The 60,948-nt window shown below is 40.1% G+C and overlaps 1 protein-coding gene and 1 long non-coding RNA gene across 2 annotated transcripts; one reads left to right on the top strand and one right to left on the bottom strand.

The window, feature by feature from the left end:
- Positions 1–307: 307 nt before the first annotated feature.
- Positions 308–1,089, top strand: LOC122653702 (enoyl-CoA delta isomerase 1, peroxisomal-like). The gene has a single exon (XM_043847640.1). The coding sequence runs from the start codon at positions 343–345 to the stop codon at positions 1,087–1,089; it is 747 nt and encodes a 248-aa protein (XP_043703575.1). The 5' UTR covers positions 308–342.
- Positions 1,090–6,944: 5,855 nt separating this feature from the next.
- On the bottom strand, positions 6,945–29,119 carry LOC122641053. Its single transcript, XR_006329796.1, has 4 exons — positions 28,481–29,119; positions 8,676–8,793; positions 7,504–7,581; positions 6,945–7,048 (listed from the first exon to the last, which is right to left on the bottom strand). It is a non-coding gene; the product is annotated as an uncharacterized LOC122641053 (long non-coding RNA).
- Between the last annotated feature and the right edge of the window lie 31,829 nt (positions 29,120–60,948).

Below are 60,948 nucleotides of genomic sequence, written 5' to 3'. Positions count from 1 at the left end.
CAGTTTCAGATAAGATATCTTGCCGTAATTCACTTCCGCTTGATCCAATCACATTGCAGGAAGAGGTATCCAAGATATGTGGATACTGGAGATTATATTTAGATAAGATATCTGAGAATCAATTATTGCAGGAAGAGGTATCCAAGCGCAGTGCTTTGCTGTCTTTCGTTCCAGACTTCCAGTCCAGGGCGAGCGCGAGCAACAAAACATACATGCTCCAATCTCCACCGAAATTCCTCCATTTTATCATATAAAGAGAGAACCCGCAAGCTCAAGCTTTGGGTAAGCTTTCAACTCCCAACTCAGAGAGAGAGAGAGAGAGAGAGAGAGAGAGAGCCAAACATGTGTACGTTAGAGAAGCGAGGCAGCATTTTCCTGCTCACACTGACCGGCGCAGATGAGCACAGGCTTAGCCCAACCCTGATGGACGCGATCCTTGCTGCTCTCAGCCGAGTTCGATCCGAATCTAAGGAAACTCCTGCTTCTGCTCTGGTCATGACGGGGGAGGGCAAGTTCTTCTGCAACGGCTTGGACGTTCAATGGGCAAAAGCGGGCGGAACAGTCGATTTCAGCGAGCGTTTGCACATCTTAGGTTCCAAATTCAAGGCACTCTCTACCGATATCTTATCTCTGCCAATGCCAACCATCGCAGCCATCTCAGGCCACGCATCTGCTGGTGGCTTCATAATGGCTCTGTGCCACGATTATATCCTCATGAGGAAAGACAGAGGGGTACTCTACCTGAGTGAGCTCGACATCGGCTTCTTAATTCCTCGATATTACATGGCGCTAATACGGTCTAAGGTGGTATTACCTGCGGCAAGGCGTGATACGGTGCTTCGTGCGGTGAAGCTAACAGCGGAGGAGGCATTGGCAAGGGGTATCATCGATTCCGCACATGGTACGGTGGGAGAGACCGTAAATGCTGCTCTGCGGTTGGGGGAAGAGTTGGCAAGCAGGAAGTGGAACGGAGAGTTGTACGCACTGATGAGGAAGACACTTCTTTCTGAGGTGTGGGATTCGTTTGCCGCTGAAGACTCCAAGTCTATTCAAAATTATATCAAGGGTATAGTAGCTTCACGACTGTAACGAGTTCCTCCCAAAGAACAACATTTATACAATCTCTCTCTCTCTCTCTCTCCCACTTCACTTTCTATGTCTCTCATTTTCTCTTTCTCCTGTGCCACCCTTCTTTTTCTATCTCAGAAACCATTTTTTTCTAAAACCTATTTCTGAAAAAAAGCATAATCATTTTGGAGAATACATACCAAAGAGAGCCTATATGTCTTGCAGACACAATATGGACTCTAAGGATGTCAAAACCAAATCGAAATCCGTTTACTGAAATCGAACTGAACCGTTTAAATCGAAACCGGCAGGTCGTTTAGTTAAATGGTCCGGTTATGATTTTAGAAATGACACTGTTTATTTAATCGGTTCAATTCGATTTAGATCGATTAATCCAATGGTTTCAAACCGTGTATTTCAATTAAAATCGATTATAACCAAACCGTCTAACCGTTAAAAAACCCTAGTTTCAGGGGAGTTATTGATTCGTACTGTTATGTGCTTCTGGGTCTCTGTATTTTGAAGGTCTAACCATAGCTTCCGTTGTTCCTATTTCATTTTTAATTTTTATATGTCTTCCTTAATGGTTATGTGCATTGCCAAAGACCTCCATTTTCTATTAAAAAATGCAGCAGGTAACCAATGTAAATTAGACTTAGTAAATGGTTTATGAAACCATCTAACCGAAACAGCGTAAAATCGTTTAAAAACCATTTAATAGAAACCATTTACCAAACGGTCCAGGTTTTGATTATGAGACCGTTTAGTTAAATGGTCTGGTTACGGTTTCTACCCTCAAGCAGCCAAAATCGAACCAAATCGAACCTGACTGTTTAACACCCTTAATGGACTCTCCAAAAGCAGCTCTAGACTTCTGGAACATTTTAAATTTGACACTGCCACTCTTAGGCACCGTTTGATAACTTTATGCGACTTTCTGTGCCGTTTCTGCCCAAAAACGTATTTTGGTGTTTTTGTTTGCAGAATAACATTTTTGGGTTGCAAAATGGTGTTTGATAAACCTGTTACATGAACGTATCCAGAACACTTTTGTAATGTAAAGGTATTTGATAAAACCTATTTCTATAACAGTTTTGTAATGTTTACTATAAATTATAGAAATGCCATTAATGTTATAATCCATATAAAATCAATGATGTTAGGACATTAAAAATTATTAAAAATCCATATAAAATGTATATTAAAAAAAGAAACAGAGATGCACTAATAGATTATTATAAATTACAAAAAATGCCATTAACACTATAAATTACAAAAGTTTATGGATCGATTAGACATACAAAAGTTTTAAAGAATACAAATAGGAAATGTCTCATTCATTTTTACATCTTCAAAACCAGAGAAGCAACAAAATTCATTCAAACTATCAACAAAAAAAGAAAAAAAAAGAAAAAAAAAAAAAACACACCGAGAAGCAAACATTGTACAATGCTCATAATTGTATTCTATGAACAGTTGAATAAAAAGAGTCTTGGTGGATTCGAACCACCATCTCCTTGGAATATACTTGCGACATCCTCATGTTCCAAGTGCTCTACCAATTTGAGCTAAAGACCCAACAAGTTTGCAATTTACAAGTAACCATGTAACCATGCCACAAATCATGCTTCAATGATAATACCCAATGGGGACCTTGCCACAACCCTCTAATAATCCATCTTGTCACAAGGCTGATTAGCTAGGATGTTAACCTCTAGGGCAGTAAGATGAATGGTCAACCCCCCCCCCTCCCCTCCCCTCCCCTCCCCTCCCGAGGGTGGTTTAAGGGGAACCTATGAATTACTACTAGTGCTGTGGAGAAATCAGGACCTTAAACATGAACTGATATATGGGATTTGTTTACTGATAACCTGAAAAATTCTCATGCATGTAGTTAAGCATCATGGTCTGGCTACATGCACCACTGACACCAAATATGATTATATTTCAGGAGCAAATAGATCATTACCAATAGCACCTCCATCAACGATTAACAAATCATCTGCAGACAAAGATTCCCCTTTTTGCATTTTAATGGTGCTTGTATCCTATCATTCATAGTATAGCCACCAAGTGGGTGCTAGTGAAGATTGGGTGTCTTGTGTCTATACTGTTTTGAACTTTGGACTTTGGAGTGTGGTCCTACATCTATATATCTATCTAGCTCTCTATCTCTCTATCTAATCTTTTTTTTTTCTCTATAGTCTATACTCGATCCATACACCTGTGTTATCTACCCTTCTACCCTACCCCTTGTCTCTACCCTTCCTCTCCTTTCCCTGTGTTTTCTACTTCGTATCCAATAGATTAATAGGCACTGGAGAGAGAAAGAGGCATATATGGGGACCTATCTCAGGTTTTCATCTTCCAAAACAAAGGTTCCCCTCCTTTTTTTGCCGCCTTCTAATAAATCCATTATCCATTCAAGAGTAAGTATGATCAAGAGAATTCTACATACTTAAATCACATTTATATTAGTAAACCAAGTAATATGATAGCACCTCCCATGTAGGGACTGAAACTAATAAATAGAGCTAGTAAGACTTGCTGTTAATTGAAAGTGGCAATATTAATTGAGTTGCTATTTTGTAAGCTACTTGGCAGCCAAGACTCGCTGTTCTTGAAACACAACTTCTGAATCTATAAATACAAGCAAGGGGTTGGGAAAAAAACATTGTGAGTTTTCTCATGAAATGCAAGCTACTGTGGTGATTCAACAGCAAACCCAAGGTGATGAAGCCTTGGTTGGATGGAGGTGAAGCCTCCTACCAGCACAATTCTGATTCTCCACAAATATAATGATTGATCATAAACAATGAATTTATCACACAATGAGCATCTCATCAATATCACATGCCCCAAACTATGACTACCGAACAAGGATACAAAAATCATATAAGAATCAAATGGAATCGAATGGGATCAATGGAGGTCGATTCCAATCTCTGCCAGTTCTGTACAAGAGAATCGGTCTTATCTGTTGGCCATGGTCTTTTTCACAGGTTTATAAAAACACATACAAATACAAGTTTCTTGAGCCAAAAACTCCAAAAGTTAGAAAATCTAATATTTCTTATCACCTATCCAATGGAAATGACTCAATGAGTTTATAAACATGGGATTAATAACATGCTTTTCTGTCATCACCATTACTCAAAGAAAGGGAAAAAAAAGACGAAGGGTTGAACATTGCAAATAACAAGACATAATAAAGAAGAAAATATTAAAGTAAATGCAAATGAAGATCAAATTAATAGACTATAGGAGAAATAAACATATCATCCCACTGAATCAAATAGAGACATTCTGTTACAACCAATGTTAAAATAAATTAAGAAAGTAGAGTGCAACAGAAGAAATAAAATTAGTCCATTAGTTTGGGCTGGGGGTAAGCCAAATTGGTGGGGGGCGGCAAAGTCTTGTGAGGGAGGTTCCAATAAAAGAACATTCCAATGGAAATGGCTCAATGAGTTTATCTTCCAAGTTGAATACACCCATATCAAATTTAGCCATATCATAACCCCAACCTTGCTTCACATAGTAATGATCATGGAAATCATGATGATGGGCGAAATAGATGCAATTCCCTCTACATGATCCAGGTGGGAAATCATGGGATGAAAGGGACAAGGAGGAATTCACTCCCAAAAACAGCATTCTGTCACCTAAGTTCTCTATCTGCACCCAAGTTGAAGTCTTGTTGTCATCACTGTTTCCCATACACAGCTTAAAGACCCTGAAGCCAATTGTATTAACAACGCTCTCTTTACCATACTGACCAGGATTTGGCAAGACTATTATTATTTCTACTTCCCTTGCAACCAGTAGCAAGTCACCACACAACTCCACCAGATAAGGCTCCCAACTAAAATGATATCCCTCGGGTGGTTTTATGGTATCTACAAGCTTTGGAACAGGACTACCACCACCACCAATGTCCTTGTCCATGTGATAGACAAACATACGCAGACAATATTGACTCTGTTCCTCTGTATATGAGAATAATAACTCAAGACTTTCAGGATCAGATCACTGGTTTCAAACCTATAATGATCTAATCAGAAACTCAGCTTTTGATGGGTTTCTATTATACCAGAATATTAATTAATATGTTGAAAGCCTGAAAGGTTTGAAGTAATATGGTTTAGCATTCTTCATAAACCCATTTAGGAATCAAGAAACCCAGAAACAGTGAAACACAGAAAAAGGAACAATTTCTGAGAAAATAGTGTAGGGCAAACCAATCTGCAGGTAAATTACACTAGTAAACTCATTACAGTACCAGTAAAATAGAGAGAAAGAGAGAGAGACAGAGAGATATCGAGAGAGAGAGAGATAGAAAGAATAAGAGATTACCTTCGTTTACACTGGATTATCCACTTCAACAGGATGACTTTGAGTAATATCCCTAAAGATTTGCATCATGAAAAGCCCTAAAATCAGCCCTATTACATCGAAGGTTACATAAGAAAAGCCCTAAAATCAAAAGTGCAAAATCCATACCTTTGGTGGATTTCTTTGAGCTACAACTCAAAGGCAAGGCAGCAGGGAATAGAGAGGCGAGAAACATCCAACGATTTCTGAGAAAATCGTTTACAGAAGATTTCCAATCCACATCCAAATCCAGAGAGCGCAAGATAGAGAGGCGATAAACAGAGAGAGAGAGATATGAATAAATAGAACCCTAAATCAGGAGGACAAACAATCATTCGCACCTGGTATGGTCTTCCATTGAAGAAGATCAGACCATACCATATCAGAGAGCGAGAGAGACAGCGAAAGAGAGACAGGGTACCTAGATCTCAGAGCGTCGATTGCTTCTACAGTGAAGACGATGAGCGTCGATTGCAACTCAGGCCGTGAAGACGATGATCTTCTATGCTTCTGCAGGTCTCCCTTCTCCTGTGTTTTCCCTTGAGCTCCTAAGGCTGAAGACGATGAGCTTGTAATGTAGTTGCTTCAAGAAGGAGGTTGAGAGAGGAGCTTTCAGGAAAGGTCGAGTGAGAGTTATGATTTTAGGGCTCTCTTTCTTCAAAACACGGGTAACAGTTTTGAACTTCGGACCACAAAGTGGTAATAACAAGAAATTGTTGTTTTTACAATAATGTTTTTTTGGGCATAAACTGTTATAAATTTTAATTTATGGTAACAGAAACACCTGAAACAAAACAGGTTTATCAAACGCTTTTTCTGTGCCATTTGTGTGCTGGGAACATTATTGACACAGAAACAACACGTTATCAAATGGTGCCTAATCCCACACCAATCCATGCTGTGCTTAGGCCCATTTTGGTTGGAAGCAAAGTGAAGGGAAATAATATTTTAATTGGTAAGTGAAATGAAAAAGAAAACTTCTCCATGTGTGTATGTATATGGGAGTATGTAAAGTGAATAAAGTTTGTGATTTTATTCTAATTCACTCAATTCATTTCTAACCACACAGGTCCCTTAGGTATCGATCCATCCAAACCATCCACCATGAACAGTTTTTATCTCCTCTAGGGGGGGGGGGGATTTAGACTGTTCAAGGTCAAACCAATCAGTCTACATAGGCCTGGCTGCGTATCAGAACATTGCCAAATCTTTCACAGACCTGCTGTCACCCCTGCAGTCCCCCTGTTTTCATTGTTCTTTAATATTACTCACATTTGCCAAAAGTTTCTGGAAATTTATGGGAATATAAAATCCTGGGTGTGCAGCACCTTTGCATGGCCTCCTAGGATACACAATACATCACTATCCACTAATGAAAGGAAGTGGTGAAGAACAAAACCATCAATCTCACATGAAGTTTATTAAGAAAAAATAAAAGGAGATTGAAGGCTATGAATCCACTAGGTCCACCAGTCCAATGAAAAAGAATTTAGTTAACTCACATGGCATCCCTTGTAGATGCAGCCTCATCTTCCAGTAGCAATGCTCGCTCATCCTTGTAAATACGCTCAGCTTCTTCTTCTATACTTGCAAAGCTTTTGTCAACCTAAGATGAGAATTTCATTCTTTTTCAACACAATACTACCAGCTTCATAAACAATGTAAATAATATAAGAGGAGCAGAAACTGTGAGTAATTTTATCATCAATGTCTTTTTCCAAGAAAAGGAAACAATGGCATAGAAAAGGATATAGCCATCAAGAAGATGCACGGAGGTGGGAGTGGAGACAACAAACAACAGCAGGATCATGTCATGAAAAAGTTAGACCCTCTAATCCTATCATTTAGCAAATATACTCCTCATATTCTTCTCCTTCCAATCGATCCAGTACATATATCAGATCAGAAATTAGGATACTGGAGGCTAATTGGGTGCTCTTGCCCATGCAAAACAAGATATTTCCAGTGCATTTACAACAACCACAAACATGTTGGTGCTCATGGAAACCTAATTATCAAAGCAGTCAGACAGAGTCGGAGACCAAACTCATTGTTACGTACTTCTTGTTGATAAGTTTCAATCAACTCCAATTGTCGCTCCAAATTAGCTTGTGTCCCAACAACTTTTGCTACTTCAATCTGAAATACATTATGAACAAAACATTAATCAGAATTTAGAAGTTTAAGATAAAATAAGATAGCCAAAGCATAACAATATAAAAAATATTCCACAAATCCAATCGTCATCAGAAGCAGCAGGCTAACCACCCTCATGAGTATATCTTCCTCCTACTAAGTTTTCTGCAGATAACAATAATTTTTTAACCACAAAGTGGTATAGCAATTATCATGGAAGAACAAAAGTCAAAATCCAGAAACCAAATCAACTATCTTTTGTGAAGATGGTATCAAACAACAAAATGTAAATCAACCCTAGATACACTATCATGCCTGTATTTCTTCCCTGTATGATTTTGGGCTCGTGACAATTCATGCGGAGCAACTTCGTATCCTGAACCCAAGAACTGGCAAGTAGATGTATAAAATTGGGTACCAGATCCAACACAACTGAAAATGGTTCTTAAAGTAAAGCCTCAACCTACCAGATTTGAACAGCTTGTGTGATTGGGAGTAGAAGATTGTATTTTCTACCTCACTTGTAGAACCTATATATAACTGAGGTCTTATAATCTTAGAACCACACATCAACAGTGATGCGATCCCGGGGTTGAAAAACCCTAGTTGGATTCACTATGGGCCCACCCAAGCACTAAATGTGTCAATAACAAGAGAGTGGCAATTCTGTAAATATATCAAGTCCTAAGAGGAAATGGCAGTGCTGTAATCAAATAGAATCTTCAATGGCTCAAGCTGCTACAAGAGGAAGAAAGCAGCGGCAATTTGAAGGAGTTTTCTCCTTCGTTAGAACTCTGATGATTCTGCAACTTTGGGACCAGGTTCTCAACCTCAGGTCCTGTTGATTCCAAGTGGTCATCACCAGAAATAGAAACTAACAACTTAAAGAAAAGTCCCAGCATCCCCCCTTGGCCAGTAAGGCCAGAGATGTTACACAAGTCACCCCTTAATCTCATTGAGCTTCTGTGCTAATAAAGTTGGCTGTCAACAAGCCTTGGTCAGCGGATCGGCTACCATTTTCTGAACTTGTCAGAGCAACAGAATAATATACCTCAGAAGTAATATCTACAATATCTCTTCTTGGATGAATGGACCACCGCAAGCCTTAGAAGAACGATTTTGCAGGATCCTCCTGTCACACTCAGCTATTGCACAAGCTTGCTTTCGAAATTTTCCGGTGTGTTCTTGCAGCTCTGAGTTCCATTTTTTTATAATCTGCAAACAAGAAAAGTTACCCCAAACTAACTATCCCACAGGCTACGGAGAAATGGAGAGGGAAGTAAAGGAGAAAGAAATATGTAAAGCACAAAACAAAATATGGATTTTTGTCAAAAAACTCATGATGCCAGGCAAGTGAGTTGCTCTAAACCACTACTTATTGATCATAATGCAGATGAATCCCAGAATTTGCAGATGATTAGCATTGAATTCAATGAGAAAAATAGCTACACCAATACACCTATTAAAGATGTAACGAATGGAGACCTGCCCCCTCAACAGTTTTCCCAGTTATCTCAGACAGTAATTTAGGTGTGGGAGATACCTTTGTACCAACAGTTGAAGATGCAGTTCTATAATCCAAGCTGCATAAATTGAAATCAAAAGTCAGATCTGTCTCAGTAATAAATAACATTAAAGGCGGGTTTCAAAAGAAAAGATAGAACAAAAACAAAAATATATAGTTTTTGGTTTCTCTATCCATTCAACATCACAAGATTGTGCTTCTTATGCTTTCTATACACAAAACATAAGGATGTTTAAAACCAGAAAGAAAACTATCAGAAGTATCAATTAAATTTAAGAAAATAGTCATAATGATAAAACAAAATGGATTAGTTAATATTACATTGCATTTTTGCATACAATAAATTTATTATGAGGTAAATACTTCAAATTTACAAGTGAAAGTTTAACACCTCTTCTTAAAAAAATGGTAAAAAAGGAAAATATACATGAGTGTTAATGTGAATGAGGGACTTTCCGTGGTCATCATCACTTTGATTCTAGAGAAATTATTCAGGGAAGCTATCTTCAATTGTTATAAGAGATCCTCATGTTAAACAAATATTTTTCAAAGAAGAACCCCAAAGAAAAAAGCAGAAGTGAGTCTTAGGTTGAGATGGGAAAGTATCTTGCTCCAAAAGAGGGGAGGGGAGCTCCAATAGGGCCCAAAAAACTCAAAGAAATCACTCCAAAAAAAATCTTATACCAAAATGTCAGAGCAACTCCAACGAATCAAAAACCCCTAAGAATCAACCAAAGAAGTGAAAGCAAAAACACACTACGTAAAGTTAGATAGTCAAGTCACCACAATGTCAGAGATTTACACAATGATGTAAGTTTAAAAAGGGGAAGTAACAGACCACTACTGCTGGCTACAGTAACAGAATATGCCTGGGCAACACTGCTACCAGATCCAGCAAAGATGAATTTTGCTGCATCCACACAAATTAAACATCATCCACACAAAAATGAAGTTGGACCTCAATGCATCTACACCTCAATAAAATTGTTTCAATACAACATACAAATTAAATCCATGAACCTCAGCCCAAACAAGACATCAAAGTTGCTGCTGTCAAATTGTTCCAAAATTGTTCCAATACAAGACCTACATCAAAGTGTTTCAATGCATGATACAACAAACAAATTTTTTCTTCTATGCTAGAAGGCATCATCCCTATTTTCTTCTCTGCCAAACCTCAATCATTCACATAACATGATTCAGCAACATGATTGCCTAGGCATCATCCTCTCCTCCACTAGCAAGTCTTCCCTTTCTCTTTGCTAGCTTGGCTGCCATTTTTGCTCCTTTCTTGGCTTGTACACTCCCAACTGTGGCTGCAGAAGAAACATGTGATCTAGTGAGTCTATGGGAGGTGTTGGTATCATCCTGGTTGTCATTTCTTTGCTTTCTCTACACAAGCATTAAAAAAATATGAGTATGCAAATATGAATTTGTTTGAGGATGTTTGGAGTATAATTCTGGCAGGTCCTCTTGTTATGGCCTACTTTCTTGCATATATCACACCTTACGCTTAATGTTCTCCTCCTAAACTCCCCAGGGGCTGCCTCACCAGATTCCCTCCTCCGGTTTTTATGGGGTCTGCTTGGTAGCCTTTTCACTGGTGGAGGCTGCAACACACCAATCTCACCCCCTCTCCCAACTCTGCCACATCTGATAGTGGATGGATCATCTCCCTATCTGCTGAGTTTATTTTATATGGTTCTTTTTTTGGTCCACTTGGGTCCATTATTTTGGAACAGCTGTTGGAGAAGATTTTTGGTACTCTTAGTGTGTCTTTTAGAATTCCAAGAATAAGTTAATTTTCTTAGTTTATATTTTCTATGTATTGGTGGTGGAGTTCAATGTATTGGGTTTTGTTTTCTATGTATGGGAGATAGGATCAATGTATTGGAACTCTTTTTCTTGTTTGGAGTTCTAAGAGTGCATTTAATACTTTTTTATCGAACCAAGAGGCCACAACAGCCTCTTCTTCTCCCCCCGTCCTATATAATGAAATTCGTGGGTTGCTGTTACAGCATCCAGAACATTGTGAAAAAAACCCCTCTCTTGAGATTGAATGCTTCTGTGACTCAGCATTTGCCAAGGTAGGACTCTTTCAGCGGGCCTAGGTTGACTCCTGCTGGTGCTAGACTGGTGGGACTTCAGTTCTACATCTATCTATCGATCTCCATCATCATTCATCATCTTCACCACCAGCATCATCACCATTGTCCAAGGTAACCTCCATATCAGATCTGACTCTTCGTCTTCCATCCCTTATATTACCTATAGGTCCCAAAATCTAAACCAGATCCTGAAATCTATAATCCTTCTATCTATTAACTTAAAACCTACCCCATATAGCCCTATCAAGTTAGTCTTCTCATCCAGATAGATCCTGGTATGCTAAGCCTTCCCGGCTCCACAGCACTTAACAGCTCAAACTTTTTGGGATAAGAGGTTGTAACTTGGTATCAAAACCAGGAGGTTGAGTGTTCGATTCCTGGTAAGTGCAAGGGGTTTGTGTTATGTGTTGTTGTGCCCCCTTGGTGCCACATGACGTGATGGTGTCACATGTAGAGCCATGCATGTGTGAGGCCCTGCACAACAGCTCGAGCTTTTGGAACAAGCGGTTGTAAAAAAGTTTTAACTTGTTTGCATTGTTTCCATGTGAATTGGTCCTTTCCCAACAATCCTTTCCTTGCCCCAGAAGTGGCCTTTTTCTCTGCAGAAAGTTTAACTTGTTTGCGTGTTTTAGTTCATTCTTGTCTTCTGTCTTTCATTGGTCTGTAAATTGTTAATGCTGTGGGTTCTGCAGCTTAAGTGGTCAAAGAATGTTCTATGACTCAAGTTCTCATGTTGCCTCTGTATAATCTATTTTTTGTAGGTGTCTGCTTCGACTTCTGCAGCTGCATCAACTAATGTTGTGTAGATAATGTTCAGTTTGTGCGAATGTTATTTGAGGTCCTTGTTTAATTTGTGTGGATGATGAGATCCTTCTTTGATTCAAGGAAGCAGATTAAAATTGACTGATTGACTGATAGACATCAGGCTTATAAAATGAAGACCATTTCATTACTAATAACATGGAAGGTTCTTCCATGCAAGTCCAAAAATTCAGCCACAGTAATAACATGAGCCACATTGTTCCAACAAACTTCTCCAACTGCTCCAATCTATTCTTCAAACTGCGGAGCTCCTCCTTCAACTTTTGCAGTTCAGGACTTATTGCACCCACACCAGTCATGGGATTGTTTCTTGGTGGATCTGTGGTCAGAGAAAATCCTCTTGGCTCATCCATGGGTAAACACCAAGAGAAGTATCCACATTTGTTGTCTTGACAGCAGTAGTAGAGCCTGTTCTTATTATGCTTAGACTCATATATCCCGTCCACATCTACATCTTAGGATCACAAACTTTAGTGAACCTAAGTTGCTGTCATTCACACTTAATGATGACATCTTATCTGCAAAATACACAAGATAACCATCAGATGATGAACATGATCTGACGCTCATTCTTAAAACTTTGATGTAAGCCAACATAAAGACAAACAAAGGGAAGGGGATTCAAACTCTTTTTGGATAGAGTGAAAAGGTTCTGCTTTGAATTTCTCTAGTTTCGTATTGTGTGGATGTAATTTGAGTAATCTACTGTTTGATTATTGATTTGGGAATCTAAATACTCAGTTCTCTGTTTTAGATAATTAAGTTCCTATGGGGTTACTTTTTGAGTAACCTCTGCAGCCATACTCAGTTCTTTGTTTCTATTTCAAACTGATTGTTACCCCATGCAAGAAAACATATGGGGTTGACTACGAGCCACATTGGTCAGATCAGTTCAACAGCCAGTCGTGAGATGGATGCAGCTGCCATTTCCAGGCTATTGGAATTAGGCCTCTACAAAATATCAAAGTGGTTTAAGGAGTCTCTATCTTGTACTATACTTACTTAAATGATAAACATTAATTAATTAGACAATGACAGTTTCAGGTTTTCTTAAGTGGGTTTGGCCTCCAACATTATTATCTGCTTCTTCCCTTACAGTTCAGAGTAAATAAACACTTTAAATGTATGTTTAGGATCCTTTCAACCAACTACTCTAAAACAACTATGTAAAATGTGTCCAAATTCTTCATTTTTGACCTTTGAGTGTTGTATCAGCTAAGGTTTGTTATTCAACCACATTAAATCAAGTTAATTGATACAATTCTCATTGTTTAATTAGCCTAAACCAAGTACTTATGACCACAATGCAGGAATGCTGAGATCAGTATGCAGGTACAGAGTGGATTGTGATCCTGATCAATGGTTTTCTCCTCCCCACAAGTTATTTCCAAACATCCTTCCAAAGGTCTTGAAGCTATCCCTGATTGTGATCCTGATCAATGGTTTTCTCCTCCCCAAAATTCAAACTAAGGAGACCTAATTTATTGCTCATTACATTCACAGTGGATGGTATATAATGTAAAACATTTGATTTTGTTTTTTTTGGTAATATAAACCTTTATTCCGCAATTGTTTAAATCTGATTTATATTGAAGGAGTTATGTACCGGTCAAACTTAATTTAGTGTGCACAACGCTGTCAAAATCATTCTGAATGAAAATATTTTTTTGGACATCAAAACAAATGAATACTTTACTGCACTTATGGTTTTTAGCAATGTTTTAACATATTAAGATTTATGGAATTACAGATTTGAGAAGAACCCCAGCATTAGAAAGTTGAAAAATTGCACCTACCGCCGAAAATCCAGCTTTTGTTCTTGACCTGGGGGGGTTGACTTTTTATCCTTTTGGAATTGATTTTTTAACTATTTTTATCGGATTCAAATAGGAGGGTATTTGCTTATTTATGAATAGAATCTTAAGTAAATGAAATCATTTACTTAAATGATATTAGGCATAAATAAATGTCTCTCTTGGTTTCTGGCATAAGTAAGTGTTTGTCCTGCTTTCAAGCATAGATATGTGTCTATATACCAAGGTTTGCATAAATAAGTGTCTGTATACAAAGGTTTCCCACCGAGATGACCGAAACCACCGAGATCATGGCTGAGACATTGTATTATTCCATTTCGCCTTCAATCTCGTCTCGGTTTTTGAAAAAACCAAGATATTACCGAGATCTCGGCAAGTTCTTGAACTATGGGTCTCTCCTTGCAACTGCAAGGGAGTTGGCGACGCTATTAACATCCCTTAGAATATGAGTAAAAGAACACTCAATGAAAGGGGGGAACAGAAATGAAACGACTGTCATCACTGATAGACGATAGCTCCACAGGGGCTACTCTGTTATGTTTGATGGGATTTGAATCACTTCCAGATTATCTGATTCAACTATAAAGCAAAAGAGACCTTCAGAGATTGCCTCCAGAATCCCAGCACTGATGGCTTCAGCTTCTCCCACTAAGATAGAAGGCATAGATGTTGGTTCCGAGACCGCTTGAACAATACTACCAGAATGATCACGATTAATGTAGCCTAACCCACCTGAAGAGGATCCTTCGATTAGAGAGCCATCAGCATTGATCTTCACAAGGCCTGGAGGAGGAGGACGTCAGGAGGTAAGAGTGGAGTTGGAAGCTTGAGTAGAAGAATTAGGCAGATCTCCACTGATAAGGCTTTGAGCTCAATGGAATTCTTGGTAATATGTTTTAGCTCTATTAATCACTTCCATTGGCGACAAAATAACTTTTTTGAAAATGAATTCACTCCTACAGAGCCAAAGAAACCAGAATAGAAACAAACATAGACTGAAGCTCTTGCTTACCCCAATCTTGTCACAATTGCTGATGTTGTGCCAAATTTGAATCCAGGAGTGAATGAGGAAGCGGCTGTCATCAGGTATCCTGTGAGAAAGAGAGGGAGCCAAACCAGACTGCTCAGGCATAAGGACAGTGAAGAATAATGTGATCGATGGATTCCACCTCAGCTCCACATCTCGGGCAAGAAGGATCAATAGAAACCTGGCATCTTTGTAAGCCTTCCGCCGAAGCAAGACCATTTGCACACATTCGCCACAGAAATGATCGGATTTTTGGAACGGTTTTACACTTCCAAATAAATTTCCAGATTTGATCGGGGATATTGGATCTCAAAGAGTTTCGATATGTGGTAGAAATGTGAAACATTTGATTCTGCCCTAATTTCACAGAATCGAAGGGAGAGGAGAGGGAGAGAATGGAGAGAAGGGGTTCACTTACCTTCGCTGAAGAGTTGCAGGTCCTCAGGTCACTGGAGAGTTGCAAGGCTTGCAGATCTTGCAGGTCGCAGGAGATGAGGAGGAACGAGGTACTTGCGGGGAAAGGTTTCCAAAATGGGAGGCCCTAACAATTAAAGGTTCAAATATGGGTTGAGTGGGTTGAGGTTTAGTTGGGGGGCGGGGGGGGGTAAAATTGTCTTTTGCATTTCATGTTTAGCACCGTCAGCTAAAAGAGGACGAGAGTAATTTTTTACATTGTAGGGGAGTGGGTTGTATTTAGGATTTAGTACAGGGGAGGTAATGTAGATGAGGTTCAGCTAAGAACCACTCTATAGTTGGATCGTTAATAGTTGCAGCAGATCATCAATAATGGAAGCAAATCAGAATTAGAAGGTAAACACCAACATACAAGGTAACAAGTACTAGGCAAACCAGCTAGCAGTTTGGTGTCAAACTGGGATCAAAGGAAGGTCTGACAGCAATAAGAAATCTCTCCAAATCTCAGTCTGATCTGGTCAATGGTTGCAGAGATATGAGGCAGACTTGAAAATAGAAGGTTTGATGAGATCTGGCTAAACAGCAGAAGTTTGCACTCCAAACCAGGGATCGAGTGGGCCTCCTGTAGGTCTGATTCAATCCTCCAAATATCACCCTCGATGGGGTAAAGGCTGCTAGGTTCAGGTCCTTCAATTGCAGCAGCAGAGAACTTGAAAAGTTGCAGCCGGCAGGTGCGGGAAGTGATCTTCCTTGTCTTCGAGCAGCAACAGCAGAACTTGTAGATGTTTGGGATGATTTCGGAGTCTCACAGAAGTAGCAGCAGCAATTGCCTGCAGTCTCACTGCAAGAACAGTAGCAGGGGATCGATTGGAGAAGAAGATAAAGGGATAAGGAGATTCGGCTCTCACCAGGGCTCTCAGCAGCCCTAAGGTTTTGGCTCTCTCAGCCAGGCCCTCTGCCCTTCATCCTCACAATGGGATAACCAAAACTTGCACAAAGCAATCTAGCAACTTCATTAATTCATAAAATTGTGGGGTGGGGGGGAGTGGCTTCCAAAGCCTTACATTAAATAGGACTCATAGCTGAGTCAAACTAAAAATAGAAAGTACAGGAATTAAAAGCTAATGAGAATGGCAGACTCCTTTTGGGATTGGACTTGCCTTAGATGAATTAGAAACCTAATCAAATAGAAGGTAACAAAATTGCAAGCCTCTTGACTAAGCTTCTAAACAAAAATAGAAACTTCCAAACATCTTCAAATCTTCAAGATGCAGCCGGCTCCCTCTTTTAGTAGATCCCACATTAGATTCTCTAAGTCATTAATGTAATCAAGTGGTTCCCACCTTGAACTCAGTCAATCGGCCAGCAGTCTTAGCTCAAAGAATCTCAAAAAATTATGACATATATGCCCTTCCCTTAAAGACTTTAATTTTCTAATAAATAAACGACTATTCTGCCCCCACGGTTCTTCTAGTAATATTCTAACCAAGCCAAAATAAGGGGCTGTGAGACTGTTCACGTGAACAGTGTTTTGGCCTCTTCTTCATGTTTTGATCTACATCAGGAGGTCTGAATAATTTACTCTAAACAGTATTACTAGCCAATGTACAAAGGAGATGAAGAGGAACGAGGTACTTGCGGGGAAGGGTTTCCAAAATGGGAGGCCCTAACAGTTAAGGGTTCAAATATGGGTTGAGGTTTAGTTTTTTTTTTTTTTTTTTTTGGGGGGGGGGGGTTTAAAATTGTCTTTTGCATTTCATATTTAACACCGTCAGCCAAAAGGAGGATGGGAATAATTTTTTACATCATAGGGGAGTGGGTTGTATTTAGGGTCTAGTACAGGGGAGGTCTGAGTAATTTACTCTAAATAGTATTAATAGCCAATGTACATACATTGAAGTTAAAGTAACCAATTCCAGACTCACTTTATGGAGCAAAATGTTGCACAACAAAGAAATAAGAAAATTATTACAGGTGCAATGCATGTATTGAAATGGATAAATGGCAAGAATAGAAAGGAAAGAACCGAATGAACAAAAAAGCAAGAACCAGCAGTAGGACCAATAGACAAGAGGATGATGGGAATTATACTAAGGCACTTCAATTATGTACAACAAAGACCTATGACAACCAGTGCGACGTGACATGTGCAAGGTAGGTTATTAAAAGGCAAGTGGAAGCCTGAAAACGATGTTGGTTTATGTCGTGAAAAAATACGAGTGCCAATGATTTAAAAGAAGATACAGAGTGAAATGGGGGGTCTGGATTCAGTGGCCAGGCTCAAGTAGCTGTGAAACGGCTTAGTAGAATTGAGTTTATAGTTGACACCCATTCTACGCTCACTGTTTATATGCTTTAATATTTCTGTTAAATGAAAAATCATTTACTGAAATAACTATTAGAATAGAATATGAGGAACAATCAAAAGCCCCCACACTCCCCAACCCCCCCCAAAAATAAGAAAGACAAAAACAAAAACAAAATACCAGAGAACCATATCTCAACATTTGATAGGCTAATCCCCAAAGCACATGTTTGTAATCAAGACCCCTTTTTGACTAGTTTCCTGGCTACAGAATTTTGCACCATTGGCATCTGATGGAATATCCATGGATAAGCAAGAACACAAGCATCCATGATGAGCTGGATAACCTTCATCAACCACTATGTGACCATCCATCCACAGTTACCTAGCCTCCCTCAATCATCAAATGTGGAACATCAAGAGAGAGCATCAATTTTAGACTAAGGATAAAGAAAGGCCCTAGTCTCTGCTAAAGACTGTTCAATCCCAGCAGAGCCTAAGAAAGCCTGAATCATTGATGCGGAACACTCTCGGTGCCACCCAAGACCAGCCTTGCAAGATGTATCCATTCCTTAGGTGGCATCCATATCCCTTACCCATCCGTGGGATTCCCTTCCTATTCTCTTCATCTCTATTATGGTAATCTAGTCATGATTGATTCATGAGTGGATCCATTAAGATATTCCAGCCATGATTGATTCCTTGCCATTATTAGTTGCATTAGCATCTATTAAATAAGGCATTAATGTAACCAGAAAGGCAGAACTGAATAAAGAATTTCTCTCTTTTTGGTCACAATAGAACCAACTCTGTATTTCTTCTTCGTTCAGCTTGGACGATACCAAGCTCCACCCCTCGTCCTACATCAGCTGGTATCAGAGCGCAGATCAATGCTCCTGGTATGGCTAGTGAGAATGAAGGTGGCATACCTCAGGGCGGTGATCGTGAAGGTCTCCAACAACCGTTACTGAAAGGTGAATTCCTGCGCACACTGAGGGAGTTTCGGATTTCTCTAATAGGAGAAATGCGAACACTCATCACTGAGACCACGCCGGAAGGCCGGACTCGTGCAACGTACAACAACCCCCATCGTCCGTTGTAACACCAACAGCCACCTCTACGTGGCCCAAGCAAACCTTGGAAGAAACCCTGTCTTCGAAGAAGGGTATGAGGAAGACAACTCTAGCTCAGACGATGATCTTCTTCGCCGTGACGATGACCGGAATCCTAGGAATCGTCACACCCGCCAGCGCATAATTACCGACAAGACAATGCCCCATTTCCATCCGTAATGAAAATTATCGCATCAAGGCCGACATTCCCAACTTCCACGGGAGCGTCGACATTGAAGGATACTATGATTGGGAATATGAGGTTGAGCGGTTCTTGACCTTATGGGCGTGGCTAAAGATCGACAAGTTAAACTAGTAGCGTACAAATTAAAAGGAGGTGCTTTGCGCAGCATGGTGGACACAAGTACAAAGCTCGCGGCGAAGCCAAGGGAAAGCTCGGTTCAAGCATGGCCTCGCATGCGACAACTTCTTCAAGCAAGATTCCTCCCTCCCGATCATCGGCGTTCTGTATCAGCAATTCCAAAATTGTACACAAGGAAGTCGGGCTGTAACGGGCAAGGTTCGAAAACTCGGGTCTCGGTGGCATCTCGGCCAGGCCAGAAATCGAGTCGAGCCGAGATCTCGCCGAGTTGATGCTTTTTTTTTTGACTCGGACCCCAACTCGGTGGGTTGTACACATATTTTGGAGTGCGAAACTTCGGTATCCAGCCTATTTCGTGCCATTTAAACACAATGGCATGCCCAGATTTGCCAAAAACAAGTCCAAATATGAGTTTCACTTTGGACCATAAGTTAGTAGGCGACAGTCGTACTAAAACAACATAATCTATATATAATTTAGTAAAACATAACAAATTAGCAATCAAAACATTCTAATTAGCACACATCAATCAAAACATTCAAATAAAATGTACATTACATCAATGTTCACTTAATTTGTTACATAAAATGAGATTGAACAAGAAATTCATCCCTATATCGATCCACATAGAATTCCCGTGTCATGGAATTGCTATAGTGTTGCAAATAGTGTGACACGCTTCCATATAAGTCTTCATCAACATATACCAATCTCCCTATCTTAGGGTACATGGGAGGATTGTTGGTATGAGGTGTAAGATCCACTGCATCTTGTCATATTGAGTTTGAGGCATGTATGACTGGTTTGGGACTAGGAATGTATACCCAACACCCGACCTAGAGCTTTGACTATCATACTCATTTGACTACCCATCTTGACCATAGGCACTATAATTAGAACCGGTGCTCTGCTGGCCATAGTCATAGCCATGATGATCTTGAGATGATTGCCATGGTGATGCTCGCTAGTAGTATCTATACTCGTGCTTCCGAAACTTGTAAGCATGGTGTTCATCTTGTTGTTGTCCTCCTCTTGAGCATATGGCACGATGTAGTGTTTGCGACCCTTCTTTCTGTTGTATGTTTTAGGGTGGCCACCATGGTCTTGATCTTGAGTGGCATCGCGTAACCGAGACTCACCGGTGAAACGCCGCGGGGTCCTCCTGCGTTCGACTTCTTGCTCGCGCATCCCCTCGCGATCATCATAATAACCGCCGCTCCGCGTGCCACTAGCGCCGCAGACTTCACCACCATCACCATCACCATCACCATCACCATCACCATCACCATCACTAGCATCACAGTGTCATCACCACCACCATCATCATCATCGCCAGGACTTCCTACAAAGCAGCTCAAAGGTTTCGGTGACTCGCATGTCACGCCCCTCTTGCGTCGACATATATTCATCAACATCGATGCTGGTTCACGAGACGGAATGGTGGGGTCGGGCCTACCCCGTTGATCCATATCGGTGTACCACGATCCCTCACCCACTGGAATAGGGATCCTCATCGTCATCGAGTCCTCTTGAAAAATGTTGGGCAGTTGATGGGTTCTTTATCATTGGCCTCAATTCCTTCATGTATGTGCCTCATCCTTAATCTCATATTGTAGTGCACATACACAAGCCGCTCCATCGTCGCTACCCAACCTATTCCGCCTCTTTGAATGTATCAATGAGAATGTACTCGATTGCGCTCACATCCGGAGGATGAACAAGTTTGTGAGAGCACTCTCACTGCTACCTTCCTCGGTTGGGTGAACTTGTACCATAAAGCACCCACCATCACTACATTACAAATATAGAATAGTAAGAATATGTACATTCTAAAGAGATAAAATTATAATTCATAAATGTAATATCATGCCACCTACCAGGGTCGACTTTTGTCTACCCTCCATGCACTAGTCGACCAAACTTCACGAGGCCTCTCAAGTATTTGATCTATTTTCAATTTGAGGCATTAGTATTTCCTATTTAGTAATTACATTCATAAACTAACTATCAAGTGCCAAAGTCCCATACTCTCACCTCATCATAGCAGCACTTGTGTCTTTGGATGGGGCTCCAACTTCACGAGTAACAAAGCGCCTCTAACAATTCTATGTCTAGCCCAGATCGTGGGAGTAGTGATACTTTGGATTCAAATAGTATCTTTGGTAAAGTAAACACCACAAATATGATTTGTTAGTGACTTAATCGCTTTAATGCCTTTAGGGTTTTGAATATGTAAATGTAAAAAGTTATAACATTTAAAGTATAAAGTATGTTGAACTCACACCTTATGCAATGGATGACTCAAATGCTTCTCCACCGCTCATCAATGATGTTAGTGTAGGACTTTGCACTTCGAGGTATAGCGGCTTTAACCATTTCCTTCATTTTTTGGATGGCGGATAAATGTGGCCCAAAGTAGGCTTCTTCTCTGTATCAACCATCCTCGATCTTGCCACCACTAGCTCTAATATGCCAACCACTTTCCCCAAGTCCTTCCAAAATCCATCATTTGCAATGGTCTCATTGTGCTACCTTTGCTTCTTCCGACTTAGAACCTTGCCAACCAAACCATTCGCGACTTATGCAACATACACCTTGAGACTATCGCCTTACTCCGAAAGCTCTTTAATGCAATGTAATTTGTGGCAATCGAGTGACACCAGGCCTCGCTAAATCTCCATTGCATTTCTCCTCATCAAGGCTAAAGCATAAGAATGGTTGTACACAAAGTTGTCATTTGTCTTGCCCTATTTACCACACCCGCCACCAAAGTCTTTTTCCCATGTCCTTGACATTAAATCAATAGAATGGGCTGCACTAGGGTCCAAAAGAGCCGGATCCTCTTACTCTTCTTATTCATCAACTTCTCTCCAGCCTTTTTATAGTTGGAACCGTTATCCGTCACAATTTGGATAACGTTCCTTGGTCCTACCTCCTCCACTGCTTGACTCCTTATACAAGAATGATGCATCCTTTATATGCTTTGATGCATCGATAGACTTCAAGAATATAGTCTTTCCATTGCAACTCACCATGAAATTTATGATGGACAGCCTTGTAGGTCCAGTCCAACCATCGACCATAAGAGTAACCCATATGTCTCCCACATTGGCTTGAACCATTAATGTATGCTTTTAGCTCCTCTACCTCCCGAGGCAAATATACATTGTATAATTCAAATGGTGAAGGTCCCTTCCATCCTACACCAGCCCTCCCCGCACATCGAAATGCATTATAGTATGTTCCTTGTGCTACATTGGTGGAATGCCATGGTAAAGCATGAACTTCTTGAAGGCTTTCGTGCTTTCTCTTGTTTACCACCAAATACTTGTGGGATGGTTGGGTGGTAGGCATCTTGTTGCCTAAAAGTGGTGAGATCTGCTCAAAAATGGGTTACGGACCTTGTACTCGTGGTCGGGTTTGGGGTCGTGGTATATTTCTTGTCCCAGTGCTTCTCCTCCTCCCATCTTCTTACTTGCAGTGCGATTGAGCCGATCCACCACTCCTCTTGCTTGTTCATATGCTCTTATATTATCAAAATGAAAACTTTGTCTCTACTCTCGGCCAAAGTCTGTGGTAAATTCTCCATTCACCTTTGATTGAAACTCACCGGTGGAAGCCCATGTCGATATCATCTCCGCTACGGACCTCTGCACCAACCCTCTCTAGTATTGCCTCATTAAACTCTTGTTGCATTCTTTCCCTCTCGATTTTTTTAATCTTCCTCCTTTCAAATGTTGTGTCATTGCCACTTTCACTTGGATAGGAACATTTGGGCATGATGAAACATCCTTGCATGCACTGCAGACAAGTGTTGCTTTAACACAGTGGCTCCTCCGGATAACAACTTCCCACAATTATTGCATTTGGACTTCTTTTGTCCATGCGGACATGGGAACTCCATGTTGCCATGCTATATCGGACATTGTATACAAAATGTCTTATGTTTTACCTGTTACATAAAAAGCATGTATTAATAACCATGGATCACTTAAAGTAAGGTATTCAAGACTTAAAGTATGCTATTCATAACTCTTAAATGTAATGTCAAGCTACTAGAACTATGAAATAACTATCTCTTATTTATCCCCTAACCCTAGTATTTATTTGTTAATTAAAAATAATATTTTGAATTTTTTTAAAACTATTTATACCTTAAAGTATAAGAAAAATATAATGTAATGATGAATTTGACACCATTTGAAGTTGAATATTATGTACATATGTTGTACATAATTTTCCATAAGCAATAAGTATTTTTCCTTAATATTATATATATTTTTTAAAATTTTATAATATATTTATTAAATCTGAAAAATAAAATAATTTTTTTAATGGGTGAAAATAAAAAATTAATCCATGGGGCTGTAGAGCATCCCAAGTAGTTTAACATATATCAAAATCATTTTCAAACAATCACTATTCATCCTATTTTTTTCATTTTCTTTTTTCAAATAAATCATTTATTTTTCCAGAAATTATAATAAATAATTTATTAACTGAAAAAAAAATCCGACTCCATGAAGTGATAGATCGGGCAAAGATGTTCAACATATATTAAAACCACATGAATCTAACAAGGATTACAAAAAAAATTTTTGGAAAAAATAGATTTGGGGAAGAAATAGAAAACACCTTTGAAATCTTGCAAATAGGTGATGATGCTCCAAATTGGCACTTGAATCTTCACTTTGGCACTTCAATCTAACTCCAAACAGTGCATTCCATCCAACAATCAAAAGAAAGAAGAAGAAATTTGAAGGAGAGGTGTTTTTCCCCTTCGTTTAGAGCCTAAGAACTTCTGTTATTGCTCTCTCTTATGTTGGAAATGGGTTTTTGGGTGAAAATTGGGCTGAATACAAGTAAATAGCACCTTTGGCGAGATATTGTTTTTTTTGTACTAAAAATATCTTGATTTCACCTTCGAGATCTCGGTCTAGAAAGTGCACTTTTAAGAACCGACTAGCAACTCGACTCGGTTTTGCCCAAAACCGAGAAACTCGGCGAGATCTCGCGAGTTCTCGAACCTTGGTAACGGGGTACATCAATGAGTTCTTAAGACTCCAATCTCGTTGCAACTTGGCGGAGAGTGATGATCAGCAGGTGGCTCGCTTCGTGAATGGACTCAAATATTCCATCCAAGATCGTATGGCGTTGCAACCAGTATGGAATATGGCGGAAGCACAAAACATGGCTCTTCGTGTTGAGAGGACTCTCTCCAGACAATCAGTAACTTTTAGAAGCCGATCTGATCTCGACAAGGGGAAGCAAGTCTCAACCGACCCAATCAAACCTTCAACACCTTTGCCACGATCCACAAACAATATTGGAGAAGGGAGTCGGTCGACTACCAAACCAGCTATGGTGCCCTCTAACTCAACCACAGCGAAGAATCCTTATGGACGAGCTGAACCCATTAAATGTTATCGGTGTGGTGAACCTGGGCATCGGTCCAATAACTGCCCCCAAAGAAAATTTGTGAACATGGTTGCAGGTGATCTGAGTGATGAACAAGAATCCGACAACGATGACGCCGAAATTGCTGAAGAAGAAGGAGAAGGTGTGACTTGCATCGGGCGTCGACTGCTGCTCACGCCTAAGCAACAAGGTTCCTCCCAATGCCACCAAATCTTCCTTACCCACTGTTCTGTGAATGCGAAAGTCTGTAACGCAATCATCGGCAGCGCGATGCTTGAAACCTTGTATCAACGACATTAGTAGACCATCTGAAACTAAAGACTGAACCGCACCGCACCCTATAAAATTGGGTGGATCAAGAGTGGATCAGCTATTCCGATCTCGAAGATCTGCGGTCCCTCTCTCATTCGCAAGACGTACAAAGATGAGGTTCTATGTGATGTCGTTGAAATGGATGCATGCCATTTACTATTGGGTAGGCCTTGGCAATTTGACGTGGAAACCAAGCACTTAGGGAAGGAAAACATATACATATTCAAATGGCAAGGTCACAAAATTGCATTACACCCCAAAGGACCTCTCAAGACTCGGGTCACCACTCCTCACCAAGAAGGATCTACATTATTAGTGCTTGCTGAATCAGACTTTCATAGAGAAGTCCAGGAGGCCAAGGAGTGCTATGCATTAATTGTAAAGGGTGACACTCACCACAAAGGCAAGACAGCTGAACCCATGCAAATATTGATGAAGGAATTTGGAGAGCTCTTCTCAGAGGAACCACCTACTTGGTTACCCCCACTCCGAGATATTCAACACCACATCGATTTAGTTCCTGGAGCAAGCTTGCCGAACCTCCCTCATTATCGTCTGAATCCACGGGAAGCAAAGATCCTATAGGAAAAGGTGGAGGAACTACTCACGGTAGGGTACATCCGAGAAAGCATGAGTCCATGTGCCGTTCCCGATCTCCTGGTGCCAAAGAAAGATGGGAGTTGGCGCATGTGTGTCGACAGCCGCGCCATCAACAAAATTACTGTTCGATATCGATTCCCTATTCCTAGGATCGATGATATGCTGGATCAATTAGAAGGCGCCCAGGTATTTTCCAAAATTGACCTACGTAGCGGCTATCACCAGATCCGAATCCGTCCGGGTGATGAATGGAAAACGGCCTTCAAAACCAAGGAGGGCTTATATGAATGGTTAGTAATGCCGTTCGGGTTGTCAAACGCCCCAGTACATTCATGCGGCTTATGAATCGGTACTCGAAGCCATTTATGGGCAAATTTGTGGTGGTTTACTTCGATGACATCTTAATTTATAGTCGTAGCCTTTATCGAGCACATGAAGCATCCGAGGGAAGTATTGAGCCTTACGCGAAAATCAATTATTTGCAAATCCCAAAAAATGCGAGCGGCTGTTATTTTTGGGCTTTGTGGTGAGCAGCGAAGGGATCACGTAGATGCCGATAAGGTCCGCGCCGTTAGCGAATGGCCATCCCCAACAACGATCGGGGAAGTTCAAAGTTTTCTTGGACTCGCATCCTTTTACCGCCGTTTCATCCGCAATTTTAGTACCATTGTTGCCCCCATCGGTGAATGCTTGAAAAAGGGTAAATTTTCGTGGGTGATGATTGTGAACAAAGCTTCGCTACGATCAAGGAAAAATTGACCACGGCTCCGTGTTGGCATTACCCAACTTTGGGAAGGTCTTTGAGATTGATTGCGATGCTTGTGGCGTCGGAATTGGTGGTGTACTATCTCAAGAGGGACGGCCGATAGCATTTTTCGGTGAAAAACTCAATGAGGCAAGGCAAAAATGGTCGACCTACGAGCAGGGCTGCTTGCGATCGTTCGATCATTTCAGACTTGGGAATACTATTTATTACCCAAAGAATTTGTTATCTACACCGACCATGAAAGCCTAAAATATTTTCGGACTCGAAGCATTTGAATAAGATGCACGCTCGATGGGCTACATTTGGAGCGGTTTACGTATACAATCAAGCATAAATCAGGAGTACAAAACCGTGTGGCGGATGCTCTAAGCCGACGTGCAACCTTACTCACAACCATGCAAAGCGAAGTGGTTGGTTTCGATTGTCTCGAGGAACTCTACGAGGATGATGAAGATTTTGGTCCGATTTGGGGAAGTGTATCGCAAGACAACCCATGCCCGACTTTCATATCCATGAGGGATTTTTGTTCAAAGGGAATCGCTTATGTATTCCTCGAGTTCCCTACGGGAACAACTCATTCGAGACTTGCATGGGGGTGGGCTTAGCGGTCACTTGGGATGAGACAAAACCATTGCTAGCATGGAGGAGCGCTACTATTGGCCCCGGCCAAGCGGGCGTAGGTAACATGGTTCGTAAATGTGCGATCTGTCAAGTATCGAAAGGGCAAGCTCAAAATACGGGGCTTTACATGCCACTTCCCGTCCCCGATACTATTTGGGAGGACTTGTCGATGGATTTTGTGCTCGGATTACCACGGACTCAGCGAGGACAAGATTCAGTGATGGTGGTAGTGGACCGATTTTCCAAAATGGCGCATTTTGTGCCATGTAGGAAGACTTGACGCATCTCACGTGGCTCGACTATTTTCCAAGAGATCGTGCGCCTTCTGGGGTACCCAGTCGATTACTTCGATCGTGACTCTAAATTCCTAGCTCACTTTTGGGTGACTCGTGAGCGATTCGATACCGGTCTCAACTATAGCAGCACGGCTCACCCGCAATCGCGGGCAAACGGAGGTTGTTAATGGTACCTTGGGTAATATAATTCGTAGCATCTGTGGTGATAAACCTAAACAATGGGATGCGGCTTGGCACGAGCTGAGTTTGCCTACAATAGCGTCGTGCATAGTTCCACTTGGGTGTTCCCCGTTCGCGATTGTGTATCAAGCTGTTCCCAAGCATGCATTGGATATAGTCACCTCCCCAAGGTTACCAACTACAAGTCAGCTCTTGAGCATTTGGCTGATCAAGTGAAGACCATCCAATCGAAAGTCAAGCGGCGATTAGAAGCATCAAATGCCAAATATAAAGCCGTCACGAGACAAACATCGCTGACTCAAAGTGTTTAAGGTGGGTGATCAAGTGATGGTATTTTTGCGTAAGAGCGAATCCTTGTTGGGCGTATCACGAGCTAAAGCGGAAGAAATACGGCCCCTTTCGGATCGTGGGCAAAATCAACGACAATGCCTATGTGGTGGACCTTCCGCAGAGGCTGGGCGATATCTCCTACGTTCAATGTCGCTGATCTATATGACTATCACCTTGATGATCCGTTGTACCCAGATACCGCCTCGAGGACGAGCCTTCGTTGGTGTGGGGAATGATGCGGAACACTCTCGGTGCCACCCAAGACCAGCCTTGCAAGATGTATCCATTCCTTAGGTGGCATCCATATCCATTACCCATCCGTGGGATTCCCTTCCTATTCTCTTCATCTCTATTATGGTAATCTAGTCATGATTGATTCATGAGTGGATCCATTAAGATATTCCAGCCATGATTGATTCCTTGCCATTATTAGTTGCATTAGCATCTATTAAATAAGGCATTAATGTAACCAGAAAGGCAGAACTGAATAAAGAATTTCTCTCTTTTTGGTCACGATAGAACCAACTCTGTATTTCTTCTTCGTTCAGCTTGGACGATACCAAGCTCCACCCCTCGTCCTACATCAATCATTCACTGCAACCTTTCTCTAAAAGGTCAGCCAGTTCAAAAGGCTCTAGATTTCTTCGCAGCAAAAATCAAGGTTGAGCTTGATGGGGAACCGAGTCCAGTAGCGCTTAATTCATTTAGGGAGGGACAGAACTTGATATCCCGCTGTTTCTTATCAAGTAATTTAATCATATGTACTAATTTTCCTAAAGATACGGTGAACAGCATGAAGTTCAGCTGGAAATGATAACACTAAATTAAGAATTAAAACTTCAAAAAAAAAAATTCCTCATTACTTTGTGATCGTCTAGTTTAGGTTATCAGAAAGTAGAGTCAAATAAAAGGGAGCACTAACAAACTCACCAAATGCAGGTGGTGCAGCGATTGTTGTTTGGGGCTGCGCAGATGACGATGGAGCTGTTGTTTTGCCTGACAAGGAAAAAGTTGGGAAAGGACTCGTAGTAGCAGAGGAAGCAGCTGTGCTAGTTGGTGCTGCTGAAGCTGTAGCTGCCGCTGAAGAACTTCCTGGTGTAGAAGCGAACGAGGCAGGCGCTTGTGAAGAGAATAAGCTTGAAGCAGAAGATGCAGGGGCTGAACTCACTGTTATAACCGAAGCAATCACGGCACTGACTGAGGAACTCCCAGAACCGAAGGAAGGAGGCTTCGTGAGTGGTGTGCTAATATAGAAGTAGACGCACCACTAGATGCTGCGTTGCCAAATCCAAACGATGCTTGGAAGGAAGACGATTCAGAAATTCCAAAAGAGAAAGTTGATGTGGACGATGAAGATGAAGCAGGCGGAGGAGAAGAAAAAATCGTGGATGTAGAACTCAAAGGGCTCTCAGAAAAAGCTGAACCGCTGGCAAATGAAAAATGCCGGTGTTGAGGAAACAGAAAACGGTGAAGCCGAACTGGAACTTGAAGAAGACAAGCTGGGGAACGAAGGGGAGGTATCAGCAGAAGACGAAGAAGCTTGAAACAAAGAGGAAGAAAACGCCGGCGTCGAATAGTAATGGTCATACCCATGCCCTCGTATGCCTACAAGTTGTGCAAATTATGCTCCTTCCTTCAATCGGCTCTAAAAATCCTGATTTCCCTTTTCACCTGTGTGAGACCAGCAGAGAGATCAGACAATAGAGTTCCGAAAGAGAAACAAGTTGGGTTGCACCATTAAGATGATTACAGCCAACTCACTGAAACTGTTTCACGGTTTCACCTCATCCCCAACTTCCTCACAGCATCTCATTTCTTCCTATTCTCATATTGTATCTTGATTCTTGTGGCTTGGGCCTCTTGTTATTTCCTAAGATAGAACTGAGAATCCGATCAAGGACAGAACTGAGAAACCAATTTGAATTCAAACTAGGGTATTTCTCCTTATCGTCTTTATCGACTTGGGGTTTAATTTATATTCATTCAAAGTGTACAACGTTACACAAAACTTGTTATAAAGGATAGAGTTTCCTAACTTGTAGAGATAACTCTTATCCTCAACTTCTGGAATGGGTTTCTCTTCTCTTGACTCGTTCGGTTGGGAATTCAAATTTTGAACATTTGAATATTTCGTTATACGCCCCCTCAAGCGAGATGGTCTTTGGGTCACATTGAGCTTGTCCCTGAGTGCTGTAAACCGTGGTCCTGGTAATCCTTTGGTGAGTATATCAACTATTTGATCACTGCTGGGCACAAAGCGTACACATAGACGATTGGACGCCACCTGTTCCCTGACAAAGTGATAGTCAATTTCTATGTGTTTGGTGCGGGCATGAAACAATGGATTAGCAGTCAAATAGGTGGCCCCAATATTATCGCAATAGAGCAGTGGCGCTTGAACATTAATATCAAGATCATGCAGCAGTTGACGGAGCCATAACAATTCTGTTGCCGCGTCAGCGACACCCTTGTACTCGGACTCTGTTGATGACCGTGCGACCGTGTGTTGCTTCTTTGAACTCCAGGAAATTAAGTTGTCCCCAAGGTATATACAGTACCCACTTGTAGACCGGCGATCATATGGGCAGCCGGCCCAGTCGGCATCTGTATAGGCTAGTAACTGGTATGATTGGGACGGTCTGACCTGTATCCCCAAGGCTATGGTGTCCTTCAAGTATCGAAGTATCATTTTCACAGCGGCCCCGTGGGTCACAGTTGGCCAAAATATATTTGGTTTGAGAAAGGTGAAGACCTTGCTGGCTTCTAACCGCTTCAATTCCAAGAAAGAAATTCAAATCACCGAGATCTTTGATAGCAAATTCCGTGCCTAGGGTGGTGATGAGGTCTTGTATGCGACTGGGGCTAGTGCCAGTGATTATTATGTCATCTACATAGACCAGTAGATACATTATTTCAAATGTTGCTTTGCACACAAAAAGAGCTGAATCTGATGGTGCAGATGTAAATCCAATGGATATGAGGAATGTGTCGAGTTTGTGATTCCAGGCTCGTGGAGCTTGCTTGAGACCGTAGAGGGCACGCCTTAAGTGACAAACATGAGTTGGATAGTTAGGGTCAACAAACCCCTGTGGTTGTGTCATGAACACATCCTCCTGAAGTGCACCATTGAGAAATGCATTTTGTATATCTAACTATCGTAACACCCATCCACGTGACACTGCTATCGACAGGACAGTCCTTATTGTATTGGGCTTGACAACGGGGCTGAACGTGTCAAAATAGTCTAACCCTTCTCGTTGATGGAAGCCCTTAGCTACGAGCCTCACTTTGTAACATGATATGGACCCATCAGAATTTCTCTTGATCCTGTAGACCCATTTGTTTCCAACCAGATTCATATTGGGTTGGGAAGGTACAAGTTGTCAGGTCCCATTTTTTAACAGGCAGCGAACTCTTCACTCATGGCCTCCCTCCATTTTGAATTTTTGCTGGCCATGGTGAATGAAGTGGGCTCTACTTCATCTGGGCCTGTTTGTGCAAGGTAGGACAGCGGGATTGGGTGTCTAGCAGCCATGAGGTTGAGCTTGGATATGGGCTTGGCTACTCCAGATTTGGAACGTGTAATCATGGAGTGCTGGGCTGGTTGAGACACGGTTACAGGTGGAGCTATTGGTTGCTCATGGATTGGCTGATTGATGGGTTCATTTGGTTGACTAGTGGGCTGTGAGGGCGGATTTGGGCCAGGTGGTGATAGGTGTGAAGTTGGGCCTGGTGATATACTTGGGCTTGGTGAGTGATTTAATGGAGCATGCGTAATCGGTGGTGGTGGCAGTATTGGTCTTTCCAATGGTGGATTAGATGGTAATGGTAATCGACCATGAGATATGATATTATCATTGGTGATTACCAGTGGTGAATGGGTAGGAACGCTATTTGGGTTGGGTTTGGGTAATTGGATTATGGCAAATGGGAAGCACGCCTCATCAAAAGTTACATGGCGTGAGATATATGTGCGCCCCACCGTTGGATCAAAACACTTGTACCCTTTATGCGCATTGCTGTAGCCAATGAACACACACTGTTTGGATCTGAATTCCAATTTGTGCCTATTGTAGGGCCCTAGCCATGGATAGCAAGCACTTCCATATGCCCTTAGCAATAGATAATCAGGCTCTTTGTGGAACAGCACCTGAAATGGTGATCTGTCTTGTAGCACTGGACTAGGCAGTCTGTTTATGAGGTAGATAGCCGTTTCAAAAGCTGATGCCCAAAATGTCATAGGGACAGATGCCCTTGCCATGAGTGTAAGGCCCATTTCAACTATGTGCCGAGGCTTCCTTTCTACTCTTCCATTTTGCTCCGAAGCATGAGGACATGAGTACTGGTGCACTATTCCATGTTGCTTAAAGTATTTATCAAAAGACTGATACTCTCGAGCTCCATCTGACTGAAAAACTTTCAGATTACATTTAAAATAATTTTGAACATGAGCATTAAATTGCAGAAAAGTAGATAGAGCTTCAGATCTAGATGCAAGTGGAACTAACCATGTAAATCTACTAAAATCATCAATAAATGAAATATAGTATCTAAATCCTTGCACTGATGGAGAAGGTGCAGGACCCCATATGTCTGAGTGCACCAATTCAAACAGAGCAGAAGCTATTGATTTATTTATTCCAAAGGGAAGTTTGTGAGCCTTTCCCATTTGGCAGGAGCTACAAACTGAAGAGGAAATCGAAGCATGAACTGGTAAAGATGATCGGTGTATTACTGAATTCATACACTTTGAAGATGGGTGGCCTAGCCGATCATGCCAGGCCGCCTTTGGGACTCTTTCTCCAACGTGAATGGTGGGCTGCAGGGATGAGATAGTGGAAGCCTGTGGATGTGTAAGACGGTAGAGACCATCTTTAATTACTCCTTGGAGTAGCCTGATCCTCGTGCGTGGATCCTTCACATAACAACACTTAGGGTGAAATTCCAATATTACATTGTTATCTGCAGTAAAGTTACTTACTGACAACAGATTCTTTGTAATCTTAGGAACATGTAAAACATCATTAAGAGGAAAATGCTGAATATAAGAAGTGCCAGTATTTTTGATATCCAAACCTGCACCATTTGCAACCCATACTTGGTTAGAACCTGTGTAAGGAGAACTGATGTTCAAGTTGCCAGGTCGGAAGTAACATGATGAGTAGCACCCGAGTCGGGGTACCACGCTGAGTCAAAGGACGCAGATGGAGTTGCTAATAATGCTTCGGTTTGGGTTGATCCAGTTGCAGGTGCAGGAGGTTGATAATTCGGATTAAACCTGTTATAACAGGTTGCTGCCATATGATTGGTTCTATGGCAGATTTGACACCTGAAACCAGCAGTTGATGGCACTTGATTATTCTGCTGGTTGGAACCATGGCCTCCATTGTTGTAGTAGTTCCTGCGGCCACCACGTTGTCCTCCAGTGTTGTAAGAGCCACGACCACGATTGGAGTTGAAAGAGGAATTGTTGGAGTTCTTTGTAGCCATGTTGGCTTCCACCGTGGGTAGGTTAAGTTGTGAAGTGCGCTGATCTTTGAGGATTTCCTAGCTGAGAAGCATGCCTGTGAAATCCTCCAATGGTAGTGGCTCAACACGAGTTGTAATGGATGTTACAAAGGACTCACAGTCCGGTCCTAACCCTTGTAGGGTACTGAGAATAACATCAGAATCAGACACAGGATTGGCGGCTACAGCAAGGTTGTCAACCAGGCTTTTCACTCGTTGAAGATACTCCACCATTGTAAGTGTGCCTTTCTTTAATTGAAGAAGCTGATATTTGAGTTGCATCACGCGTGCTTGCGACTGTGATGCATAGGTTCTTTCAAGAATTTTCCATGCAGCGGCTGATGATGTTGCACCAATAATTTGGCCAAGTGCACTCTCGGTTAAGGAAGAAATGATCCAATTGAAGATGATCTGGTCTTGTCTTCGCCAAGTCAGATATGTTGGATTCAAAGTTGGATCAGTGGTTGACGAGGTTGGAGAGGTGGATAACATCGGAGATGGGCATGGATGAGTTCCATCGACAAACCCATAGAGATCATATGCATGGAGAAGGGGAATAAATTGGGACTTCCACAAAAGGTAGTTGGTGCGATCGAGTTTCACCGGCAGCAGGGAAACAATATTCGTGGGTGAAATAGTCGTGGGCTGAGGAGCAGTAGCTTGGGTGACAGTGGCGGAGTCATCTGAGTTTGTCATGGTGGTGGTGAGAGACGTGTGTCAAGGGCGACTGATACCAAGATAGAACTGAGAATCCGATCAAGGACAGAACTGAGAAATCAATTTGAATTCAAATTATGGTATTTCCCCTTATCGTCTTTATCGACTTGGGGTTTAATTTATATTCATTCAAAGTGTACAACGTTACACAATACTTGTTACAAAGGATAGAGTTTGATTTCATGTAAACTCTCCTAACTTGTAGGGATAACTCTTATCCTCAATTTCTGGAACAACTTCCTCTTCCCTTGACTCGTTCAGTTGGGGGAATTCAAATTTTGAACATTTGAATATTCCGTTATATCCTAATTGCTTCTTCTGCAGCCTCCCCCATTGCTCTATCAACTCATGATGATGATGATGATAATGGTTTCGACACACAATCAAACTACATGGACTTTAGGTTGTCCAGATTATGTGTCATATAGTGAGGATACAATGGTCGATGACATCCGTAGATATTATATTGAGGAGCAGAGGCAGGGATGTATTCCATAGAGTGGACCAGTCTATGAATCTGAGACTCAGCCACAGACCCCACACAACACCATTATGGATATTTTGTGTATCCACCTTATCCAACTTATCAATCGGAGCCCATTTATCCACCACACCATGTTTAGCCTAAAATCTTCAGCTACGGGTTTCACAAATAAACAATCTACAATTATAGACTTTGTTGCACAAAAATCAGCAGCTAAAAATTTCATAATGTAAAATCCTCAGCTAATATACACAATTATAGCCTTTGGTACACATAAATTTGCAATTACAATCTGCAGTTACACATCCTCATAATAAAAAATCTGCAGCTATAGCTTTTGTTACACTATAATTCTGCAACTACAAATTTTGAGGCATAAATTTTCCCATCTAAAATCCACAGCTACATATTTGTTGTAAAAAAATTTATAGTTAAAAATCCGTAGCTGGAAAGTACCCTTTACTTGCGGTAAGCAATCCATAATTATAGAGTTGCGACGATACTTGTAGCTACGGATATCAAACCGTAGATAATCTGCAGCTATAGGGTATTGTTGCAGATTTTGGATCCTTTATTGGGGGAAAAAGCTGCACTTGCATGCCTTTTTTGTTGTAGTGGAGCAAGGGGGGACAGTGCAAGTGGAGATTGGTAAGTTGGAAGACATTGTGCAGACCAAAGCCTTTGGGGGGTGGGATTGGGGTTTAATAATAAAGCCTTTGAGTTTTATTATTCAATATGGCCTGGAATATTTTAACAAAATCGGATAGTCTTTGGGTTAAGGTGTTAAAAAGGGAAGTATTTTTCTAATAATGATTTAGTCACCGTCGAACATTTTCTAGGCGTGGGTTACTGATTTGGAATGGTATTACTAGGATTAGTTCTCTTTTTCAAAATATGGTTTATAGGAAAGTTGGGAGTGGCAATGATCTTTTAATTTAGAAGGACCCTTGGATCCCATCTATTGATGGCTTTTGAATCACTGTGTCAATCTTGGCTAACTCCCATTTTAATCTTGTGAGTGAGTTAATTCATAACAGGGAATGGAATGTGAATCTCATCCATTCTATTTAGTCTACTAATACAGCTAGGGAGATCATTAGGGTTCCTTTTAAAATCTTTCCTTTCAATCAATGACTTAATAAGGAAGTTGAAAATTAATGACAAGTTTCACCAAAAGGATCCTGGCTGTTGGGCCTCTAAGGCTAATATCTTAATACCTTCCTGTTTCAAATTTTGTTGAGGTTTTTAACTCCTTTATCATCTCATCTCATCTAGTATTGCCCAACGTTTCCCAAGATTCAAAATTTTTTGTGGAGGTTCTGTGTTAATGGAGTTGCAACTCGAAAAAAACTTTCACATAGGCGCATTCCAGTGAACCCAATATACCAGCGATGTCATAAAGAAGAAGAATCAATTGATCATATTCTTTTCTCATGTGATTTTGCTAGGGTAGTTTGGTTTGAAAGCCCGCTTTCATATATGATTCCCAATTCAGACGCTCCGTCGGTGAAACAATGGTTAGCTGGGAGGCATTTACATGGCAAGGCAAAGCTCAAGAACAATACAATATGAATCTATATAGCTTTGTCATCTGGGGTATTTGGCTGGCACAAAATGAGTTGATTTTCTCTGGTTCTTCCAAATCGCCAGTTGAAGTAATACAACAGGCGATCAAAGCGTCTACTGAGTTTTCAAAGGTTACATTTTTTGCCCCCTAAACTCATAAGGATCACAACAAACAACCCACCTCGATATCCGAGACTTCATGGAAACCGCCATCAGCTCCTTATGTGAAACTTAATTGTGATGTTTTTATGAATCAAGAGTAGGCAAAGGGAGGTCTGGGCTATGCCATCCGAGATCATCAAGGAAAGCTCCTATCAGCAATTTCAGATCCAACCTCTTTTACAAGTATTCTTATGGGAGAAGGGTTAGACATTCGAAGTGGGCTTCTACACACCATTACAATAGATTTCGAGAAGGTGGAGGTGGAATATGATAATCTCAACTTGATCTCCTACATTTCTTCAGCAATAAATCAACTGCCTTATCTTCTCCAACTGATGGTGAATGATATTCTCCACTTGGCCGATATGCTTCACGATTGCTCCTTTGTGTATATTCCCAGAATTTGTAACAACCTAGCTGATACTCTGGCCAGGAAGACCATATTTGAAACGTGTAGGATAACTTGGCCACATTCTACTCCGTGGATTCAAGATATTTGTAAATCTAATTACACGAATGATTCACGTTTGAATAAATGAACTTCAGTTTACCAAAAAAAAAAAAGAACAAGCCTCATAATTTTTCGGAATTGTGCCATTTTTAAACATACCAAGCCGAACCCCTCTTGTTTAATTCAAACAATAATTTCTAAGCGGTTTTGTGATTTGAAGATTTATCCTTCTGGTTTAGACCAGTCAACTTGTAGCTCTCCGCTTGGGGAGATGTGGGACTAAATGATTACCACATAATATCGCAAGGTTTACATCTTGTTATTATTGATGGCAATTATGATAGGTCCAATGGAGCTATTGGTTGGGCGTCTGTGTTATTAGTTAACTCACACTTTAGTGCAGCATGTGTTGATAATGGTTTTGTAGGGAGTCCGCAAGAATCAAAGGGAGAGACACAGTCTTGCAACATGTTCTACACTCCACCACCTCACGCTTTGTCTCAACAGAAAGGATCAATGGCCCTTAAGGAAGTGTAATTATTTAGAGGGGGAGTGTTCTCTATGGGGGAGCATAGGGGCCACGTATGTGTGGTCATTTTGCCCCCTTTGTATTTGGGCGCGGCCTCCCCCTCCCCTCCCCCCCCCCCCCCCAACAGATAACATTTTTCCTTATTTAGGTAGAGGGACTTCCATAATGATTAGAATAAGAGTGGTTTTGTTTTAGAATAAGGGTGGTCTTGCAACATGTTCTATACTCCACCACCTCACGCTTTGTCTCAACAGAAAGGATCAATGCCCTTTAAGGAAGTGTAATTATTTAGAAGGAGAATGTTCTCTATGGGGGAGCGTAGGGGCCATGTATGTGCAGCAGCCAATGAGAGCGCGTGTTGTGGCATCTCGGGGGGTGGGGCCATCATTTTGCCCCCTTTGTGTTTGGGCGTGGCCTCCCCCTCCCCTCCCCCCCCCCCAACAGATAACATTTTCCCTTATTTAGGCAGAGGGACTTCCATAATGATTAGAATAAGAGTGGTTTAGTTTTACTAATCCTAATATTTTTTTAAAAATTGTAGGAAGACCCCTAGATTGATTTTTTTTTTGGAGTTGATGGATACCCATTACTCGCGTGCTCCGTTGGTATGTCGTGGGGATCCCTTATTCATAATAAGACCGAATTTCCTTTCATCTATTCCTTCGCCATGGGCACCCGTACCCATCTATGTTTAAGGGGAGGTGTACTTTCGACCCCAGACAATAGAGGGTGAAAGTTTATGATGGGACAAGAGTGACATCGCATGATCACATCACCAGTGGTGAGGGATTTCTTCCCACTCCATCGGTGAGGAAACTTTTGCCCCCATAATATGGGAGGGGGGATCTATACACTGGCGGTGTATAATGAAAATTTGCACACTAGCGTCTTATTGATTGTTAGATGCATCTCAACCGTTCAATCCATTCACAACTGTATCTCTCTCATTTCGTCTCCATTGCATCCATACTATTGCATCTCCCACTCTCTTTCCCCTCCCAGCCAGCTGCCCTAACTGCCACTCCCAGCTGACCCTGCCTTCGCTTGCATGCCCACCCTATCCTCTGTGCGTAGCCCCACCCCTTGACTTGATCTTTCTCTCCCCTACCATAACCCACCGCCATTGCATCTCTCTCTCTCTCTTTGTAGCCATTGCCCCTACAACCGAAGCCCCCATCTGCCACCCCTGCCGCAACCCATCTCCACAATTCCTTGTCGCTTCTCCATCCCTCGACTTCTGTATTGACAATAGACTGTTGCCACAATCCTTAAAATGGTTTTTGAACCGTTGAGATTTTTTGTGACATGAGTATTTATTGTCAAAAAGATTATTGATAAGAGACTCCTCTCTCTTATAGAGAATTGAGGATTTTTAATTTTTTATGAAGACATAGAGACCTACTTTGAAGCTTCCATAGCATAGCACTAGAGTGTTCGTGTTATAAGCAAAAGGTATTCAATTCCCCTTCTCTTATTTAGGCTCTGAGTGATCAAAGAGTCTGCTCTAAAGAACTGAAAGCTAGAGGAAAACATGATATTTCCTCTTCATCACTTTCTCCTCCTTTTATTTACAAACATAAAAATAAAACATAACCAACAAAATAAAGAATTTATTAAACGGATAATGGCTGAAGAAATGACGTGGAGTGGATCTGAAATCCATCTTCAATGGTGATGGTGATACGTGCGATGATAACCTAAAGAGAAAATAAGAAAAAAAAAGAGATAATAGGTCAAAAAGAGGGAGAGAGATAGAGAGAAGATAGGATAGGGATTTGGCTTTACGAACGAAGCTGGACGTCTTGGCTTGGGTGGAGAACCCTAGCTACCTCATCTCTTATAGATATTTTAGGATTCAAAAATCTCCCCTTCCTTCATATCGATTCCTATTAAATATCATAACAATTAGTTACACAATAGTTTCACCTTCCCCTCCACGACTCTATCGCACTTCCCTTACTATATTTAATTTATATTAACTCCTACCACTACGCTACATAACAATCCATCCCCCTAAAATTTGGTCTTGTCCTCAAGACCAATTATAGGAAATGAAAGAGTGCACAAATAAATATTTAAAGCACTCCCACCCGGATCCCAATCTTGTTGGGGTAATTCCCAAGTTACTTCTGCAGATGGCCAATGGATATGAATTGGATGTGACACATTGACACCCACAAACACGTCGGTCCAACAAATGCTTGAAGTTTGAGGTTTGAGATGCAATGTGTCACACACAAATGAAAAACTTGATAAACATCTTGTACGGACCTGGGATGATCAATCTCTGCTGAACAAATATCCTTCATCCTTTCTTGTTATAAGCCGTTAAACAAAGAAGAATATTTTCGTATAGACCCGAGACAGTCGATTTCCTCCTCCATGTCTGGCTCTTGATACCATTTGATACGTGCAACGATTACCTAAAGAGCACGATTAAAATGTTTTCTATTTCGTCCGACAAACAATAGAATGGTACAAAGATTCCATTACATCCTAAAAGTGTACTCATAATTTTCCCCATAATATAAATGCAGTTCATGAAAACTTATAGGAAACCAAACCAGGCCGGAGTAAAAGGGAGACACCAGCTTAATTATGCCGCCCCTAATATGGAAGCCTAGTTGGGCCTAGTAAATTACCACGAGTCCGGATCCTCTAGATGTACATCCAAAATACCTACTCTAGAAGTACATCCAGAGGCCACAACGTGGAAACCTAATTACCAATAACATGAACTCTCATTTCTCTCTCCCTCGGCCTCTCCCCATCTCTCTCTCTAAACCGTCACTTTTTTTTTTCCACCTCCACTCTCTAATCCTCAATCTGACAAGATCTCTTCTTTTTCTTTATTTTATTCATTGTCTTTCTCTTTCAGACGAACAATACCGATCCGATATTGATAGCAATATTGATACTATTTCGGACAATCCCTATTGGTACCGACCTTCTTGCAGATCCCGTATTATTTTATCGATACAGATCAAGGGTAAAAAAAGTAAACAAAATTGGCCTTTACTGAGACTGGCCGATCCATATTGCTATGGCATGATCTACCACTATGGTGTTGTTGCACTATGGCGTTATCTAGCATTAGAGCATTATGGACGGATGTACTATCTACCGCTATGGCGATCTCAAACTATGGCGCAATCTACCACTATGGTGCTATGGACTGCTATAACAGAATCTATTCCTATGCTGCTATGGTGCGAGTTAGTGTTGTGGCAGAAGCTATCGCCATAATGTTATGGTGTTCTATCACTATAATGATCTTCGTAGCACTATAATGCTAGGGTGATTGGAATCGATACCGGATCATTCGAATAGGTATTTGATTACTTTTGAAACGATATCATATCGGATTGATACGTACCGAACCTCATCCGTGTTGTCCAAATCAGCCATTCTGAGAAAAAAGAGAAGAAAGAAAATGAAGAAATTAATATGTTAAATAAAAAACAAAAATTGAAGGAGAGAGAAGAGGTGGATACGTACATGTGAGGCGATAGATTGATTGAGAAAGAGAGAGGGGAAACGTTGCCCAATTTCATGTGATGAGGTAGCGGTCTCTGAATGTACAAATAGAAGATCCGGAGTCCGGACTCAATTAAATATTGTTTTATCCTCATTCTATTAAAAATTGTTTTGAGACGAGGGAACGTGTCCGTGAACCCTAGCCTATATAAGGTGGGTTTGGGATCTACAAATCTACATCCGCTATGAGCATATGACGGGCTTAACCTTCCTTTCTTTGTTTGGAGAAAGTTCTCTTGCAATTTCTCTATCGGTCTGAGGCTTTTAATCTAGGTTTTTCTTGGGTTCATTCTTTTTTTCATCTTCAAGTTAGCAACATCAACGTAAATAAAATCAAGGTATGATCTTGATCACTCTATATCCATTTCAATTAAATTTTGTTGTTTCTTTGAATCTTTTCTTTTTCTTTCATTCCTTCATGATTCTAAATATAAGAAAACCAAAAGATTTTGGTTGGGATTGTAAATCGATATATTGATCTTGATCATTCATAATCCATCTCCTTGGTTTAATTCTGCCCTGTTTTTGGCTTACTTTCATCCATAAAAAATTTATATGGTGGAAGATTCAGATCTTATTTTCTAAAATGAGTTACCCTATAATTGCTGTTTTGTAGATAATCTAAATCAAAATAGCTATGGGGCCAAACCATTCTATTAATTGGCGCACTATAGTTATCGTTGATACGGAGTTTCCCATAGGACAATCACATGTCTTGCTGGTATTGGCTGTTTTCATTTAACCCATCCTTAAGATTTCTCAATCTAGTCGTAATATAGTGTCATGCATGGAAGTGATTATGATCTTTCTATCTCAGTTAATCAACGATATAGAGGATATGTGCACATATCGGATCAATGATTTACCAAGGGATTATAAGGTTTGTTTATTTCTTTTTTATGAAATCTATGTTTTTTCAATTAGATCTTCTTCTCTCTTTCTGTATGTGTTTTTTTGTGTTTGAACAAATAGATGTCATTCTATAACCCCATTTCATACATCTAATAAATTATAGGCAAAAGTTACCCTTCCTTCCATAGGAGAGGAAGAATACCTTAAGTGTCTTTTTTAGGATCCATCCACTGCAAGAAAAGGGGGCAGCAGCTGCACATAGATGGAGTATATAGTGGCTATAATTTTTTACTGCTGCCATATACATCATTTAATGACATTCAAAAATTAGTGCCACTATATAGAAAATTTCAGGAGCACCTCCACTATATATAAGTATTCAGCAGTGGTAATATATTACTGCCTCCATTGGTCACTACTTTGCAGCGATTATTATATACCACCTATGATTGGTCCTAATTAAAGGTGGTATCGCATTAACTGCAACGGAAGAGAATGTGTTATTGTATATTTAACAGAGGTAATATTTTACCACCACTATTTTGTAAGGAGTTAGCAACGGTGTTAAATTACCGCCTCTGATTGGTCCTAATTAAAAGCAGTAACGCCTTAACAGCAAATGGAGTGAATTATTTTTTGTATATAATGGTGATACTAAATTATTGCCGCTTTTTATGTGAGTATGTAGAAGTGGTAATATATAACCGCCTATGTTTGGCATTATTTGGCAGCGGTTATTACGGACCGCCTCTGATTTGTCTTTTATATAATCCTTTGACATTAAAAAAAAAAAGAATAAATAAAGTTATCTTATTATGACAGTGTTGTCCTTGAAAGAACTTTTCACCATATCTTGCATTCACTTGGAGACCTCCAAATAGCAGAACACCCTACTAATCTTCTCTTCTCAGACTTGTTCTTGAAGATTGGAGGAACTTCTTTGCACTGCCAACTAAGGTCATGGGCCTTCTTCTCAATGCCAACACAGCAGTTTGAATAGCAGAAGACCCTACTCAGTTGGCAGTGCAATGAAGTTCCTCCAATCTTGAAGAACAAGTCTAAGGTCATGGACTTTCTTCTAAATGCCAACATAGCAGTATGCATGTATTGTACACACTTTGTTCATATCTTTATTTGGCTCACAAAATCACCCAAAGTAGCTACTGTCCAAATATCTTATCTGCAAGCCTATTGTGGTAACATTCTTATCATTTTTTATCATTTCGAAAACAGATTGATCATGAGAATTGGGATACCGAACCCTTGACTTGTACCAGTATTTGTATGTTGTTTTGAACAAATTCACGAGTCCTTTCGGTGGTGTATAGAGTTTGATCTGAATTAAGAAATCCTCGACCGGAGACCAAGTTATCAAACACATGTGGAGTTGCATCAAGGTCCCCTATTACCTCTCCGTCTCCTCCTTTCGGGCAGAGCTTGTCAAGCTTCTCCCTGTACTGGGTTTCCATGGCAGGGTCAGGCATGCCCGTTCCTGTACAGGCGGTTTTAAATTGAGAAGCAGCATCCGTTGGAATGAAGAGTCAGAGAGGGCTACAAGGTCCTTCACAGAGAGGTCAAACTCGCTGAACAGATCGATGAGGGGACTTGCACTGGATTTTGGGCTCGGCATGATTTTACAGAGCTTCTCTAACTCTTCCTTGGCCTCATCAATGACTTCATAAGATCTCAGCGAGTGCCAAGCATGTTGGGTGTGTCATCAAGCAACAAAGAAGCATCACAACCCTACAAAAATGAACAATGCTAATCACAGGCAATAGTAATTTCAACATGAGCAGTGAAATGCAGAAATGGGTCTCTGAGCCACATCACATCTGCATCATGCAAACAGTCTCCTCAAGGAGTAAATCCTTCTCCACATTAGTTTGAGATATTCTTCAGTCATGAACCTCTTCTCGACAGCAAAGTTGATTCCTGGGGTAATGAGCAAGTATCTGTGAGGATGTATAGACTTGCACCAATTAAATCCCTTGTAATCTACAGTAACAAAAAACAGGGTATCCCTTGTAATCTACAGCAACAAAAAACAGGGTAATGCCCTCATTTTCTTATGAAAAGTATTCTTGTAGTTTGCACGTACATTGTTTGGTTGAGTGGTTTTGTTTGCCTTTGTTTCTGTGTTTATGTATCAATTGAATATATTCTTATGTGCCTGTCTTTTTTCTTTTAGTGATATCTTATTTCAATGAAGCCTATTGCAAAGATCCTTTACTGAGCAATTCAGGGGTTAGTAGGCATATAAAGGCTCTGTCTATATTGCTGCTGATTTGTGTAATCCCCTGTCTGTCAATTCCCACAACTCATTTATGTGACTGCTAATAACTTCATATTAGATTCTCAATAGGGTTAGGAATATGGTAATGCTATACCCCATTGTGATGATCGGAGTGCCAGGAGGAAGCCTTTTGCTCATATATGAAGATGGCAAGTTTGCAATCCCAATCCCAATCCCAAACAACTCTATAGACAAAACACTTGACCAGAGGAAGCTCGAAGAGTTTTTTCAATCATTGTTAGGCCATGCAATGCATTGTTAGACCAGTGAAGAAATCATATTGGGTTGGCTGTATCCTGTATATATTAGCCATACTACTCGAACCCAACTGATTCTTGAAACCTGTGGCAAGGTGAGAATCTAAAATGGTTGACCCATCCTGTTTTGGGCCTTCTCTATTGCTTGTATCGGTTTGTGTTTTTTTTTTTTAAGGTTTTGTTTTATAGAATTGACATTCCAGGCTGGGAATTAGTATTGCAGAACATTCTGATTCAAATTGCAATACAAACCCACCATGTCCTACAAGAAGGAAGCGTCAAAGAAATGAAAATCCGTCAGTCGTCTTCCTACCCAAGATTCAAAGGGGTAGTGAAGCAAAAGTATGGTAATTGGGGTGCACAATTATATGCCAACCACCAAAAAGTCTGTCTTGGCACTGTTAAAACTGAGAATGAAGCTTCAATGGCCCCTAACTTTCAAGATCTCCACACCACTGAAGCAATTCTGGGTATGATGAAAGGTGGGTCTTACCAGTCAAAGTTTCTGGATTTCATAATGACCCAATGTTTGTATGTTGGAAACAACTACAGCATCACAGGAACCAACCAAAAGTGCCAGAGGTCGAGCAATAGAACAGGGGTGGCCGCATGTCGTAGTTTGGACGGGCTGTCAAGAGGTCTTAGATTGACTTTGTAGAAAGGAATGTTAAAGCTTCACCTTGGGAGCTCTTTCATCTTCTTTTTGATATATGTAACCTAATGAATGGTTTTGAGTATGTAAGTTCTTTCATCTTCTTTTTGATATATGTAACCTAATGGATGGTTTTGAGTATTTAAGTTTTGTCAAGAAGCCTAGAGATCTAAGAGGTTCATATGGATGTTGAAACATTTCTATGCTTTTAATAAATAAAGGGAAAAGGTTTTTATGCTGGCGGCATGGCTATGCCAGCTCTCTCTTTCTTCTCTGTGCCTCTTTATTATGAGCTGTCTCCTGCCCTCCCATTGCTAGCTCCCCACCCGACCAATTCAACTTCACCTCGGACGTCTACACAATAGTCGGACATCGCCATTTGAGTGCAAACATCCTTAGACAAAGGGTTTGAACATATGTAGAAGAGTGCAGGCATCTGTCCTTGAATGTAGACACCTTCATTTGAGCGTGGAATTTTGTGTCAAGGCAGAGCTAAGTCAATCATTAAGGTCTCCTGTTTCCTGCCTGGTATAGTGGTCCTGTTCCACTCATAGGGGATGGAAATGACAATCTAATCTCCTGCCCGAACACACTGCCCGAGGGAGTTTAAAATTTCATTTTCGCCTCCTTATGAGTGGAACTGGACCACTGTACCGGGCAGGGAACAGGAGACGATAATGATTGACTTAGCTCTGCCTTGACACAAAATTTTGTATCACGGAAGTCTATGCTCAAATGAAGGTGTCTGCATTCAAGGATAGATGCCTGCACTCTTCTGCATATGTTCAAGCCCCTTGTCTATGGATGTTTGCACTCAAATGGCGATGTCCGACTCTTGTGTAGACGTCCGAGCTCAAAAGGTGAAGTTGAGTTGTCCCCCCCCCCCCCCCCCTCCCCTTCTCTTCATCCATCCGGTTATCCATCTCTACCATCTCCTACACTAAGGGAATGAGATTGATGCACTTTTAAACTCTCCTACTTTTACTACCTCACCCTCAGTTCACCTACCTGAACCAATCACCTCTTTAATCACTCATCAAATTTCCCTCCCGTTTCTCCCTCCTTAAGGAAAGTTCTCCCTATGGAAGAAGATAATCAACTCCAAAAGTTTTAAATCCAAAGAGATATATAGGAGCTCAAAAATAGGTTTTAGTACTTCAAAATCAAGTGGAACTTTTCGAATGTCTGCTTTTACAAGTGATTCTAAGGAGGCTTCTGATCCTCGTTTTATTGTATCTGAAGTTATTATGGAATTACAAACCCAGCTGGTTTTCCTTATGGGCGACTTCAATGAAATCCTTATCCTTGAAGAGAAATTTGGAGGGCGACCTTTGAATGTTTCTTCCTGCTCTATTTGTGCTTTTCACAACCTGATCTCTACCTTTAACCTCTGTGAACTTCCATCCCAGGGACCTTTTTTTCACATGGACCAACAAACAGAGACCACCCAAGCTGATTAGGGAGCACCTTGATAGGGGTCTGGCATCTTAGTCTTGGTGGAATTTTTATCCATCGCCTATATTTCTGTCCTTCCCATTCTTGGGTCTGACCACAACCCGCTTCTTATTTTTACTGACCCAACCCCCATTTCTTATAAAAAGGTTTTCCATTTCCAGGCAGCCTGGTTTTCTCATTGTAATTTTTTGGATTTTCTCTGCGATAAATGGTCTCATTTATCTGCTTCTAATCTCCCTAAAAAATTAGCTGGTCTAACTTGGTTTCTGAAAAAATGGAACAAGGAATTTTTTGGCAATATTTTTGGTCTTAAAGATCTCTTGTTCTCTCAACTTCATTCGACCCTCTTGGCTGACCCATCTAATGAGAATTTGAACCTTATTGCCTCTTTAGAATCACATATTGATTATTTACTTCTAGCAGAAGAAATTTTCTAGAAACAGAAATCTAGGGATAATTTTGTGGAACTTGGTGATTGGAATACAAAGTACTTCCATGCCCTGAGCTGTTCCAATCGAATTCTTTCCATTCTTTCTGATGATGGTGATGTGGTTACTTCCCCTCGCCCCCCACCCTTGAGATTGCCGTGGTTTTTGCGGATTACTTCTCTCAATTATTTTCTACATATAGGTATGAATCCATATAAGGCTCCAGGGCCAGATGGATTTCAAGCTATATTCTACCAAAAATGTTGGGAATTGATCTCATCTGATCTCTTCAATCTTGAATCTGATTTTTTCTCCTATGGTACTCTTCCCCGTCCTTAAATCATATGTTTACTCACTCTTATCCCTAAACAAATCAGGGTGAACCGAGTTGAGCAATTTTGTCCAATCAGTCTTTGCAACGTCGACTATAAAATCTTATAAAAAATTTTAGCAAATAGTTTGCATCCATTTCTTCATCATTTCCCCCCTCCAAGGGGCTTTTGTTTCGCTGGTGTCAGATTTCGGATAATATCATATTGGCACATGAAATCTTCTATCACATGAAACACAACAAAAAAAAAAAAAAAAAAGGAAAACCAGGTCTCGTTGTCATGAAAATTGATATGTCCAAGGCCTATGATCGAACAGAATGGAGCTTTATTCATGTTATTTTGAATCTTCTAGGCTTATTGGTGTGATGTGATCTCAACTTGCATTTCTTCTTCTTGTTCTTACTCCATTAAGCTCAATGGCCCGACCTTTTCTCATTTCTCTGCTTCTAGAGGTATTTGTCAAGGTGATTCTCTTTTTCCCTATCTTTTCCTTTTGTTATGAAAGCCTTATCTCGTATGTTAGGAGCTGCCTAGGATGATGGCTTTTTCAACATAATCAAACTTTCCCAACCCAACCCATCTCCCATCTATTTTTCGCAGATGATTAATTGCTTTATCTTTTGTAGAGCCACTGCCAATGACATATTCTCGATTAAATCTATCCTTGATCTTTGAAAGATATGTTTGGACAGGTTGTCAATATTGACAGAAGTTCCATTCACTTCAGTGCCAATTGCACAGAAGCCACCAGACGTTTTCTTTCTAATCTTATTGGTTTTAAAGAACTTCCGTAAGAGGCTAAATACTTGGGTACAAATCTTTTTTCTACTCGTAATAGTACCTCCTCCTTCCAGGATATTGTTGTCAGAGTGGAACAGATACTGGCCGGATGGAGAATGAATCTTTTATCTCAAGCTGGCCACACTACGCTTACCAAATTAGTTCTCTCCTCAATACCTACTAACCATATGGCCATTTTCAAAATCCCTCAATCAATCTGCCATAAATTGGATTCTCTCCAAAGAAACTTCTAGTGAGGTCATTGTCATTCAAAGAGAAAGATACACACTATTTGTTGAGAAATGATCTGTCAGCCCAAATCCAAGGGCGGATTGGGGATCCAAACCAGCAGAGTTCATAGCTTAGCCTTGCTCATGAATTTATGCTAGAGGATTGTTCATAATCCAGGGGATAAATTATGGGTTCAGAGTTCAGACCCTGAAAGCGAAGTACTTTAGAAATTATTCTTTCCTTTATGCCCCTATACCCAGGAACTGCTCAAAATTTTGGAGAAACATTTTAAATGCCTTTTATGCAATAAAGCAGATGAATCATTTTGGCATTTGTTTTTTAACTGTTCTTTTTCTCGGCTTATCTGGTTTGGATGTAGTGGTGGACTTAGGATATCTGATTTACCTTTCACCTCTTGGACAGCTTTTTTATTTCATATTACTTCATCTTTTTCTAAAACCGATTCCATATACTTTGGCTCTCTTCTTTCCTTTGTTTTATATTTTACTTGGTCAGAACGGAGTCTAGTTTTCCATGAACAGGATAAGCCCAATGCCCATCGAGTGCTCTCTAATATCAAGACTTGAGAAGCTACCATACAACCAAGTTCTTCATCCCTTTCTCAGCCTCTGCATACCACTTCGGATCCATTAAATACTGATTCCAATCTCTCTTCAACCTTAATCCTTCTCACTTTGGATGCTCTGAAACCACCTCAGGGAAGCACTCTTCTTCTAATGGATGGAAGTTTCAAATATGATAATAAGGAAAGCGGATGGGCATCTATTCTCTATGTAAATTCCGATACTTCTGTGTTTTCATTTGATTATGGAATTGTAGATTCCCTAGATGAAGCAGAAGGAAAGGCAATTGAACAGGGCATTCGATCAGCAAAAGAAAAAGGCATCAAACACTTAGCTATTTGGACAGATTCGTCGAACCTGGCTTTTTGGCTTCAGAAAGATCATTTCCATTGTTGGCCATGGAAGATTTTTCATCTTCTACATGACATTGTCTCTTCTTTTATATTTTTTTGATACTATTATAGATCAGAAGATTTACAGGTCTATAGTCCAGCCAGCTCATATCCTAGCTGATAAGGTTCGCATATCCAAGGTTGTAAATATGGTTTTTTGTTTTTTTTTGCAATGAGGTTGTAAATATGGTAGATGACACCTTATCAGACTTTTGTACTTCGTGTCAGTTTAATGCATTTTCTTTTCATAAAAAAAAAAACAAAAACTTAAAGTTCTATTCTCAGATGTTAGGTTTCAGCTAAACAAAGTTGCCAATGCGGCAAAATAAACCATTCAAAAATCTAGAACTATAGATATGGTACATGGGAATATTGAGAGAGTGCATGGATATACGTGAGAGGCTACATGACTGAATTTGCGTCCAAAATTTTACATGACGTATCCAACCATACCTAGATATTAAATAGCAAAATTACCGGATCAACCTTCAATGTGGTAGAACTACTAGGTCTTTCATAGTAAATATAGGTATAGGAAAAAAAAGGAGATATGATGGATACATACGATATTAAACTGACCTGGACTTAAATAATACTTTAAAATTTTTAGCGAAAAATATGTCAAAAGTTTGTGGATGTTAGTTTCACTAAACAAAGTTGCCAATGTGGCAAAATAAACCATTCAAAAATCTAGAACTATAGATATGGTACATGGGAATATTGAGAGAGTGCATGGATATACGTGAGAGGGTACATGACTGAATTTGTGTCCAAAATTTTACATGACGTATCCCAACAATACCCTAGATATTAAATAGCAGAATTACCAGATCAACCTCCCATGTGGTAGAACTAGGTCTTTCATAGTAAATACAGGTACAGAAAAAAAGAAGAGAGATGGATACGTATGATATTAAACTGACCTAGACTTAAATAATACTTTAAAATTTTCAGCGTAAAAATATGTCAAAAGTTTATATATGAAAAAGGGAAAAGGCTAGGCACACCGTCTACTGTGCCTACCTCTCTCCCCCCTCTTCGAAATGACCCCCTGACCCTCTTGTATATAGGCCCATCCCATGCCCAATTGGTGCCGTCTGTTAACTTATCGCACGCGGATAGTGTGCCTATCCCTCTTCCATGAAAAATAATCATGTTTAGCATGATTCCTATTTAAAAATTAATGGAACATTTTCATGAGACGGATCCCAATTAACGATCGTAGGATAAACGTAATATGAGGATATTTCCCAATTCCCTATATTCTAATTAATGGGATTAATTCTTACCAAAAAAAATTAAGGGGATTAATAATTTATTACAAAAGGACTCTATTTGATTCTACTTTACTAAATTTATCATGGGAGAATGTTCTCTGTGCCATAGCGCAGGCTGCGCCAGGCACATGGGCAGTCTATTCAGGGGGCAAGGTGGTCATTACACCCATCCCCATGTGCCTGAGTGCAGCCTATACTGCGGCACAGAGAACAACACCCCATTTATCATTTTAAAGGAGTTGTTGTGTCAAGGTAAAGTAATGGACCTGGGGTACTTCAGCCGTCATTGACCATCATAGATGATATAACCACATAATGCGTACCTAATCTTTGCTATGGAAGTTGCATCTTGACAGACACATGGGTGTGCATCTTATTATTTAAATTGATAAGGATCTATGAAATTGATCCTAGATTAACTGTCACTTATAGGATCACTCCATATTTTTTTTTTCCCGAGTAAACTTAGGATCACGTCATTTGCCCACACACTAGTTAGACTAGAGCAAAGTAATATATATCTCTGGATGCATTACTATTGTTTTTTGATTCACCAATCTATCATGTGAAATTTAAATTTTCATGAAAGTGGACCCGCATTATAGTGTTTTGATTTTCTTTTAACAGTTATTTGATCATAAGTAACTATTAAATCTCCTAACATGTTTTGGAAATGATTTGAAATGTTTCCAATCTTGTGTATTCTATGGGGGCATAATAAAGCTCTTGTATGTGGATCATCAAAGTAATAGGCTACTTGCAAGGAAGGGAGAGACACAATCTTCCAACATGTTCTACACCCCACCACCTCATGCTTTGTCTTAGCATAAAGGATCATCAACCCTTAAGGAAGTGTGATTATTTAGAGGGTGAGCGTTCTTTGCTGGGCAGCATAGGGGCCATGCGCGTGCAGCAGCCATGAGAGCATGCATTGTGGCATCTTGGGGGTGGGGCGGTCATTTCGTCCCAGCTGTGTCTGGGCGTGGCATTCCCCCCCCCCCCCGAAAGAATATTTTCCCTTATTTAGGTAGAGGGACTTCCATAATGATTAGAAGACGAGTGGGTTTGTTTCACAAATCCTTACTTTTTTAAAAAAAATTGTAGGAAGACCCCTAGATTGATTTTTTGGGAGTTGATGGACACCCATTACTCAAGTGCTCCATTGGCATGTCATAGGGATTTCATTTCATAAGGGGCTGCGTGGGGATCCCATATTCATAATATGACTGAATTTCCTTTCACCTATTCCTTCGCCATGGGCACCCATACTCTTCTATGTTTAAGGGGAGGTGTATTTTCAACCCCAAACAATAGAGGCTTAAAGTTTATGATGGGACAAGAGTGACATAGCGTGATCACATCACTGTGGTGAGGGAATTATTCCCACTCCACCGGTGAGGAAAAATTTTGCCTTCATAATATGGGACGGGGGGGATCTACACACTGGCGGTGTATAATGAAATTTTGCATACTAACGTCTTAGTGATTGTTAGATGAGGTGAAAGACATCTCACCCTTTCAATGCATTCACAACTGTATCTCTCTCCCTTCATTGCCACTGCATCCATACTATTTTATCTCCCCCTCTCTTTCCCCCGCTCACTGCTGCTATCCACCACCCTATGTCTCCCCCACTCTCTCCTGCTCCCGACCTACCCCACCCCTACCCTGCCTTTCCCATCCCTACCAGCTGTCCCAACTGGCACTCCCAGCTGACCCTGCCTCTGTCTGCATGCTTGCCCTATCCTCTTTGTGCAACCCCACCCCTCGACCTGATCTTTCTGTCCCTGCCATACCCACCACCATTGCATCTACCTTGCAACTCACTGCTTTTGCAGCTCCCCTTCTCTCTCTCTCTCTCTCTCTTACTGTAGCCACCGCCCCTACAACCCAAGCCCCCATCCGCCACCCCTGCCCCAACCCATCTCCACAATTCCTTGTTGCTTCTCCATCCCCAACTTCTATATTGACGATAGACTGTTGCCATAGTCCTTAAAATGATATTTGAACTATAGAGATTTTTTGTGGCTTGAGTATTTATTGTCAAAAGGATTATTGATAAGAGACCCCTCTCTCTTAAAGGGAATGGAGGATTTTTTATTTTTTATTTTTTATGAAGGAATAGAGACCTACTTTGAAGCGTCCATAGCTTACCAGTGGTTTGAAGCTTCCATAGCTTACCAGTTACCACTAGTGTGTTCGCATTATAAGCAAAAAGAATTTTATTCCCCTTCTCTTTGGGCTCTGAGTGATTAGAGAGTTTGCTCTGAACGACTCACAGCTAGAGAAAAACATGATATTTCCTCTTCATCATTTTCTCCTCCTTTTATTTAAAAACATAAAAAAATAAACAACAAAATAATGAAATTTATTAAATGGATAATGGTTGAAGAACTGAAGTCGAGTGGACAAATCCGTCTTCAATGTGATACAAGCAAGGATAACCTAAAGAGAAAATAAGAAAAAGAGAGATAATAAGGAGAGAAAGAGGGAGAGAGACAGAGAGAAAATATGATAAGGAATTGGTTTTACGAACGAAATCGGACGTCTTGGCTTGGGCGAAGAAGATTACCTCATCTCTTATAGATATTTTAGGATTCAAAAGTCTCCCATTCCTTCATACCGATTCCTATTAAATAGGATAACAATTAGTTACACAATAGTTTCACCCTCCCCTCCAAGACTGTATCCCACTTCCCTTACTGTATTTAACTTATATTAACTCCTATCACTACGCCACATAACAATCCATCTGCCCTAGAATTTGGTCTTGTGCTCAAGACCAAACTATAGGAAATGAAAGAGTGCACAAATAAAAATCTAAATCATTCCTACCTGGTACCCAATCTTGTTGGGGTGATTCCCAAGTTGCTTCCGCAGATGGCCAATGGATATGAATTGGATGTGACATATTGACACCCCCGAACACATCGGTCCAACAATACTTGAAGTATGAGGTTTGAGATGCAATGTGTCACAGACAAATAAAAAAGCTGATACAAATCTCGTACGGACCCGGGACAGTCAATCTTTGCTGAATTAATATCTTCCATGTTATAAGCCGTTAAACACAGAAGGATATTCCCATATAGACCCGAGACGGTCGATTTCCTCCGCCATGCCTGGTTCTGATGCCATTTGATACGTGCAAGGATAACCTAAAGAGAACGATCGTTTTCTATTTCATCCGACAAATAGTATAATGCTACAAAGATTCCATTACATCCTAAAAGTGTACTCATAATTTTCCCCATAATATCGATGCAATTCATGAAAACTTGTAGGAAACCAAGCTAGGCCTGAGTAAAAGGGAGACATCGACTTAATTATGAGGCCCCTAATATGGTAGCCTGGTTAAATTACCACGAGTTTGAATCCTCTAGATGTCCATCCAAAGTACCTACTCTGGAAGTACATCCAAAGGCCGCAACGTGGAAACTTGATTACCGGTAACTTGAACTCTCATTTCCCTCCATCCATCTCTCTCTCTCTTTCTCTAAACCCGCCACTTTATTTTCCACTCCCCCTCTCAAATCTGGACCAGGATCCTCTACGAGTACCGGTGGGGCGGCAATGCGCATCCGGCGACACGGCGAGCTCACGTGGCACACATGGCACAAATGGCCTCTATTGTGCCGTCGGATGTGCACGCCGCCCCCGGGTATTGTAGAGGATTTTATAATCCTCAATCGACAAGATCTCTTCATTTTCTTTATTTTATTCTCTCTTTCTCTTTCAAACCAACGATACCGATCCGATACCGATAGCATTAATGGTACTATTTGGAACAATCCGTATTGAGACAAGCCTTCTTGTTGATTCCGTATTATTTTATCGATACAGATCAGGGGTAAAAAGGTAAACAAAATTGGCCTTTGCCGAGATTGACCGATCCTTATTGCTATGGCATGATCTACCGTTATGACGATCTACCGCTGTGATGATATGGCGATTGTTGTGCTATGGTGTTATCTACTACTATGGCATTAAGGACGGATGTTGCGATCTATCGCTACGGCAATCTTGCATCATGGCGCGATCTACCGCTATGACGCAATCTATTGCTATGGCGTTATGACGCGAGCTACTGTTGTGGTGCAATCTATTGCCATGGCACAAGCTATCACCATAACGCTATGATGCTCTATTACTATGACGATCTTCATAGCACTATAATGCTATGGTTATTGGAATTGATATCCGATCATTCGAATAGGTATTTGACTGATTTTGGAACGATATCATATCGGATTGCTATCGGAATCGGTATCGGATTGAACCTCAAAGGAAAAAGGAAAGGATAAAAAATTAAAAAATAGACGTGCTAAAAAAAAAATCGAATGAGAGAGAAGAGGCGTGCGGATAAATTGATTGAGAAATAGGATCCGGAATCAATTAAATATTATTTTGCCCATTTTTAGGTAATGAGGTGGCGGTCTCTGGATGTACTTCCAGAATAGTTCTCTGGATGTACATACAGAGGATCAGGACTCAATTAAATATTGTTTTGAAGCGAGCCCTCTATCTACCGTAGTCTATCTACATCGGCTATGACGGCTCCCATCGTTCTTTCTGGGAATAGAGAAAGGTCTCTTGCAACGCCTCCGTTCTTCTGCCTCCGTTCTTCTGCCTCTATTTCTCATCGTAAGGGTTTAGCAACATCAACATGAGTAAGGTATGAATTTTTAATTTATTTTTCTTGTTTCTTTAAATCTTTTTTTTTTCCCCTTCTTGATTCTTAATATAAGGAAACTGAATTTTTTTTGGTTGGGATTGTAAATCAATATATTGATCTTGATCATTGGCAATCAATCTTCTAGGTTTAATTCTGCCCTTTTTGCCTCACTTTCATCCATAAAAAAAAATGTATAAGATGGAAGATTCAGATCTTATTTGCTAAAATGAGTTGCCCTATAATTGCTGTCTTGCAGATAATTTAAATCCAAATAGCTATGAGGCCAAACCATTCTATTACAAAGTATTGCATAGAACAATCACATGTCTTGCATTCTAATTACAAGGTATTGGCTGTTCTCATTTAACCCATTCTTAACCTTTCTCAATCTAGTTGTAAAATAGTGTCATGCATGGAAGTGATTATGATCTTTCTATCTCAGTTAATCAACGATATTGAGGATATGCGCACAGATCGGATCAACGATTTACCAAAGGATTATAAGGTTCGTTTACTTCTTTTTTATGTAGTCTATGTTTTTTCAATTAGAACTTCTTCTCTGTCTTTCTTTGTGTGTGTTTGTACTGGAACATTTGAGATGTCATTCTATAACCCCATTCCATACATCTAATAAATTCTAGGCAAAAGTTACCCTTCCTTCCATAGGAGAAGAAGAATCCCTTAAGTGACCTTTTTAGGATCCATCCACTACAAGAAAGGGGGGCAACAGCTGCACTTAGGTGGAGTATACTGTGACGATAATTTTTTACTGCTGCCATATACATCATTCAATGCCATTTAAAAAATAGTGTCACTATATAGAAAATTTCAAGAGCGATAATATATTACCTCCACTATATATAAGTATTCAACAGTGGTAATATATTGCCACTTCCATTTGTTACTGTTTTGCAGCGGTTATTATATACCACCAATGATTGGTCCTAATTAAAAAGTGGTATAGCATTAACTGCAACGGAAGAGAATGTGTTACAACGGTAATATTTACCGCCTCTGATTAGTCCTAATTAAAAGCAGTAACATCTTAACCGCAACTTGAGTGAATTATTTTTTATATTTAATGGTGATACTAAATTATTGGGGCTTTTTATGTGAGTAAGTAGAAGCGGTAATATGTAACCGCCTCTGTTTGGCACTATTGGGCAGCGGTTATTATGGACCGCCTCTGATTTTTCCTTTTCTTCGAGTCTTTAATCCAAGCAGATTACAATAAGAAAATTGGCCCACGTTCTTTCTTCCAAAACATGTGCAGAAATTGTGGTTTTCTTTTTAGGAGAAACCGGCTTGAGTGAATTTCATTTGGGGTTTTGGTGACGCCAGTTATGAGAATAATTAATCAAAGTTAGGTGAGAGTTTGATAAGGTATATTTCTATGCTTCTCCTATAAACTTCTTTTTGAGCTGTACAATATTTTGTGATGGGTTTGATTCATAGACTTTTCGTATGGAATTGATTTTGTATAATGATTCACCTAGTATTGGATTTTGTGTATGGGTCTGTTAGGGTGTATCTATTATAGATAGTCTTCTCCCTCTCGTATAATGAGGTCGTCTTGTTCTTTTTCGTTTCTTTCCTTCTTTTGTCTTTTCTAAACAGTAGCATGGTGAATCAATGGCATTGAAGCCAATCTTGCATGACCAAATACATATTTATAAGTAATTCATTGGTATATAAAATAATCTAATAGGACAAAAAAAACTGATCATCCAAGCAAGGCAAGATGAAGTTTTGGCAAGTGGTCCATAGAGTGGGCTCAGCAAATATGAATGTGCACTGAAAATTCAGGGTTGTCCTTGAGCAAGGGATAGGATGGGGCATGAGGGCCAAATGATGGATGGGATTCTAAAGTCAGAACCAGAGAGTATGTATCATATGTGTTGGGTATAAGACTTGAAAGATGATTCATTGGTAATATACAATTTTCACCCAAAAAACTTTCTTGCAGTACAACTCCACAATGTCATATTCAGAAATCAGAAATGTTATCCTTTTCTCTCTCTCTCTCTCTCTCTCTCTCACACACACACATACACACACACACAACATCATCAACCATACCTTTGTTATAGACTATAGCTCTTCAGCAGTGATTTAATCAACCAAGTTAGTTCAGGTACATGTTCCTTACAGTGAGAACTTAATATCATAAAACCCTAAAATACAAAGCAAATTAATGGAGCTTTTACACCAAGTTCATTAGTTTTTAAATTGTACATTGTATCTTGACTTGATAGTTTTGTATTTCATCAAATCACTCGTTAAGTATATAGGTGGTTCATGTGGTTTACTTACTGACTGTTGGAATAAGGCTGAGTTGTTGTATGTGCTATACTGACTAATTAAGAGACCGGTATATATATATATATATATATATATATATATATATATATATACTAGTGCATATGTTAACTTCACGATATTTTAGATAGTTTGGGATTGGAACGCTCTGGATATTTAGTAGGACTTTATTATTTTTTTAAATTTAAGAAGGAATTCTTTACTTATGTTTTGTGTATATACCCATACAGGTTTTAATTTATTATTCTAGTACTACTCTTCTAATGTGTGGATGGTATATTTTATAAATCGAATGGATAGGAGTTGGGTTGAAAAGTCACGGGACCTTGGAGTTCACATCAGCTTTTAAAGGCTGGTTATGTTTTGTTTAGCTGATAAACTTAAATAGATGATTGCTGATCACAAGCAAAACCATAACAGGGTTATGTCCTTAATTTTCATAATAGAGGATCTCTCTTCCCTTGCCCTGTTTTTCCTTCTTCTCTATCAAAAACTAAAAAACAGGGACTATCTCCCAAATTTGGAGCATCCAACCCTGCTCTGCCCCCAAACCAAAAAAAAAAGAAGTCAGGCTCTCATTTTCTTATGAAAAGTATTCTTGTAGTTAGCACTTACATTATTTGCTTGAGTGGTTTTGTTGGTCTTTTTTTCTGTGTTTTTCTATCAATAGTTATAGAACAACAACAAAAGACTCCCTTGAATATATTCTTATGTACCTGTCTTTTTCCTTGTCCTGTTTTTCATCACTCTATTTTCATTGCCATAATCTTGAACTTAATTTCTGAAGTGCTTCTCTGTTTTAATTAGATATTTTTTTAGTTTTCTGTTACTCATGATTCAAATGGCCATAAAGTTCATTTGAAGCAAAAGTATCGACTCTAACCTCAATTAGTGATATCTTATTTCAATGAAGCCCATTGCAAATATCCTTAATTGAGCAATTCAGTGTTAGTAGGAATATAAACTCAAAAGTTATAGTTTTGGAAGACAAAAGGCTCTGTCTATATTGTTTCTGATTTGTGTAATCCCATGTCTGTCAATTCCCACAACTCATTTGAAAAACTACACATATATTCTTTATAATGAGTTTATTAATTTCTATTAGCCTTATGTGACTGCTCATAACTTCATATTAGATTCTCAATAGGGTTGGGAATATATTCCTTGTAATATATTTCTCCATTGTCTTGTAGGAAAAATATGAGGACAATGTGGCGGGCCTTCAAACTCAAGTTGAAGATCCAAACATTGAAGAAATATGAAGATGGCAAGTTTGCAATCCCAAATAACTCTATTGACAAAAGAATGACTAGAGGAAGCTCACAGAGTTCGGTTCATTTGAGTAGTGAAGGAGAAAAATGGTAATTGGGGTGCACAACTATATGCCAACCACCATAAAGTCTGTCTTGGCACGTTTAAAACTGAGAATGAAGCTGCAATGGCTTATGATAGTGCCACTGTTCAGGAACCTAACTTTCAAAGATGGGTTTTAGCAGTCAAAGTTTCTGGATTTCATAATGACCCAATGTTTGGATATTGGAAACAACTACAACATCACAGGAACCAACCAAAGGCGCCAAAGAAATGAGCAGGGTATCTTGTAAAAGGCCGTACCCAATGCACAAGGCTCCCGCGTTTAGCAGGGTCTAGGGAAGGTCAAATGTACGAAGGGAATCTTGTACCATGAACTATTTCAGAAGGAATTAACACCAAGTGATGTTGGAAAAAGCTAAATAGGCTTGTAATTCCAAAGAAACAAGCAATGGCATACTTCCCTGATATTCGTCTTGAAGTTGGAACAGAAGGGCACCCAGATGATCCTCTGTATTTAACTTTTTCCGATCAGTAGTATATCCCATGGAGCTTCTGTTATTGTTATTGGAAAAGCAGCCAAAGTTACATCTTTACGAAAGGCTGGGATAACTTCGTGAAAGGCAAAGACTTGAAGGCTAACGATATCACCATCTTTTATTCTTATGATTATAGAAACATTCACTTTGGAGAGCTTCACACATTTTATATGATTGAGGCAGAGTCCAAGAATACTGAAGAAATAAGAAATGATGGATATGGAAGAGGAACAAAGAGTTATCTGAAGTTGCAGCATGGTTTGGAAGAGATTAACCCTCAAGGTTTAATGGAGCAGGAACAAGGCATGATCAGAAGAGAGGAGATAATTAAAAAAGGTATTATGGACTATTCGACGTGAACATTGGTTAATCAAAAAGATGGAGAAGACGCTTAACCTAAGCTTCTTTCTAGTGAAGTCCTTCTTCTTCTTCGTTTTTTTCTTTCATGTCTACAAAGCCAAGAGCTTATGTTTTCTCTTCAAAGAGATTCTCAAGCCAAAGACTCTTATGCTGTCAAAACATTGATCTTCAGTTTTTTTTTTTTTTTTTTTAAATGTTTTATTAAAATCATCTTTGATTGGGGCATCTTAATTAACCTTCCATCATGTTTTGATATGATAAAATGATGAGTTGCAATGACTGAGGTTATGATGCAGCAAAGGTAGAATCATGAATGCTAGTTCTTGGATTCAGCTATTCAATTCAAAATAATTAAAAAAAGCTGCTTAAAATGGTAGAAAACGCTTTTTAAATGAAACCAGAGGCATATCTGTTCAATACAGGCCGATTCAGATTGGCATCGGATCCGTATTGTCCGAGACCAATACCAATACAGGTTCCTAAATACCTGCTTTGGGATGGATGAGGTGCATTATAGTTTTAAAGTTCAAGTTTTGATCTAGCCATATCAATGTAGTCTGCTCCTAAATGGAAAATTCAGCAAGCACTTGGATTTAGAATTAACACAACTTGGATTTAGAATTAACACAGCCAGCAAGATCATACTCAACATGGGCACTGTTTTGTTTAGTTTTGGGGGTTAAAATTATCTTTTCCCTCGGCTTTGGGTTGGAAAAGTTGAGTTCACACTCTAAATCTCAACCCCAATTGACACTGAACTGGGCAGATTACTAAAAGCATTCCATCCAAACCACCTTTCTAGTTCTAATAGGTCTCAAGAAGCCCAAAACTTAGATTGCTTACTTGCATTTCGCTTTTTTAACTTGCTTCTCCAAATTAAGTCCAAACAAAGGCCATGGGAGTTTCTCCATTTTCTCTATTCAATTCAGAATCCTGATCTATGTCTGTTGTTGTTCTTATACCCAGAGTTGAGTCATTTCTCCTGCATTTTGTAGCACCCTTGTTTATGTGTAGGCGCTTTCAAGAGATGGAATCTTCTGTTTTGACTGATTTCCTAATTGCTTCTTCTGCATCCACCCAGGCCACGATAGGCACAACCTTCACCAACACTGGTATTGCAACAGAAATCATTATACTAAAAGAAACTACTCGAAAAAGAAAGGGTGATTTACCAGCTTTTTCAAAGTAATGCCCTCTTGCCGAACAAACAAGATGGATGGCTTCCCAAAACGTTATTGCTTCAGATCAAGAAGGAAATAGCACTCGGTTCATATCTTTAAGTTCGATCATTGACAAGGTTCAAAGCAAGGGTGGACTAAGGATCCCACTTTAAAACTGGTTTCAAATTTGCCAAGACAGCAGGAGCACATAAGTGTCTAGAAATTGGAAAGTTACTCGGGCTCATTAAGATCAGATTGTCTATCAGCTTGAAAGCCCATGCCTGGGTCGGATCGGGCTAGGCTTGGGGTGAGGCTTGCCTTACATATTTTACATGGGATAGTTCTCTGTTTAGAAATAGTGTACGGTAGTGCCTCCCTGTATCTCTCTATCTTTCCCATATGAAATGACATATCTGTTCCCTGTCATGGGAGAGAGATAGACTTAGGGAGCGCTTGCGTCTACTATGCTCCCAGACAAGGAACTCAATCCTATTTTACATATATGTAAAATACATGCTTGGGGTGAGGATTTCCTCATATATTTTAC

This window comes from Telopea speciosissima, chromosome 1 (assembly GCF_018873765.1).
Source record: "Telopea speciosissima isolate NSW1024214 ecotype Mountain lineage chromosome 1, Tspe_v1, whole genome shotgun sequence".
Taxonomy (NCBI): Eukaryota; Viridiplantae; Streptophyta; class Magnoliopsida; order Proteales; family Proteaceae; genus Telopea; species Telopea speciosissima.
The sequence above is the reverse complement of the archived record's forward strand: the minus strand, read 5'-3'. Positions and strand labels throughout refer to the sequence as shown.

Bases quoted from the DNA above. Each gene is read 5' to 3' on its own strand.
- LOC122653702 (XM_043847640.1), top strand. From the start codon at position 343: ATGTGTACGTTAGAGAAGCGAGGCAGCATTTTCCTGCTCACACTGACC.